The sequence below is a fragment of the Lithobates pipiens genome, unplaced genomic scaffold (assembly GCF_037356315.1).
Source record: "Lithobates pipiens isolate NorthernLeopardFrog02 unplaced genomic scaffold, aLitPip1_a1.2 Scaffold_35, whole genome shotgun sequence".
Classification (NCBI taxonomy): domain Eukaryota; kingdom Metazoa; phylum Chordata; class Amphibia; order Anura; family Ranidae; genus Lithobates; species Lithobates pipiens.
Window position 1 is genome coordinate 10,248,641 of NW_027507811.1, and position 69,691 is coordinate 10,318,331.

General features: G+C 46.5%; 2 protein-coding genes and 2 long non-coding RNA genes across 5 annotated transcripts; 3 read left to right on the forward strand and 1 right to left on the reverse strand.

The window, feature by feature from the left end:
• Positions 1-12,820: 12,820 nt before the first annotated feature.
• On the forward strand, positions 12,821-13,972 carry LOC143956142 (uncharacterized). Its single transcript, XR_013269842.1, has 3 exons — positions 12,821-12,900; positions 13,375-13,481; positions 13,901-13,972. It is a non-coding gene; the product is annotated as an uncharacterized LOC143956142 (long non-coding RNA).
• A 94-nt stretch (positions 13,973-14,066) lies between these two features.
• LOC143956155 (uncharacterized) lies at positions 14,067-22,310 on the reverse strand. The gene is made up of 2 exons (XR_013269855.1): positions 22,155-22,310; positions 14,067-16,487 (listed from the first exon to the last, which is right to left on the reverse strand). It is a non-coding gene; the product is annotated as an uncharacterized LOC143956155 (long non-coding RNA).
• A 403-nt stretch (positions 22,311-22,713) lies between these two features.
• LOC143955697 (uncharacterized) lies at positions 22,714-34,629 on the forward strand. Of its 2 annotated transcripts, XM_077465810.1 has the most exons (8): positions 22,714-22,880; positions 22,969-23,103; positions 23,200-23,388; positions 23,469-23,675; positions 23,753-23,971; positions 24,061-24,261; positions 31,880-32,015; positions 32,369-34,629. In XM_077465810.1, the coding sequence occupies exons 1-8, from the start codon at positions 22,812-22,814 to the stop codon at positions 33,007-33,009; spliced, it is 1,797 nt and encodes a 598-aa protein (XP_077321936.1). In that variant the 5' UTR covers positions 22,714-22,811; the 3' UTR covers positions 33,010-34,629. The 2 variants fall into 2 exon arrangements, with proteins under 2 accessions (XP_077321936.1, XP_077321937.1); XM_077465811.1 differs by lacking the exon at positions 23,469-23,675.
• A 6,770-nt stretch (positions 34,630-41,399) lies between these two features.
• Positions 41,400-59,524, forward strand: LOC143955823 (uncharacterized). Its single transcript, XM_077465942.1, has 8 exons — positions 41,400-41,466; positions 42,978-43,101; positions 43,218-43,315; positions 43,396-43,608; positions 43,764-43,899; positions 46,223-46,480; positions 54,477-54,622; positions 59,154-59,524. Exons 2-8 carry the CDS (start codon positions 43,017-43,019, stop codon positions 59,349-59,351), a joined length of 1,134 nt encoding a protein of 377 aa, XP_077322068.1. The 5' UTR covers positions 41,400-41,466; positions 42,978-43,016; the 3' UTR covers positions 59,352-59,524.
• The last annotated feature ends 10,167 nt before the right edge of the window (positions 59,525-69,691 follow it).

The window sequence follows — 69,691 nt, forward strand, 5'->3', positions numbered from 1 at the left end:
AACAATGACAGGGCCCAGGGCAGCTGCCCCTTTTGCCCTGCCTTAAAAACGGCCCTGCCCAGGTTTGGACTACACACCCCTGATATTTTGATTGTCCCCGTGATTCTGAGCTCCACCTCATCTTTGGAGACAGAAACATCCAGATAGGCTCTACCTCACTGATGAGAGAGGGAGGGAACAGAGGAACCCTGCGGGGGTATCTTCCCAGAAGGAACAGAGCTGGTGCTAACCCAGGTTGAATGTCTTCATCGTTTGCAACGTTGTGCTTAATAACGATGTGCCCTTAGCTTATGCTGAGTGAAATATGACTATCTTCATTACCTTCCCAATCTCTGTTATTGACATCCAGGTTTAGGGGCGGCTGCACAGGGTCTGAACTGACTATATTACCCCCCCCCCCCCCCCCCCCCATGGTCGCTACTTTCTTCTCCTTGTCCCCATAGGAAAATTTCCTAAATACTTTGGTTATGGGAATGGGCACTCCGGGTTCATGCCGGGGCAAAGGTACCAATATCAACTTACGCCGGTTATACGCAGTTCTGGGGTCTGGGGATTATGTGACCCAGTCCGCCGCAGTGGCCTCCCTTGATGCTGAAAAAGCATTTGATTCTGTAGAGTGGGTATATCTCTGGGAGGTCCTGCAGCATTTTAGCTTTGGCCCCGGATTCATTTCCTGGGTACAGGCCCTATACACTTCCCCAAGGGCAAGGGTGATATGGTCCTGTCATCAGCATTTGACCTCCATAGGGGCACCAGACAGAGGTGCCCGCTCTCCCCGGTCCTTTTTGCATTAGCAATAGAACCAATGGCAGTCCTATTACATTCATCACCAATGGTCCGTGGCATCTCAATTGGCCCTGTGGAAGAAAAAATCTCACTATATGCGGATGACACCCTACTGAACCTTAGCAACACAACTTCACTGTGAGGGGCCCTTTTACTTATAGATGTTTTCAGTACCTATTCGGGCATCCGTATCAATTGGTGGAAGCCGGTCCTCTTTGCATTAAATTCCGCAGACGACAAGCTACCAAGTGACACTCTCCTACAAAGGGTCTCACAATTTAAATACCTAGGGGTCATTATACATAAAGACATCTCACAATTTATTTCCCTTAATCTCGCCCCAGTGATGTCCCTCCTGACTCAGAGATGCGCTGCGTGGAAAACACTGCCCCTTACACCGGTAGGTAGGGTTCATCTGATTTAAAATGTCAGTGCCTCCTAAATTTGTTTATATTTTCAGACAAACACCGGTCCCAATCCCACATGCCTTCTTTGATAAATTAGATAGTGTGCTTCTCTCATTTATATGGAATGGTGGCACCCCTAGAATAGCTAAAACTACTCTACAACTGCCAATTACTTTAGGAGGACTGGCAATGCCGAGCTTTATTAACCACTTGAGACCCGCGCTATAGCCGAATGACGGCTATAGCGCGGATCTCCTTTTCCGGGACGACGTCTATTGACGTCGTCCCGTGCACGAGCGCCCTGCGCGCCCCCTGAGGGGCGTGCGCGGCGCGCTCTGTGATCGGCGAGTCTATAAGACTCGCCTGATCACCGATCCGTGCAAGGGGTCGATCCCGACCCCTTATCATGTGATCAGCTGTCAGCCAATGACAGCTGATCATGTGATATAACGGAGCCGGTAATCGGCTATTATTCCTCCTCGCGCTGTCAGCGCAAGGAGAAAAAAAAAAAAGCCAATCACCGGCGGCCGTGATCGGGACATCAGTCCCGATCACGGCCAGCCCTGCCAGTGCCCACCTGCCCCCTGCCAGTGCCACATTAATAAAAAATAAGTGCCCCCCGTCAGTGGCACCCAGCAGTGCCCATTGTGCCACCCAGCAGTGCCCACAGTGCCACCCAGCAGTGCCCACAGTGTCACCCAGCAGTGCCCACAATCTGCCTCAACAAAGGTGCTGCACCCCAGTGCCACATATCCGTGCCCATTAGTGTCATCTACCAGTGCCCAGCAGTGCCGCCCATCAGTGCCCAGCAGTGCCACCTATCAGTGCCACCTATCAGTGCCCATCAGTCCCATCTATCAGTGGTACCTATCAGTGCCCATCCGTGCCACCCATCCGTGCCATCTTATCTGTGCCCATCTTTGCCCATCAGTGCCGCCTTATCTGTGCCCATCGGTGCCGCCTTATCTGTGCCTATTAGTGCCGCCTTAACTATGCCTATCAGTGCCCACCAGTGCAGCCTATCAGTGCCCACCAATGCAGCCTATCAGTGCCCACCAATGCAGCCTATCAGTGCCCACCAATGCGGCCCATCAGTGCCGCCTCATCAGCGCACTTCAATGAAGGAGAAAAATGACCTGTTTGCTAAATTTTATAACAAACAATTAAACATGATTTTTTTTTTTTGCATCTTTTTTTGTTTGTTTAGCAAAAAATAAAACTCCGAGCTGTGATTAAATGCCACCAAAAGAAAGCTCTATATTGGGAAAAAATGATAAAAATGTCATTTGGGTACAGTGTTGTATGCCCGCGCAATTGTCATTCAAAGTGCGTCAGCGCTGAAAGCTGAAAATTGGTCTGGGCAGGAGGGGGGTTTAAGTGCCCAGTAAGCAAGTGGTTAAGTACTACTGGGCGGCGGTTCTAATGACGGTCAGGTGGTGGGCTGGCAGAAGAGCCGGCCAACCCTTCGGTTACGCTAGAGGCAGCATCGCTTGGATCCTATTTGGAACTTAGAAACCTGATACACAGAGGTCCTAGATCTAATCCACACATCACCCCATCGATGCGCACCACGCTTCGAGTTTGGGAAACGGTACGGGCTAAGGTTGAACAACCCAATAGCTGGTCCCCGCAGACTCCTCTTTGGGGAAACCCAAGACTGCCACATTTTAGATCCATCCCGGACCCACTGATATGGGCCCAATATGGAGTCAAAACATTGGCAGACATCACTTCAACATCTGGCCTGTGCACGTTCGATGCTCTATAAAGAGATTGAGGCGTGCCCAACCACATGTTTTTTTCGCTACCTACAGCTCCGCCATGCACATCAAGCTCAGTTTCTCCTTCTTGTTATTTTAGTGACTAACAGGATTGAGCATGTGTTGAGTCTGGAGGAGGACATTAAAACACTTTCGGTTCTCTACTCTGATTTGGCTGGGCCGGGCACTTCCAATGGCACGCACCCACGACCGGTCCCCCCCCCCTTTTACTCTCCTGTAATAAACTATATATATGATGACTTCGATTTGTTCTTAACCAGCGGGACCCTCATCTACTAGCTTTGTCAATCTAGAACTTGAATTGGGGGCACCCGGGCAAGGTAATACCACTCTAGACTATAATATCAGGCTGCTTGTGCTACTATTTGTACTGTATATGTGAACTGCAGACAATGTACCACTGTATCTGTTGTTTTATTTGTTTTCTTCAAAATAAATAAACTTTATTGTAAAAAAAAAAAAAAATACAGAGTTCCCTTGAAAAGTGCTGTCCCATGTCACTACACTGCTTCTCTTGCTGAGTAGACCTATTGTAGTAGCTGAGCCTCATACCCCCACATGTGCTTTACAGGCCCTGGTTCTTTTGATATGCCAGAACCAACATTCACCCCTTTTAAATAACTTCAGACCAGGCTCAGAAAAGCTGGGGCAGCAGGTGGGAAGTCATCAGAGTCAAGCTGGGATACAGGTGGGGAATCAGCAGAGTCAAGCTGGGATACAGGTGAGGAGTCAATGGAGTCAAGCTGGGATACAGATGAGGCGTCAGCAGAGTCAAGCTGGGATACAGGTGAGGAGTCAACAGAGTCAGGCTGGGCAGCAGGTGGAGAGTCAGCAGAGTCAAGCTGGGATACTGGTGAGGAGTCAATGGAGTCAAGCTGGGATACTGGTGAGGTGTCAGCAGAGTCAAGCTGGGATACTGGTGAGGTGTCAGCAGAGTCAAGCTGGGATACAGGTGAGGTGTCAGCAGAGTCAAGCTGGGATACAGGTGAGGTGTCAGCAGAGTCAAGCTGGGATACAGGTGAGGTGTCAGCAGAGTCAGGCTGGGCAGCAGGTGGAGAGTCAACAGAGTCAAGCTGGGATACTGGTGAGGAGTCAGCAGAGTCAGGCTGAGCAGCAGGTGGAGAGTCAAGCTGGGATACTGATGAGGAGTCAGCAGAGTCAGGCTGAGCAGCAGGTGGAGAGTGAGCAGAGTCAAGCTGGGATACAGGTGAGGAGTCAACAGAGTCAAGCTGGGATACTGGTGAGGAGTCAACAGAGTCAAGCTGGGATACTGGTGAGGAGTCAGCAGAGTCAAGCTGGGATACTGGTGAGGAGTCAGCATAGTCAGGCTGGGCAGCAGGTGGAGAGTCAGCAGAGTCAAGCTGGGATACAGGTGAGGAGTCAGCAGAGCCAAGCTGGGATACAGGTGAGGAGTCAGCAGAGTCAGGCTGGGCAGCAGGTGGAGAGTCAACAGAGTCAAGCTGGGATACTGGTGAGGAGTCAACAGAGTCAAGCTGGGATACTGGTGAGGAGTCAGCAGAGTCAGGCTGGGCAGCAGGTGGAGAGTCAGCAGAGTCAAGCTGTGATACAGGTGAGGAGTCAATGGAGTCAAGCTGGGATACTGGTGAGGAGTCAATGGAGTCAAGCTGGGATACAGGTGAGGTATTAGCAGAGTCAAGCTGGGATACAGGTGAGGTGTCAGCAGAGTCAGGCTGAGCAGCAGGTAGGGAGTCAGCAGAGTCAAGCTGGGTAGCAGGTGGAGAGTCAGTAGAGTCAGGCTGGGAAGCCGGTAAATTTAATGAACTCAGGCTGGTCAGCAGGCAAAGAATCAGCAGGTTTAAGGCTGGGCAGCATGTGGAACATCAGTGGAATCCATATGAGCAGCAGGTGGAGAGTGATCAGTCAGGCTGGGCAGATGGCAAAATTGCCAGGGTTAGGCCAGTCAGCAAGCGGAGAGTCAGTGAAGTCAGACTGGGCAGAAGGCAGATAGTCAGTGGAATCAGAATGGGCATCAGACAGAAAGTAAGAGGAGTAAGGCTGGGCAGCAGGTGGAAAGTCAACAGAGTCAAGCTGGGAAGCAGAGAGCCAGCAGAGTTGGGCTGATCAGCAAACGGAGAGTAAGAGCCCATTCACACAGGGGCAACACGACTTGTAGGCGACTTGATCAGGCTACTTGGACACGACTTGACAGCGGCGACTTGGGACGACTTCAAAACGACTTGTGATGACTTCAAGCGCGACTTGGGACGACTTACAAGTCGCCCCAGGCCAGGCGACTTTTGCCGCGGCCAAGCAGAGAATGAGCTCAAGGGGAAACTCCACGGCAAATTTCTGAAAAAAATTTGGCGTGGGTTCCCCCTCCGAGAGCATACCAGGCCCTTAGGTCTGGTATGGATTCCAAGGGGAACCCCCTACGCCGAAAAAACGGCGTGGGGGTCCCCCCCAGATCCACACCAGACCCTTATCCGAGCACGCTACCCGGCCGGCCAGGAAAGGGGGTGGGGACGAGCGGGCGCCCCCCCCCCTCCTGAGCCGTACCAGGCCGCGTGCCCTCAACATGGGGGGGTGCCTTGGGGGAGGGGGGCGTGCGGCCCCCCCACCCCAAAGCACCTTGTCCCCATGTTGATGAGGACAAGGGCCTCTTCCCGACAACCCTGGCCGTTGGTTGTCGGGGTCTGCGGGCGGGGGGCTTATCGGAATCCGGGAGCCCCCTTTAATAAGGGGGCCCCCGGATACCGGCCCCCCACCCTATGTGAATGAGTATGGGGTACAATGTACCCCTACCCATTCACCTGTGAAATAAAGTACAATAAAACACACAACACAGAGAAAAAGTATTTTATTGCACAGCCGGGGGTCTTCCGTCTTCGGGGGTCTTCTCGCCGGACTCCTCCGCTATGTGTGGGTAGCTCTTTTGCCAGCGGAGGAGTCCGGCTTTCTTCCTCCCCGCCGCCGGCCTCTTCTCCCGACTTCGGGGGTCTTGTCCCCCTCTTCGGTTCTTCTGCCGGGCCACCGCGCCTGGTCCGGTGGCCCGGTCTTCTGTCGCCGTCTTCCGTTCTTCTGTCGCCGCCTTCGGTTCTTCTGCCGGGCCACCGCGCCTTCTTATAGCTCTTTTACAGGCGGTGGCCCGGTCTTCCGTCGCCGTCGCCGCCGCCGCCGCCGCCTTCCGTTCTTCTCCTTCTTCTTCTCCTGGAGATGTTGACTCGACGAGCTCTCCGGCCACAATGCCAGGGACGCGCTCCGCTGCCTCTTATATAGGGACAATGGGGCGGTGTCACATGGGTTGATGTCACATGGGTTGGTCACATGGGTTGATGTCACATGGTGACCCCGCCCCCTTACCATGTGACATCAACCCATGTGACCAACCCATGTGACATCAACCCATGTGACACCGCCCCATTGTCCCTATATAAGAGGCAGCGGAGCGCGTCCCTGGCATTGTGGCCGGAGAGCTCGTCGAGTCAACATCTCCAGGAGAAGAAGAAGGAGAAGAACGGAAGGCGGCGGCGGCGGCGACGGAAGACCGGGCCACCGCCTGTAAAAGAGCTATAAGAAGGCGCGGTGGCCCGGCAGAAGAACCGAAGGCGGCGACAGAAGAACGGAAGACGGCGACAGAAGACCGGGCCACCGGACCAGGCGCGGTGGCCCGGCAGAAGAACCGAAGAGGGGGACAAGACCCCCGAAGTCGGGAGAAGAGGCCGGCGGCGGGGAGGAAGAAAGCCGGACTCCTCCGCTGGCAAAAGAGCTACACACACATAGCGGAGGAGTCCGGCGAGAAGACCCCCGAAGACGGAAGACCCCCGGCTGTGCAATAAAATACTTTTTCTCTGTGTTGTGTGTTTTATTGTACTTTATTTCACAGGTGAATGGGTAGGGGTACATTGTACCCCATACTCATTCACATAGGGTGGGGGGCCGGTATCCGGGGGCCCCCTTATTAAAGGGGGCTCCCGGATTCCGATAAGCCCCCTGCCCGCAGACCCCGACAACCAACGGCCAGGGTTGTCGGGAAGAGGCCCTTGTCCTCATCAACATGGGGACAAGGTGCTTTGGGGTGGGGGGGCCGCACGCCCCCCCTCCCCCAAGGCACCCCCCATGTTGAGGGCACGCGGCCTGGTACGGCTCAGGAGGGGGGGGGCCGCCCGCTCGTCCCCACCCCCCTTCCTGGCCGGCCGGGTAGCGTGCTCGGATAAGGGTCTGGTGTGGATCTGGGGGGGACCCCCACGCCGTTTTTTCGGCATAGGGGGTTCCCCTTAGAATCCATACCAGACCTAAGGGCCTGGTATGCTCTCGGAGGGGGAACCCACGCCAAATTTTTTTCAGAAATTTGCCGTGGAGTTCCCTCTTGAGAGCTGATAATTCTGTCAAAGTCGCCTCCGTATAGACGGAGATCCGACTTGGAGGCGACCTCCATTGAAATCAATGGGTACCGGTCGCCTACAAGTCGGATAGAAGTAGTACAGGAACCTTTTTTGAAGTCGGAGCGACTTCAGTAGCGTGCATTAACACGGCTCTCATTCACTTACATTGCTTTTTAAATGTTGTCCGACCTGAGGCGACCTGAGGCGACTAGGGGCGACCTGCAGTCGGATCAGGAGTTGCCCCTGTGTGAATGGGCTCTAAGAGGAGTCAGTCTGGATAGCTGTTGAAGTTTGTGATGTCAGGCTGGGCAGCAGGTGGGGAATCAGAGAAGTCAGGCTGGGCAGCAGGCAAAATTGAAAGAGTCAGATTGGGTAGCAGGTGAAGAGCCAGTGGAATCCAGCTGGGCAGCAGGCAAAGTGGGTAGAGTCAGGCTGGTCAGCAAGTGGAAAGTCATTGTAGTCAGGCTGGGTAGCTGGTGGAGAGAGTCCGAGGAATAAGGCTGAGCAACAGGTGGACAATCAGAGAAATCAGGTTGTGAAGCAGGTGGAGAGTTAATGGAGTCAGGCCGGGCAGCAGTTGGAGAGTTAGCCAAGTTACGCTGGGCAGAAGGTGGGGGAGTCAGCGAAATAAGGTGGGGTCAGCAGGTGGAAAGTCAGAGGAGTCAGGTTGGGAAGCAGGCAAAGAATCAGCGGAGTCAAATTTCAGCACCTTAAGCCGTGTACACACGTAGCCGTCTGTCCGACGTACTTAGTCTGGCGGACTTCCCGCCAGACTGTCCGTCGGACTTTCCAAACGGGCTACTTGCCCACACACGGCACTTTTTCAGCGGACTAATATGGCGTACTAAGTCCGCCGTACTATCCGCCCTACTTTTGAAATGAACGGACTCGCCCACACACGCAGAGGAAAGTCCGCTCATTTCGAGCGCATCTCCAGGTAGACGGGGCCCGCGAAGGAGACGTCGCTGGCCCCGCCACCTGGTATGGACTTAAAGGGAAAAAAATCGGCGTGGGTGTCCCCCCAAAGTCCACAACAGACCCTTGTCCGAGCACGCTACACAGCCGGCCAGGAAAGGAGGGGCGAGCGAGCGCCCCCCCCCCCCCCCCCCGAGCCGTACCAGGCCGCGTGCCCTCAACATGGGGGGTGCATGTTGATGAGGACAAGGGCCTCTTCCCGACAACCCTGGCCGTTGGTTGTCGGGGTCTGCGGGCGGGGGGCTTATCGGAATCCGGGAGCCCCCTTTAATAAGGGGGCCCCCGGATACTGGCCCCCCACCCTATGTGAATGAGTATGGGGTACAATGTACCCCTACCCATTCACCTGTAAAATAAAAGTACAAAAAAAACACAACACACGAGATAAAATAGTTTATTGCACAGCTCCGGGGGTCTTCCGTCTTCGGGGGTCTTCTCGCCGGACTCCTCCGCTATCTTCTTGTAGCTCTTTTGCTAGCGGAGGAGCCCGGCATTCTTCCTCGCCGCCGGCCTCTTCTTCCGATCTTCGGGGGTCTTGTCCCCCTCTTCGGTTCTTCTGCCGGGCCACCGCGCCTTCTTCTAGCTCTTTTACAGGCGGTGGCCCGGTCTTCTGTCGCCACCACCGCCTTCCGTTCATGTCACATGGGTTGGGTTCATGTCACATGGGTTGATGTCACATGGCGACAGTCCCAGCATCCTCCGAGACTGTGACATCGTAAGGGGGCGGGGTCACCATGTGACATGAACCCATGTGACATCCACCGAAGACCCCGCCCCTTGTCCCTATATAAGTCGCCGCGTGCCCGGTCCCCGTCATTGTGAGCGGAGGACTCGGCGAGGCAACATCTGAAGAAGAAGAAGAGAAGAACAGAAGAACGGAAGGCGGCGGCGGCGACAGAAGACCAGGCCACCACCTGTAAAAGAGCTAGAAGAAGGCGCGGTGGCCCGGCAGAAGAACCGAGGGGGACAAGACCCCCGAAGATCGGAAGAAGAGGCCGGCGGCGAGGAAGAATGCTGGGCTCCTCCGCTAGCAAAAGAGCTACAAGAAGATAGCGGAGGAGTCCGGCGAGAAGACCCCCGAAGACGGAAGACCCCCGGAGCTGTGCAATAAACTATTTTATCTCGTGTGTTGTGTTTTTTTTGTACTTTTATTTTACAGGTGAATGGGTAGGGGTACATTGTACCCCATACTCATTCACATAGGGTGGGGGGCCGGTATCCAGGGGCCCCCTTATTAAAGGGGGCTCCCGGATTCCGATAAGCCCCCCGCCCGCAGACCCCGACAACCAACGGCCAGGGTTGTCGGGAAGAGGCCCTTGTCCTCATCAACATGGGGACAAGGTGCTTTGGGGTGGGGGGCCGCGTGGCCCCCCCCTTCCCCAAGGCACCCCCCATGTTGAGGGCACGCGGCCTGGTACGGCTCGGGGGGGGGGGGGGCGCTCACTCGCCCCTCCTTCCCTGGCCGGCCGGGTAGCGTGCTCGGACAAGGGTCTGTTGTGGACTTTGGGGGGACCCCCGCGCCCCCCATACCAGGTGGCGGGGCCGGCGGCGTCTCCTTCGCGGGCCCCGCCTACCTGGAGTCCCGCTCGAAATGACTTTTCTCCGGGCGGGAAAAGTCCGCTCATTTCAAAAGTACGGCGGACTGGCATACACACGGCCGGATTGTCCGGCGGGAAGATTGGAGTGTAACACGACATTCTAAGTCCGTCGTACTTTCGGGTCAAAAAAGTATGCCGGAGGCTACACACGGGGGGATTGTCCGGCGGACTTGAGTTTGCCGGACTTTTCCACCCACTTGTTTGATCGTGTGTACGCGGCATTAGAAGCCGAATTGGGATACTGGAGCTTGGAAAACAAATCAGCAGGTTCAGGCAGGGCAACAGGTGGAGAGTCAGAAGAGTCAGACATCAGCCTCTTCCTAAAGTGTCACTGATTCTCAAGTTCTAAAGTTGGAAGGTTTGCACAAAAGGGTAAAGGCAGGAAGTTGAATTATAGTAATTATTAATTCCCTTCTGTTTATGAGTGAAGCCTACTTGCCCTGCACGTGGGGGTACCTTTAGTCGTGAACACACTCACCAATGCCCAGGACCAGGCAAAGACTGCAGTCATGTGAAAGTCTAACATTAAGGCAGTTCCCCAATTTAAAGATGAGCCGTAACACTGTGCAGTAATAAAATATTCTATTCCTCTTAAAAGTGCTGTCCCGTGTCACTACACACTTGTAGCTTGATGTATGTTGCATTAGGAGGGACGCTGCTGAGCCCGCACCCATTCCACCAGTAGGGATGAGCTCGGTGTTCAACTCAAACGCATGTTCGACTCGAACATCGCCCGTTCGTCTGTTCGGCGAATTCAGAACGTCACGAACGGCCCACAATGCACTACGCCATCGCAGTGCATTGCTGGCTCATGATTGGCCAAGCATGCCATGTGACCCCACATGCTTGGCCTTTCACAGCACTGGCAGCAAGGAGAGCCATAATTGCTGCCTGTGGCCATTTATAGCTCAGGGGGTTTAGTACACGCCCCACACTATATAAGGCCGCCAGCGCGGCGGCCTTGTGTAGTGTGTTCCGGCGTGCAGGGAAAGAGCTAGATAGACAGGGACAGTGTGTTCTTTTCTCAGGCATCTGCAGGAGTTAGTGAGTGTTGTGTGCCTCCAGCGCAGTATACACCTGTATCTTCCCTTTTATGCTGGTGTTCTCTAATACAGGCATCTGCAGGAGTTAGTAGGTGTTGTGTGCCTCCAGCACAGTATACACCTGAAGATACCCTTTATTGCTGGTGTTCTCTAATACAGGCATCTGCAGCAGTTAAAGTGGGTGTTGTGTGCCTCCAGCACAGTATACACCTGAAGATACCCCTTATTGCTGGTGTTTTCTGTTGCATATCTTGTATATTAGCCTTTAAAATTAGCACTTTTGATTTCGAACGTTCGAGTCCTATAGACTTTAATAGGGTTCTAAAGTTCGTACAAATTTTTGGTCCGTTCGAAGGTTCTGGTGCGAACCGAACCGGGGGGGGTGTTCGGCTCATCCCTATCCACCAGTCCAGCGTACCTCTGTTACCTCACTCTCAGTAACAGAATGGGGTCCCAATGTACACCTAGCACGGACCTCATGCATGCACTTGTTAACTCCTTAACTCTTGTACTCATGTGACCAGGTCATGGATTTCCGTAACGTGGGTTTGGCTCTAGATACCAACCACTAGGGAGGGAGCCAGAACATCGCCCCCCCCCCCTCGCTACCGGAGGACCCGTCACCTTTTCCAGGTGCCACATCTAATGACTGGTTGCTTTGAGACTTGTACTAGTGCCTGGTTGGTGCTACACTGCTTCTCTTGCTTGACTTGCCGAGTAGACCTTTTGTTGTAGCTGAGCTTCATACCCCACATGTGCTTTACAGACCCTGGTTCTTTCGATATGCCAGAAACAAAATTCACCCCCTTTGAATAACTTCAGAGCAAGCTCAGAGAAAGCTGATACAACTTTACTGAAGAGCTTCATAGTACAGTCCAACATGAACAGTAGTGTCGTAACGTCCCTAACTACCTCAGACTGGCTGCCCAGGTGTACCTCAGAAAGGTAGTAGTCCATTATGGTGTTCTACATGTCTTGGTTGTTCTCCAAAATCCCCGGTGCCTCTGACGGATGTCAAGACACAGCAGCTACAGTATTTCCTTTCCAATGTGGCCCATCTGACGCAAGAGAGAGTGAGCCAGAGAGCTCGAACCCAACCTTCTCCCATATTCATACCACTGGTGAGTAGGCTGGATCCAAAAAGCCCGGAAACTGAAGCACCCACACAAAAATTCTACCCCCACCTCAGCCGGCCTAGGCCAGCCACTATCGGATGCACCTATAGGCAACCTGCCTACCATCACTGATTGGTTACTAGAGGTGGATTCAGGGGTATCGCAGGTTTTGCAAAGCAAAATGGAAAGAGTTTTTGTCATGGTAGAGAGTTCTTTTCAAGCACCATTTGCCTATGTGACAAATGGAAGGCTAACTACAACATGAATTTAGAAAATTGATCGACTCTCATGGTTTGGCGTGTGAATTGCCATCATCTCTTACAAATTTAAAGAAGAAAAACCTAGAAAATTGGATTTTTAAGGCAATTAAACAAAATATATATATATATATATATATATATATATAAAAAATATAATTTTATTAATATTAAGCAATAATTAATACACAAATTTTATAAGATTCGTATGGAAGGAACCACAGCCAACTACAACATGAATTTGGCAAAATTATCACTGCAAAATCAATTGAACCAAAATCCCTCTGCTCAGCCCTAGCAAAAATAATCCTCCTTGGTCGGAATGGAGGTGACCCCAAGTATAAGAATATACAGTATATATACACACACACAGCACAAGACCATAGTTATACTACGAGACGTTTCTATGGGCTGCAGTTCCTCTGGCCTCCACAAGGTGGTGATCTCACTTCTACCGAGACAGGAAGTCTCTATGGAAAACAGGAAGTGATGTCAGGTACTGATAGGAAGTATTTAAAAATACAGGAAGTTCTGGGCAAGAGGTGCGGTAGGAAGAAGCAAGGGGAAGACGTTGCCGGAACTGGCAGCAGAGGAGGTAATAAGATATTATTTGACCATAACTCCCGTCATTGTCCATTATTAGGAGCCAAACTACTCTGTCTTGTGTTGGCCTTTAAATGTCCCTCTTTTCAGTCTGATGTACACACAGACGAATCGAAATTCTATTTATCTGCCCAAAATATTTCTATCGCTTTCAGTATTTCTTCAGATTTCAGATTATTTGACGTAGTTAACCAAAAAATACTTGTACACATGAAAAGTTTGACCAAACCCAAATAAAAGTTTTCCCAGTAAAGATAATTTTTTAACTTTCTGAATGGCGCTCCGATGCCGGCTGAAGTCTTCTTCAGAAACCATCACGACCGGGGAGTGCCGATCTCCTGATCCACTCCAAAAACGGGCAGAACTGATTTCTAATATTCTCCCACTATTGGTTGTGCATTACCGTTTGCATTCTAATATTGTAAAATGGATAAAGTCCAGATAATCCTCCACTATTCATCTACAGAGAAACCCACATAGATCACATGAATGAGGATGGAGGAGGACCGGAGTCACATGACTGAGAAGATACTAAACCTCACCCTGGAGATCATCTACCTGCTGACCGGAGAGGTGAGGAGGATTCTGGGAGGTCACATGACATCACTCTTATCTCTATTAATAAAACACAGACCTGACCGGAGAGGTGAGGAGGATTCTGGGAGGTCACATGACATCACTCTTATCTCTATTAATAAAACACAGACCTGACCGGAGAGGTGAGGAGGATTCTGGGAGGTCACATGACGTCACTCTTATCTCTATTAATAAAACACAGACCTGACCGGAGAGGTGAGGAGGATTCTGGGAGGTCACATGACATCACTCTTATCTCTATTAATAAAACACAGACCTGACCGGAGAGGTGAGGAGGATTCTGGGAGGTCACATGGCGTCACTCTTATCTCTATTAATAAAACACAGACCTGACCGGAGAGGTGAGGAGGATTCTGGGAATCTAACATGATATTCCTATTGGTTCTCCAATACAGAGTTTTCTTCTCCTGAAGTCAGGTGATCATATGACCGTCACATATGACTCCCTAAAATCCGAAAGACACAACTGTTAGGTAGCCCGACTTTTCCTTGTGGCCTAGGCTCTTGGAGATGGCTCAGTGGAAGTCCTCGCCGGCGAGATAACCAATGACTCATACACAATTGTGATGCTGAAATGGTTACAATCTTTAATTCTGGTTTTGCCGTTTTTATACTATTTTTACAAGACTCTGCCCCAATTTTTGGGGACCAATCAAAATTATACACATTAGCTCACATTATTCATTTAGCTCATTATTCTGTAATGTCTTGTGACCTTAACCTCTGTATTTCAAAGCTTAAGTTCAATAGTTTCTTACTTTCTGTTATCGTCTGCTGACCATGACGTGCCAGCCACAACTTCCTAAAAACCAAGTCTAGCCTCAGTAACAGTGTACAGAGAGGAAAACCACAAACAGATGCGTCCTGAAACAAAGACATTTTTACAGAAATAGATAGACATGATCATGAGATAATTCAGTATTAAGCAATCTATCATGAGATAGATTTTCAAGTTAAAATTGTATCAAGTTAAAGTTTCTCTAAATTACTTAAACAGATTAGCAATCCTGTATTGGTATAAGCAATATATCTCCAGGGTAAAAGCAATAATCAGAATCAACAATCAATAACGCAATGTATTATGGAATCTCCTTACAATCCTCCCTTTGACCGTTCGATATTATCGAAATGGTCATTCTCTACCCATTTCGTTAGGCCTCATGGATTCATATCCTCCGGCCTCATGTTCCTGACTCTCGTACCATACAGTGGGATCTCTGGAAATGGAAGTCAGCTTCATGGTTTCGGAACGTGCTTCGCTACCCTTCCTGCAGAGGCATTTGAGTAACATGAAGCATGCATACAAGAACAATACAAAAAGCAGTATGGTGAAAATAGTCATTGCAGTGTTCTTCAACCATGAAGTGAGACCTCCTAAACTGAACCCTGTAGAGAAAGGGTCCCAGGTTTTCCCAATGTCCCTTGCATCCTGTTGTAGCTTGTTTACCTCTTTTCTGTGTTGTGCAATTATGTCATAGTAATCAGGGATCTCGATACTTGTGTTATGTATCCAGGTGCAGCATTCATAGTCCTCAGTAATTTCACAGAGGCCAGTGAGGGCTGCACTCATGCTTTCTATAGCCAGGTCATGTAACTCTAGTTGTTTCCTAATTGCTCTGGTTTCTAGGTTTAGTTTTGTGATGTCATCAGAGTCCTTTTCCAAGATCTCATCTATGATTGAAGTGTAGTTGTTTAGTTTCTTCATCAAATCTATTCCCCATCCTGTCCAGGAAGGAAACCAGGCCCAGGTCATATCTTTTTCTAGGAACATTTCTCTTTTCACATGGTGTTTTAGAGGATACCTTGGGTGGGTACTAGCTTTGAGTAGGTGTCCTTGTCCTTTATCCCCCACTACTCCCATTACAGGGACTATTTTAGCAAGATAACACCACCCTTGGGGTTCCTCAGGTGTAGGTTGTGTTGCCTAATGCTAAGGGTCGTTGACTAACAATGGTCCTTGCGTCTTTTGAATATCCAGATGCCGTCAGCAGAGCTAATAACTGTGTGACCGGGGAGTGGGAGCTGGAATTAAAAAGGTCATAGATGGTAGCATTAATCACAGGGTCTGTGGTGTGAAAAAATGAGTTATCGGTAAGGGAAGCCATGGAGACATTAAGTTTCGACCATTTGCACACCTCAGCTCCCCTGGAAACGTTTCCCATTATGAAACACCAATCTGGAGCATGGCTTCTACCCACGATTTGGAAACTGAGGGGCTTTTTGGGACTTTTTCTTATGACATTGGCAAGAACAATAGGGGGTGTTCCATTCAGGAAAGGAGTGATGTTTAAGGGAATGGCCATTAATGGGATTCTGGCTGTACTAGGGTGGAGTTTGCTGCATATCCAACATTTCTCAAAACCAGACTTTTGTGCATAACTGTACTTAAACTTTAACAACAACATTCTGTCGGTGAAACCTGAAGGGGGTTCAGTGGGGTGTATACTTCTTTTATATTTTAAACTAGGTGGTGCATTGGCTGTCTGCGCTTTCCCACATATGCCTTCTAGTAGCCCTGAATCTTCTGGATGGTACACACAATTTGCTATCAACCAAACAGGTATGAATACTATCAGAATCAGACATGTCCAGAGGCATAATGTTTTTCCTGACACAAAAGTGGAAATCATTTTTGTCAGGTTCTGTGTACAAAGTTCTGTTACTCGTTTCTTCCTGTAGGTGTGGGATTTGTCTCGTTCAGAGAGATTTGCTTTATGCCTTCTTGAACGTCCTTCAAGTCTGGTTGTTGTTCCTGGTCAGAGGAGTCCTGGGGTGCTGGAGGCGGGTCTGGGGTCTGGGGTTGCTGTGGACACTTCTTTAGCCGGCTGGCGTGGATCCAGGTGTTTCCTAGATCGGTCAGTACAGCAGTTCTGGAAACCTTCTCTATCTTCCAAGGTCCAGAGTAGATTGGTCCGATCCTCTTTTTGTGGGCCAGTTGCTTGACTAGCACTTGATCTCCTGGGATGAAGGGGTGTGTCGGCTCTGTGGAAAGAGGAGAAAAAGTGACAGAGACATGTTCGTTCATTTCCTGTAGCATACTTACCAGATTTTTCACGTACATTTCCTGTTGGGAATAGATGTTAATGTCAGTGTTTTGATCTAAGTTGTTTGTACAGAAAGACTTTGTGTATATGTTTGTTAGGGCGGTGGTACCTATATGTCCTGGACCATGGAGATAGGAAAGTATGAGAACACTGCTTGCTTCTGGTATGCCCAATATCTTCCCCTCTTTTGACCAAAGACCTTCTTGGTCCTTGGTCAAACCATTCTTGACCCAAAAAGAAACATCCTCCTCTGTAGCTAATCCCTGTATTTGTGCCACAATGGTTTTAAAGTTGGGTGATGTAAAATGTTCTTTGAAGAACATTGTTGTGGGGGCTGGCTGACCAATGTATTGGGCAGCGGCCTTTTTTGCTTCCCTGTCTGCCAGCGCGTTTCCTTTGGAAATTCTGCTGTTATTTGATGAATGTGCCTTTACCTTGATGACCGCTATCCGCTTTGGGAGAAGAATCGCCTGCAAGAGTGCTTTAATTTGCGTAGAGTTAGCAATTGGCTTGTTGTCAGCAGTTCTAAATCCTCTATTTGCCCATATTACGCCATAGTCATGCGTGACCCCAAAAGCGTACCTACTATCTGTGTAGATGTTTACCTCCTGATCTGAGAAAAGTATGCAAGCTCTTGTGAGCGCCTCCAATTCTGCTACCTGTGCCGAGGAGGGTGGTAAAGCTTTTGCTTCCAACACCACATCAGGAAGTTGGACAATGGCGTACCCTGTCGGGAATGTTGCATCAGAGGGGCGGGAGCAGCTGCCATCTATGAAAACGTCCTGTACTCCTGGTAGGGGAATGTCAGTGAGATCTGGGCGAGGGCTGGTTATTGCTGCAACCTGTTCAACACAATTGTGTTTCTGATCAGGGTCTCGTGGCAGCCTGAGCAAAGAATGCAAAAGGCGGACAGTGGGATTACTTGGTGGTGCGTGTTTGAGAGTGAGGTTATCAGTATTCAGAAGTGTGATCTCATACCCACTAAGCCTTTGTGCTGTCATATGCTGCGTGTTCATGTTTTGCAGGAGGTGAGTCACTGAATGAGTAGTGTAGAGAGTCAGCTCATGGCCTAATACTGATTTGTTAGCTTCTTGAACTGCCATTGCACAAGCAGCAAGGTTTTGTAAACAAGATGGCATCCCTTGTACTTGGGTAGGCAACTTTTTTGAGAGATAGGAGACTGGTCGGTACCCGGTTCCATGTTGCTGTGTTAAAACTGCAGCAAAGGAATTTCTCGACACCACACAGTATAATTGAAAAGGTTTGCCATATTCTACCAATCCCAGGGCGGGGGCCTGAGTCAGACTTTTTAACAAAGCCTGAAAAGCATGGAGCCTTTCTGTTGTCCAATCTATTGTCTTTGGGGCGGTGGATAAGGTAGCCTCCCTCAGAATGCCATCATAATATGAACAATCTGGGATCCATTGGCGGCAATATACGATTGCGCCCAAGAATGACAGCAAGGTTGCTTTGTCTCTCGGAGGACTGAGAGCCTGCAGGGCTGCGGCACGTTTGGGGGATACCAGCCTGGTTCCCTCCTTCAGAATGCATCCCAGGTATTCTACCTGACTTTGACACCATTGTATCTTCTTCCGTGATGCTAGGTGGCCTGACCTGGCCAGGTGATGTAACAGAGATGTGGAATCGACCGCACAATCTTCAGCAGATCGACTGCACAGGAGCAAGTCGTCCACATACTATATTAGTACCGACCCGCGCTCAGCAGTCCATGACTTAACTGTCTCATTAAGGACCATGGAGAAGGCTGCCGGACTGTCCACATACCCCTGCGGTAATCTTGACCAGGTCAACTGCTGAGCCTTTTTTCCCCATTGCCATGAGAACGAGAACATGGGCAATACCCCTTCATCGATCGGGATGCTAAAAAATGCATTTGCCAGGTCCACTACTGTGTAGCAAAGGGAATCAGCAGGTATTTTCAAAAAAATGAAAGAAATATCTGCCACCAAAGGTGGCAGAGGTATAACCTGCTTGTTGACGGCCCTTAGGTCCTGTACAAGCCTCCACTCCCCATTCGCCTTTTTCACAGGGTAGATTGGTGTATTCCAGGGGCTTATAATGTGTTTCAGAATCCCTTTTGCTATGTAATCATCAATTAATGGTGTGATGCCTTCAATTTTTTCGAGTGGCAGGGGGTATTGCTTGTGATATTGTACTTTGGCGTCTGGACGCATTTGTGGTGTGTAAGGTGTACAGTTAATAAAACCCACACTCCCTTTGTTTTCTGCCCATATGGCATGTGTTTCTAGAGTGGGTGGTAATGATGCAAAGAGTCCCCTGTAAGTGTGTCTCTTTGGAGCATGTAAATCGCAAAATGGTGAGCTGGCAGTGAGGGAGCCCCCTCTGTCAAATTTAATGGTGATATTCAGTTTTGAGAGTAGGTCCCTCCCCATTAAAGATACTGGACAATCCATTAGGATAGCAAAACTCTGGGTACATAGTACCTGCCCTTCTGGAGTAGCCACGGGCAATGGTGGAGTGATGGGGTGGGTAATTGATGTCCCATTTATGCCAATAGAGTTTCCCTCAGTACAGTGCGGTGTGTCATATATGGTATCATTCAAACTACTGAATGTAGCCCCTGAATCTAATAATAGACATATCAGGTGTTTGTCTACCCGCAATAGTACCTGCGGAAGACTTTTCCACGATGGATTATAACACACAAGGCTGAGGGACGGGACATTCTCTTGGCATCCCTATTGTGGGGTCCGCCGAGCGGATGGCCACTGCATCGGGATGCGTGGGGGTGGTCTATGAGGCTGAGGCTGGTATTGGGGTTGTGGTGGGTGAGGATACCTGATATCCTGAAGGCGATGTGGGGTGGTGTTTAGATTCCTACCTCTTCCTCTCTGAGCGTTTGTTCTAATTCTGTAGGGACATTGGGACTTCCAGTGTCCCAGTTCCCCACAGTTAAAGCATCCCTGGTCTGGTGGGTAAGCCTGATCTGGGGGATAAGATTGCATTGGTGGATAAGGTTGCATTGTCATTATGTGGGTGGGCGGAGTCTGGGTTGGTGTCAGGGAGGGAAAAATGCCACCCTTCTGCTCAAATACCCCTGATGTTTCTCGTGACCTAGTATCCTTCATAAATTCATCTGGGGCTTGTTCTGCCCACTTTGGATTAGTGAATTTAAGCAGCTGTGTCACCTTCGTATCGCCACCAGCCATAATGGTGGAGGTGAACAATTGGGGGTCGGCGTTATCTGCTGCTTTCCACAAGCCATATACCCGGGTACAAAATTCATAGAATTTTTCCTTTGGTCCCTGTTTTGCTAGGATAAGTTCCTGGAGTGCGGATGAACCCTTGTATATAGTGGACCAGTGATTCCCCATGCCTTTCCAAAAAGATACCCAATCTTTATCTTTCTTAATGTGGGCTGTCCATAAGGTCTCTACGGGATGTCCTTCTGGACTGTCAGGGTCAATTATACTAAGGATCCCTTTTATATCTTCCTTATCCAAGCTTGTCCCTGCACTGTATTTTGCAAGGAAAGCGGCAGCTTCTCTAGGGCTTTTCTTTGGGCTGGGGCATAATTCCTTTATTTTTGACAGTGTGCCTAAAGGTAGGGGGATATGGACTTCCGTCTCCCCTATATGCATAAGCGGTGCTTTAAAGGCGGCACCTAGACTTTCCTGCTCCATGTCTATTTCTTTTTCACCCTGCTCCCCTTCCTCCTGTGGGGGTTTCTGGCTTATGGCCGGTTTTGTTTGGCTTCTGAGTGTGGTGGATGGCTGTGAAATTATCTTTTCCTTGGCCTCCTCAATCCTTCTTGCCTCTTTCTCTAGTTTCCTTTCGTATGCCTCTAAATCTTCCCTTTTCCTCTGTATTCTTTCTTCCTCTTCCTGCTGTCTCTTATTAAATTCTTTCTGTTTCTCCTCCCATTCCTTTTCCCTGGGGCTCAACTTCCCGACTCCTTCCTCTTCCCCCTCTTTCAGGGTCTTTCCATCCCTTTCTTCCTTAGTTATCGCAGAATATTCTCTCATCTCACCTTCCCTCTTATCCAGCTCTCTTTTATACTCTTCCAGCTCTTTCTCCCTCCTAGACATTTTCTGCTCTATTTCCTCCTTTCTTTCTCTAAGCTCTTTTAACTTCTCTTCTAATTCCCTTTCCATTTTTCTAATCCTCTCTTCTTCCCTACTTTCTATACCTTCTGCCCGGACTTCCTCTTTCCTGCTTCTACTTTCGTTTTCCCATCGTGTAACTTGTGCCTGATCAGCTGCCCCATACACTATGGTGGCCAACACTGCTGAGTCTAAAGATGGATACAGCTGAAGACATGGACCCAATGTTCCATCTTCCTGTTTAACCATCACATAAGGGGGGGGTGGTGGTGCCTCAGGTTGCTGAGATAGGGCGGGTGAGTTTACAGGCTTTACTGTGGGGACTTTAGTTACATACTTTGTTTTATACTTGGCTAAGCATTTATTCCATGTTTTGTAACAATCTTTCATGTACTGGGTGTCTTCCCATTTCCCAGGTGGATAAGAGTGCTTGTGTACCTGACACACCTTGCCCACCTCTTTCCATTCATCCTCTGAACAGGGACCTAGTGGTCCTGGGTCATGTATTCCCAGCTGTTGGCACCGTTCTCTGACCTGTGTCCAAAAAGGTTCTACCTGTGGCCCCGGTAGTGTGTTTTTAACATACTCATAAGGGGATGGGTTGGCCGTGGTCTGGGTTGCTGCAGAATTCCCCATCCAATAACCTTGGTAGGGTGTGTCTAGTACAGGGACACAGATGAAAGCAACCTGTTTGGGCTATAATTTGTTCCCTGACTTGTGAATATGTCCCCTCGTCTGTTATTGCTGTGGGGCTGATATAGCTATGAAGGTTAACCCTCAGTACTCGGTATAGGAAACCCCTCCTCGTGGCAGGATATACTCCCCTTGCACCAAGTCGGTATGAGAACCCAGTTGGTCTAGTAGTTAGCAGGATCCACGTCCTGTCAACACTAAGGAACAGTAAACCAAAGGTGCAACGTGGGCAGGCGGGCGCTATCTCACTACAATCGGGTTCCTGATTTATGTTGTTCATTTAGTGCATATATGTGTAATGCCTTAATAAAAACCCTTCAAATCAATACAATACTTTACATTCAGTTGTCATACATATATATATACCATACACTTATCTCTAATTCTCTATACACCCTAAATACTTACGGTGGCACCTAAAAGAAAAACAAGCAAAATCTTATATATATATATACAATGGCCAAATAAAGTTCATTACATCAACATGTCATTATAAGTGCACAATATTTCCCCCAAAAAAAAATTGGGCGTCCACTCAGCCACTCCTTATACTGCGGGCGTATCCTATACTTCCCGAGTTTTAAACACACTTATTATATATACCTCTACCTCTACCTAACATACTCAATACAGTCAGACCAAGCCTAGTCAGACTACTCAAAAAACCCAAAATACCTGCGAGCCCCTCTAACCTTCCAAGGGGCCAGCCTAGCCCATTGCGAAGGCACAGTTATGTAAGTGGGTGGATATACAAGGTTATTTGAACAAGGTAAGCACCAACACCAGTTACCAAAAAAATAGGTAAAAAGGAGCAGAATGTGCCTTACCTGTTCAAACAAACGCAAGACCCCACTCTCCTGGTACCAAAACTGTTAGGTAGCCCGACTTTTCCTTGTGGCCTAGGCTCTTGGAGATGGCTCAGTGGAAGTCCTCGCCGGCGAGATAACCAATGACTCATACACAATTGTGATGCTGAAATGGTTACAATCTTTAATTCTGGTTTTGCCGTTTTTATACTATTTTTACAAGACTCTGCCCCAATTTTTGGGGACCAATCAAAATTATACACATTAGCTCACATTATTCATTTAGCTCATTATTCTGTAATGTCTTGTGACCTTAACCTCTGTATTTCAAAGCTTAAGTTCAATAGTTTCTTACTTTCTGTTATCGTCTGCTGACCATGACGTGCCAGCCACAACTTCCTAAAAACCAAGTCTAGCCTCAGTAACAGTGTACAGAGAGGAAAACCACAAACAGATGCGTCCTGAAACAAAGACATTTTTACAGAAATAGATAGACATGATCATGAGATAATTCAGTATTAAGCAATCTATCATGAGATAGATTTTCAAGTTAAAATTGTATCAAGTTAAAGTTTCTCTAAATTACTTAAACAGATTAGCAATCCTGTATTGGTATAAGCAATATATCTCCAGGGTAAAAGCAATAATCAGAATCAACAATCAATAACGCAATGTATTATGGAATCTCCTTACAACAACAAGGTTCTAGAAGTCTCCAAGAAGATGATGGAGCTGCTGACAGGAGAGGTGAGGAGGATTCTGGGAATTGTGGGACATTATCCAGTAACAGACAAGGGATGTGTCTGGATGGTGACTGTATCATTGTGTGTGTCAGGTTCCTATAAGGTGTCAGGATGTCACTGTCTATTTCTCCATGGAGGAGTGGGAGTATTTAGAAGGACACAAGGATCTCTACAAGGACGTCATGATGGACTCACATGAAGAGGACAACAATGTACAACATGATCAGGTAGATGATGAACAATTATCGGTAGTTATGATTTTTATGCAAGCATATGTGTTACAATGAATGGTGCCTTTATATATTTCAAATGGAAACCTCAAGGACATAAATATTGGTATTCAAGAAGAGTACGAAGAAGAAGAGGAAGGTGGTGTGGTGGAGGAACCTTCAGATGGACACAAGGATATGATGGATCCACCTAGTAACAGAAACCCACCAGAGAGATGTCCCCGTCCTCTGTATTCCCGGGATTCCACACAGGAAGGTCACACCATCCCCCACCATCATCAGGTAGATGAGGAACAATTACTGGTAGTCATGGTCTATACATAAGCTTGTTTATTAAAATTGATTTCCTATTGTATATTTAGAGTGGAAACCTCAGAGAAGATGATCTTGTTAAAGAAGAACATATAGAGGGGGATGAGAAGGATGGTGGGATGACAGAGTTTTTGGAAGGACACAAGGATGTCGCAATTGAACCACCTAATACCAGGAACCCACCAGAGAGATGCTCCAGTCCTCTGAATTCCCGGGATTCCACACAGGAAGGTCACACCATCCCCCACCATCATCAGGTAGATGAGGAACTATTTATTGGCAGCTATGATTTAAACACAAGCTTGTTTGTTACAATTAATTTCTTATTATGCAGCATATTCAGAGTGGAAACATCGGGGATAGTAATCTTGTTAAAAGGGACCATAGAGAGGGGGGTGCAGAGTATGATGTAATGAAGGAGTTTCCAGAAGGACACATGGATGTCACAATGGAGCCAACTAATAACAGGAACCCACCAGAGAGATGTCCCAGTCCTCCTCTGTATTCCCGGGATTCCACACAGGAAGGTCACACCATCCCCCACCATCATCAGGTAGATGAGGAACAATCACTGATAGTATCATTAGGATCTGTACATTATCTGCATTGTTACCATTGATGTCATTTTTATTATATATTCAGAGTGGAAACCTGAGAGATTCTAAAGTTGAGGTTAAAGAAGAGATAAAAGAAGTAAACGGGGTGATGGTGGAATCGGTGTTCCCAGAAGGACACAAAGATCTGTTCCAGGACACCATGGTGGAGCCATCCAGCTACAGAGACCCACCAGAGGGACCGAGACATTCCACACAGGAAGATCACAACTACGCAAGGCTTTATCAGGTAGATGATGAATGATATTGCATAGTTATAATTTATACAAAAGCATGTTTTCTTAAATGAATGTTATAGGAGAATCCAGACCACTGTGTGCTTGAAAATATTATCCAAGTCTATAAAACAAATATAATGTGGTGCAGAGAGGAAAGTGCTAAATAGTTCACATCTCAGGATTTATATATTCATACAAGCTCATTAATGCCAGCCAAACCCACTTAACTCACCCTCCGGATCTCCAAAACTCGACATTTTCAGAATACAGTCCCGTTATTCAGTCATAACAGGCTCACTTGAAGCAAGATAACCCAGAGTCTCTTCTTATTCGTTTTCATATTGCAAACTATATCTTTCCCACGTCCACTTATTGTTTATTGACTCCCAACAAGGTTGGAGAAGCTGAGGGCAACAAGACCATGACCGTCAAGCCTGTAGCCTTAAATGATGGGTTAAGAAGATTCCCATCAAGGTTGGTTAACATGAGGTCAACAAGACAATGACCACCATGCCTGTAGCCTTGACTGTTGGGTTCAGAAGACTCCCAACAAGGTTGCAGAAGCTGAGGTCAACAAGACCGTGACCACCAGGCCTTGACTGTTGGGTTCAGAAGATTCCCAACAAGGTTGGAGAAGCTGAGGTCAATAAGACAATGACCACCAGCCTGTAGCCTTGACTGTTGGGTTCAGAAGATTCCCAACAAGGTTGCAGAAGCTGAGGTCAACAAGACCGTGACCACCAGGCCTTGACTGTTGGGTTCAGAAGATTCCCAACAAGGTTGGAGAAGCTGAGGTCAATAAGACAATGACCACTAGCCTGTAGCCTTGACTGTTGGGTTCATAAGATTCCCAACAAGGTTGCAGAAGCTGAGGTCAACAAGACAGTGACCACCAGGCCTTGACTGTTGGGTCCAGAAGATTCCCAACAAGGTTGGAGAAGCTGAGGTCAATAAGACAATGAACACCAGCCTGTAGCCTTGACTGTTGGGTTCAGAAGATTCCCAACAAGGTTGGAAAATGTGAGGACAACAAGACAATGGCAACCAGGCCTGTAGCCTTGACTATTGGGTTCAGAAGATTCCCAACAAGGTTGGAGGAGCTAAGGGCAACAAGACCATGACCAGCAGGGCTGTAGCCCTGTCTGTTGGGTTCAGAAGATTCCCAACAAGGTTGGAGAAGCTGAGGGCAACAAGACCTTGACCGTCAAGCCTGTAGCCTTAAATGATGGGTTAAGAAGATTCCCATCAAGGTTGTTGAACCATGAGGTCAACAAGACAATGACCACTATGCCTGTAGCCTTGACTGTTGGGTTCAGAAGATTCCCAACAAGGTTGCAGAAGCTGAGGTCAACAAGACAGTGACCACCAGGCCTTGACTGTTGGGTTCAGAAGATTCCCATCAAGGTTGGAGAACATGAGGGCAACAAGACAATGACCACCAGCCTGTAGCCTTGACTATTGGGTTCTGAAGATTCCCAACACGGTTGGAGGAGCTGAGGGCAACAAGACCATGACCACCAGGTCTGTAGCCCGGACTGTTGGGTTTCCGAATTCCCCAACAAAGTCTTTAGTATTTATCCATAGTGGAAACCTAGGTGATTATATTATTGTTAAAGAGTGTATAGAAGAGGAGGATGAGGAGTATGGTGTAATGAAGGAGCTTTTTGAAGGAAAAGAGGCTCTCTAGGAGGACATTATGATGGATTCACCTAACAAAAACCCCCTAAAGAGAAATCCCTGTCCTCTTTATTCCCAGAAGCCAAAGGCCAGCTAACCCCTGTAAAAAACATTCTGTATGAAGATGTGCCCACACTCCTACTTTTTTTTATTGACACAGGGCCTTGTTTTTTTTTTTTTTTTTTTTGGGGGGGGGGGGGGGGTTTCAGAATGTGGATGCTCAGCAAGCCCCTTTGAGCCGATAGGCTAACTCCTTGTATCTGGCACCTCCATCAGTTTCCCCCATTACCATTCTTGTGTTTCTGCACAGATTGCTGTATCTTCCCAGGCCCTCCTGGGACCGCTTGTTCCTCTCCAAAAGGGCACTAGGCTTTTGGAGTGGTACCTCATCCAGACTCCTATTGCCTGCTTCTAGATAATTCTCTGGTTACTCTTCAGAGGAGCTTCCTGATCTACAGATTCAGCTGGGATCGGTTTCTGCTCTTTCCTTCTCTAACAAGGACCTGGCAATGCAGGGTCCTTTTTGGGATCCTGCTACTTTTTGGAATGCTGGGCCTGGTTGCCACGCTAGTGCACTTTCATGGTATTCATATTATGGAATGCTCAGGTGACCTTCCCTGAAGATGGTCAGCTCTTTTGACCGCTGTAGTTAAACCCCCTTCCGAAGACTATAACTCCTTCAAGCCTAGAGCCCCATAGGTGGCTATCCTCAGTAACTCCCAGACCAACAGATAAGGCTGTTTTATCTTAAACTCTCCCTGAAAAAATATCCACCCTGCGTTTATTTGAACCCTGTGTTACCTATCGGGGAATTTCCCACTACTTCCTGTGAAGGATCTGTAGGACATTAAGGGAACAACCTTTTTTATGGTCTCCTCAGGAAGTTGTGTCCAGTCAGTCTCTTTTGGTGAACGTGGTGGTCTTTTCTTCGTCTGCCCCGGGTGACCAAAAATTTGCCGGGATGTTCCCCTACCCAGGGTTTCAGTCTAGTTTCACAGAACAGGTGGTCCTCTCTTCGTTTATAAGGATCTTGTTTTTGATCAATTTACTGAGTTGGACTTCATTGGACATCATCTAGGTGTTGCAAGACCTTCACCACTGGGAAGGTTTGGGAATCCTCACTGTGGCAGGAGTAGTCTGGTCCCTATGTTCCTGCTGAAGGTACCCCCCTGTTGGAAGCTGTGTATGTCTGGAGGTGTTCTTGGGATCTGATCACCTGGAGATAAGACCTCCGCTTATGGCTGATCCACAGCCTCCTAGGGAAGAGTCTCCATATCCCTTCCTCTGTTTTGTCCTTAATCAGGCCAATGTTCTTAGCAGTGTGGCTAAGGTTCCAGTCCCTCGCTTTATGACTATGGATAGTTAATTTCATAACTAATATCCTGCAGACCCTTTATCAGCTTTGTTGCCCTTCTTTGTACTCGCTCCATTTCCAGTACATCCTTCCTGAGGACTGGTGCCCAGAACTGGACAGTATACTCCAGGTGCGGCCGGACCAGAGTCTTGTAGAGGGGAGAATTATCGTTTTATCTCTGGAGTTGATCCCTTTTTAATGCCGATATTCTGTTTGCTTTGTTAGCAACAGCTTGGCATTGCTGAGCCTATCATCTACTAGGACCCCCAGGTCCTTCTCCATCCTAGATCCCCCCAGAGGTTCTCCCCCCAGTCTATAGATTACATTCAGATTTTTGCCACCCAAATGCATTATTTTAAATTTTTCTACATTGAACCTCATATGCCATGTAGTTGCCCCCCCCCCCCCCCCCCCATTAATTTGTTCAGATCTTCTTGCAAGGTTTCCACATCCTGCGGAGAAGTTATTGTCCTGCTTAGCTTAGTATTGTCCGCAAATACAGAGATTGGACTGTTTCCCCCATCCCCATCCTCCAGATCGTTTATGAACAAATTAAATAGGATTGGTCCCAGCACAGAACGCTGGGAGACCCCACTACCCACCCAACCAATCCGAGTACTCCCCATTTATCATCACCCTCTGAACTTGCCCCTTGTAGCCAGTTCTCAATCCATGTACTCACCGTATGGTCCATGCCAACAGAACTTATTTTGTATGTTAAACGTTTATGGGGAACTGTTTCAAATGCTTTTGTAAAATCCAGATACACCACATCTACGGGCCTTCCTTTATCTAGATACACCATGTCTACGGGCCTTCCTTTATCTAGATACACCACGTCTACGGGCCTTCCTTTATCTAGATACACCACGTCTACGGACCTTCCTTTATCTAGATACACCACGTCTACGGGCCTTCCTTTATCTAGATACACCACGTCTACGGGCCTTCCTTTATCTAGATACACCACGTCTACGGGCCTTCCTTTATCTAGATACACCACGTCTACGGACCTTCCTTTATCCAGATACACCACGTCTACGGGCCTTCCTTTATTTAGATACACCACGTCTACGGGCCTTCCTTTATCTAGATACACCACATCTACAGGCCTTCCTTTATCTAGATACACCACATCTACGGGCCTTCCTTTATCTAGCTGGCAACTCACTTCCTCATAGAAGGTTAGTAGATTGGTTTGCCAAGAACGATTCTTCATGAATCCATGTTGATTACTTCTAATGATACCGTTCTCATTACTAAAATCTTGTATATAGTCCCTTATCATCCCCTCCAAGAGTTTACTTACTATTGATGTTAGGCTAACTGCTCTGTAATTCCCAGGGATGTATTTTGGGCCCTTTTTAAATATTGGTGCTACATTGGCTTTTCTCCAATCAGCTGGTACCATTCCAGTCAGTAGACTGGGAAAAAAAAAAGTAAAAATTAGGAACAATGGTCTGGCAATTACTTGACTAAGTTTGTTAAGGACCCTCAGATGCATGACCTCCGGAGCATGGTGGGGGGGAGGGGGGGAGAGGCCCTCTCCCGCCCACCGATTAAAAGGGATCTTGCGGTGAATCTGCCGCAGAGAACACTTTTTTATCTGAAAGCGGACCGCCCGCTGAATAAGAGGATACCAGGGTATGGCGAACACATCAGACACTTTTGGCGCAATTTTGGGACCATTCACATTTATACAGCGATTCGTGAGATAAAAAATGCATTGATTCCTGTGTAAATGTGACTGGCAGTGAAGGGGGTTAACCACTAGGTGGCGCTGTAGGGGTTAAGTGTGTCCTAGGGAATGATTCTAACTGTGGGGGGCGTGGCTGTGTGTGACACGTCACCGATCACCGCTCCCGATCACAGGGAGCAGAGATCAGTGACAGTGTCGCTAGGCAGAACAGGGAAATGCTTGTTTACATCAGCATCTCCCCGTTCTTCCTCTCCGTGAGACGATCGCGGGTATCCCCATGGACATTAAGTCCGCGAGACCCATGCTGACGGAGATCCCGGTGGGTGCGCGTGCCCCCGCAAGCCGCCTCTTAAAGAGCAACGTACAGGTACTTTAATCTGCCTGTAGGTGCCTTTCTGCCGCCGTATATCTGCGCGAGGGGTCGGGAAGCGGTTAAAGAAGCTTGGTAAATGCCCTGTGTGTGTTGATTTTTTGATTTTTGTTTTAAAGGAGAACTGGTGGGATCCCAACTCAGTAGTACTCCCACTAAGCAGATCCTCGGCTCATTAGTACCCCTGCTCCACAGATTCCCCCCTCTAAACTCCAGGGTAACCCCCAGCTCTGCTGATTCGCCCCAACCCCCACCCCCCGCTCAGTAGTAACCTCCAGCTCAGCTGATTCCCCACTCAGTAGTAGCACACATTTCTGCTGATTCCCCCCTACCACTCAGTAGTGACCCCCCCCAGCTCTGCTGATCCCCCTCGCTCAATAGTAACCCCCAACCATGCTGATCCCAACCCCCCCCCCCCCCCGCTCAGTAGTAACCCCCAGCTCAACAGAGCTCTTTTAATCCACTGATCCTTCCCTCTTTCCAGTCTACGATCATCTTCCACTATTTAGCAGCTACAGTGCGCACCACGTGTGACATTGATGGTTTCTCCTGCTCAGGTCCCCCAGCTCTGCTGGTCCTCTGGTCTGTCGATCCTCCTCTCTCACCTCCCGTTATAGTGCTCCCGTGCTGCTCACAACATGTGACATCTGCTAGTTTCTCCTGCTCAGGGCCCCCAGCTCTGCTGATCCTCTGGTTTGCTGATCCTCCTTTCTGACCCTCTGCTTTATTGTTCCCGTGCTGCACACCACATGTGACTTTTGCTAGTTTCTTCTGATCTGGACCCTCCCCCCCCCCCCAGCTCTGCTGATCCTCTTTTCTGACCTCTTGCTATATTGTTCCCGTGCTGCTCACCACATGTGACTTCTGCTAGTGTCGTCATCTCCGGGCCCCCAGCTCTGCTGATCCTCTGGTTTGCTGACCCTCCTTTCTGACCCCTGCTATATTGTTCCTGTGCTGCTCACCACATGTGACTTCTGCTAGTTTCTCTAGCTCCGGGCACCCCAGCTCTGCTGATTCTCTGACGCTCAGTCCTCTCTCTCTCTCTCTCTCTCTCTCCGGGCCCTGCTCAACCTCCACTATTACATTCCTATGTCCAGACCCCGCTCACCTTCCTGCTGCTCCACACTGCACACCAGATGAACCATATATACACATGAACCGGAAGTGACTGCTAAAGTCTTTCCGGTTCGCTTGTTGGTTTCCCCAGTGCATCCTGGGATATCTCACACCTACAATACCTCCAACACAAAGTGAAGCTAAGTCTGAATAAAAGCCTCTGAAAAGCTGTAGACGAGCGTTGTTATAGGCTTCTATGGAGGCTTTGGAGACGCGTTAAAGCACCAAGAACGTGATATGAGGTATAATTTATCTAAGTGAGGCAAACACAACATGTGACCAGGACTGTAAGGTGACCATTTTATTTAGTGACGAGGACTTTGGTATTCAGAATGCTTTAAAAGAGCATGCCCAATGCCACATTTTGAAGTAAAAGTGTAAATGAGGCCTTCTTATGGAACCTTCCCTCCCTGAATACTAAGGGTAGACCGGCTATTCTTTTCTTGTGAACCTGTTTTTATGTCTAACATTCCCTCTGAGAACCTGCTCTCCCGGAAACTTGTCCCTGTGTTTTATCTATTGACCACGTCATGTTGTTGGTCTATTCCTTCCTCCCGGGTAGTGATATAGTTCCACCAGTTTTGATGGGTTTTTGGTTTCATAGTCTCTTGCTGGTTGAGGCTCGGTGTTCCTTCAAGTGGAGCCACCCCCCCTTGGCAGTGATCTTTTCTGTCTGGGTCTGAGTGTAGGCTAGGTAGAGGCTGCTGTATATCCTCCAACCTGAAGGTGGCACTGTGCATTTACTTCAGGCTGGCAGGAGCCCATTGAGGACTACTTGTCCCGCGGCTATGGGCTACAAGGAGCCATCTTGGAGAGGACAGCAGTCCTATTGGATACTGAAATCCCATGAGGTTGGAGCGGCCATCTTGACTCGGAGATCCAGAAAGATTCTTCATTATTCTGGGTGTCTGTAGTGTGGGCGTAAGGTGCATTTTCTGTGGCCTTCCATTGGTCATTGGACGCTTCCCCTGTCTTGCAGGACGCTTTGCCTGATTTGGGGGTTATTCTTTCTGAAAGTTCTGAGTTCCCACTCCCTTTTGGTCCTACCACTGGCTGTTGTCCACCCCTTGGTTGAACTGCTTTTGGACATCCTGATTGTATCTGACTTCCCGAGTCCCTCCAATTGACATGAAAGAAAATAATAATTTTTTTTTTGTACTTTCCATAAAATCAGATTTTTGGAGTCCATTGAAGGACACAGGTCCTAAACCTTTGTGTTTTTTTTTTTTTTTTTTTTTTTTTTTTTTGCTATTGCCCTTGGTACTGTATTTCTACTGGGTACTGGAGGGGTTATATGGGGGATTTCTTACAATTTTTTTTTGGTTTGAATGTGTCTCAACCTCCAGTAGACGTCAGTATAACCTGCCAAAATGTATAAAAACCTTTTTATTTTCTGCCATTCTGTTGGTTTAGGGTGAAGATCTGATGACCATGAAAGTTGAGGGTGAAGTAGAAGAGACGTATGTGAGGGATGATCAGCAATATACGGAGGAGGCTGGAATGACGAGGACATTCATAGAGGAGGACACTCCTACAGAGATCAGCACAGGTGACCCATCATATATTCTTCTCTTATCTCTTCTTATTGCACACTGATTGGTCAATAGTAGGACGGGAACTAAGCTATAGAAGTCTAGGCCTATGGTCCCTTGTTCTATGGTAAAGGTCCTGCAAGTCGAAAACTTTGAACCTTATTGGTTCCTGCTCTTCTGACAAGGCTGTGTAAATGTAGAAGTAATCTGGGAGGAGGACCAAAGGACTGAAGAGGGGGGAAAAGTCCCGGCTGGTTGGGACCTCCACAGAGAACATCTCCTCACTCATATCTACCTGATCCAGATGGGATCTTGATGGAAGTGATCTAACCCTCTCATATCTATTGATGATGTTTTTATATTTTTCCAGGACACGCCATGGAGAAACCCTCAAAGGATCGTCTCACTTTATCTCCAGGTTGTAGAATGGAAGATGAGGACATCACAGGAGATTGTGGCGGGGAAAAGACAATGATCTCCACTATGGATGGTGGACTTCACAGTGTGGATAGACCACGGAATCCCTCCGACTCTGAGCAACCTCGTACTGTGAGGGATGGTGCCGGGATTCAGGAGAAGAAGAAATTTCCCTGCCCTGAGTGCGAGCAAAGTTTCAGCTCTGGTTTAGGTCTTTTTATACATCGGGGATCTCACAAGCCGAGTAAACTTTTTTCTTGTTCTGAGTGCGGTTTATGTTTTCTATATAAAGCACAACTGGAAAGACATCAGGACCCTCCCACAGCCGAGAAGCCGTATCCCTGTCCTGAGTGTGGAAAACGTTTTTCAAGCAGGTCCCATGTTATTAAACATCAGATGTGCCATACGATGAAACATATGTTCCCCTGTCCTGAGTGCGGTAATTGTTATATACGGAAAACAGCACTTGTCAAACATCTAAGAACTCACATGGGTGAGAAGCCATATCCCTGTCCTGAGTGTGGGAAACGTTTCTCACAGAGGTCTTGTCTTTCCGTGCATCGGAAAACCCACGCATCCCCCGAGGTGTATTAGTGTCCTGAGTTCGGGAAATGTCTTCTATATGGATCATATGTTGTCGTACATCAGAGATCTCACACTGGGAAGAAGCTCACCTTGATATTCACCTCAGAAAACACGTGGCTGAGCGCTCCTCTGATCTTTATCATGGAAGAAACACTTTTTAAGGAGATCAGAGATCACTAAAGACATCAAAGTTCTGTCTGGATTACTCTGCTAGGAGAGAGAAGGAGGGGGTGTCACTGCTGGTTGGGTCCCTCTAGGAGAGAGAAGGAGGGGGTGTCACTGCTGTTTGGGTCCCTCTAGGAGAGAGAAGGAGGGGGTGTCACTGCCGGTTGGGTCCCTCTAGGAGAGAGAAGGAGGGGGTGTCACTGCCGGTTGGGTCCCTCTAGGAGAGAGAGGGAAGGGGTGTCACTGCTGGTCGGGTCTCTCTAGGAGAGAGAAGGAGGGGGTGTCACTGCCGGTCGGGTCCCTCTAGGAGAGAGAAGGAGGGGGTGTCACTGCCGGTCGGGTCCCTCTAGGAGAGAGAAGGAGGGGGTGTCACTGCCGGTCGGGTCCCTCTAGGAGAGAGAAGGAGGGGGTGTCACTGCTGGTTGGGTCCCTCTAGGAGAGAGAAGGAGGGGGTGTCACTGCCGGTTGGGTCCCTCTAGGAGAGAGAAGGAGGGGGTGTCACTGCCGGTTGGGTCCCTCTAGGAGAGAGAAGGAGGGGGTGTCACTGCCGGTTGGGTCCCTCTAGGAGAGAGAAGGAGGGGGTGTCACTGCCGGTTGGGTCCCTCTAGGAGAGAGAAGGAGGGGGTGTCACTGCCGGTTGGGTCCCTCTAGTAGAGAGAAGGAGGGGGTGTCACTGCCGGTTGGGTCCCTCTAGGAGAGAGGAGGAGGGGGTGTCACTGCCGGTTGGGTCCCTCTAGGAGAGAGGAGGAGGGGGTGTCACTGCCGGTTGGGTCCCTCTAGGAGAGAGGAGGAGGGGGTGTCACTGCCGGTTGGGTGCCTCTAGGAGAGAGAAGGAGGGGGTGTCACTGCTGGCTGGGTTCCTCTAGGAGAGAGGAGGAGGGGGTGTCACTGCTGGCTGGGTCCCTCTAGGAGAGAGAAGGAGGGGGTGTCACTGCCGGTTGGGTTCCTCTAGGAGAGAGGAGGAGGGGGTGTCACTGCCGGTTGGGCCCCTCTAGGAGAGAGAAGGAGGGGGTGTCACTGCCGGTTGGGTTCCTCTAGGAGAGAGAAGGAGGGGGTGTCACTGCTGGTTGGGTCCCTCTAGGAGAGAGGAGGAGGGGGTGTCACTGCTGGTTGGGTTCCTCTAGGAGAGAGGAGGAGGGGGTGTCACTGCCGGTTGGGTCCCTCCTAGCTGTTTAGTCTGATCTCCCCTGATCTTCAGCCAAAGTCTCAAAGGCACATTGATAGAGGAGCTATATATTGGTCATGAAGAGAAGGGGAGATCAGTCTACATCACAGGACTGACCAATTCGGTGCATCAGCCTGCACAGGAATCTTTTTTATGTTTGGAGAGAGTCACCTGCTGAGAGAAAGTGGAAAATATGAAATTACTTGATGTAAAATGTTATATTTATGTGACAAAAAATGCAAATATATTTACACTTTTTTTTCTTTTTTTTTTAAACATGAACAAAATGAAGATTAAATATTTATTTTCTTAAACTCATGATATTTTGTAGGTTTATTGATAAAAGTTTGCCTTCAGATCTGTATGATGAAATGTTCTTCTCTTTTCCTTTTTCTAACACTACAAGTAAGGTCCATCCCATAGGTTTTAGTCTTAATCTTGTCTCTTAGTAGTTTGGTTTTACCGTCTTGTACTTTTTGGAACAGCCGACTCCTCCCCCTTCTCATAAATCTCAGGACGTCTGTAGTAGACTCCAATGATAAGGTCCTTCACTTCATAGACCCATCTATCATTCCTCCCGTAATTCTTCCTCCGCACCATCACCGCCTCCAACCACAAGATCATCATTCTTCCTAATTTTCACATCACATTTAACATAGAGAAAACCCCCCTCCATCTTTTCTGTGTCCCTCTAAACAAGAGGATCAGCATGAATACAAACAGCCCAGTCTTGTGAGGAGTCAAGCCGTGTTTCTGGAACAACGACCAAATCTCCAACCACAAGATCATCATTCTTCCTCACTTTCACTTCACATCTTACATAGAGAAACCCCCCTCCATCTTTTCTATGTCCCGTGTCCCTCTAAACAAGAGGATCGGCAAGAATACAAACAGCCCAGTCTTGCGAGGGGTCAAGCCGTGTTTCCGGAACACCGACCACATCTCCAACCACAAGATCATCATTCTTCCTCACTTTCACATCACATCTAACATAGAGAAACCCTCCTCCATCTTTTCTATGTCCAGTGTCCCTCCAAACAAGAGGATCAGCATGAATATAAACAGCCCAGCCTTTTGAGGAGTCAAGCCTTGTTTCTGGAACACCAACCACAGATCATCTTTCTTCTTCACTTTCACATCACATCTAACATAGAGAAACCCCCCTCCATCTTTTCTATGTCCCGTGTCCCTCTAAACAAGAGGATCGGCAAGAATACAAACAGCCCAGTCTTGTGAGGAGTCAAGCCGTGTTTCCGGAACACCGACCACATCTCCAACCACAAGATCATCATTCTTCCTCACTTTCACTTCTAACATAGAGAATCTAGGAAAGCTCTACGAGTTTCGTGGAAAACTCCACTCATCAGGGCTACGTCTCATTGTATCTGGAAAATTTATGACCAGAAGGCTAATAGTAAGCCATGGGTGGAAGGGATAGAGGGAGTACAGTTAATATAGAATAGCAATAAAGAAAAGGCGGCAGAACAATGTATAGACCCCCCACCTGAAGAAGGAGGCCACGCCTCCGAAACATGTTGTCTTGGGAACAGTCATAGCCAGCGTCAGAGTCAGTACACACGTTGAGAGATCCGCCCCCCATTGCGAGTGACGTCATCCAGAGCCGGCAGGTCCGTGCGTGTGAGGCGTGGATAGAGAGTGTACCTGCAGCCAGCAAGCGAACCGAGTACTTAACCATCCGTATTGCTAGCTACTGCAGGGAGCCTAAAATCGGGGAAGGAGGCAACAGTGGAGGCTGTAAATACCAATGCTACTACTCAACGGATGTTTGTGAGTGACATACCTGGCTTTTTTAACCTTTTATTGAGTTAAATAAACTTTAATGCACTAGGGCTGGTGTGCGCTCTGTTTCTCTGTGCTTTTTAGGTTTGTCTGCCACCCAGTGGACTTCAATAAGAGCAGCAACACCCAGAGTGGATGTAACAAGCAATATATATTGTGCAGAGGTATTCTGGAGGAACTGGATAGGATGTGACAGCGCCGTACTTGATTTATTTTGTTTCCTGTTAGACCCCCCACTGTACCTGGCAGGGGGCCCTATAACACAATCCCTTGGGCATGGAGCTGAGGACACGGTGGAGACGTCTCCCCCGGGGAGCTGAGGTAGTGGTCTGGCAGTTAACTGGACCGGCTTATATCCTGATGAAGCTATCCAGCGAAACTAGTTGAATAATTACCTCATTCGTCTCTACCGACTGTATTTTGGAATGTTTTATTTATCTATTTTTATATGTCTTTTTCAAATAAATTGCTTTTAAATAGGACCTATTGCTTTGATGTTGAATTTTTATGAATGAATATATTCTATGTGCCCCGTAACAGTCCCTATGCTCATTCTCCTTTGATGTCTCCATTGGGAGATAGGAGATATCAATACCCCTCTTTGATTTAAATTACTGGGATGAGGGTGCACACATGTAGCCATATAACTATTATATCCCTGAGCTACCCCTTTTTCATGATTGATAGCAAGTTACTTTTTTTTTTTAAACAATTGTCTTAGTGTCTTTCTAGGCTATATTTATTTGTGAATAGGTATGTACGCCTTTACTCATTCACCTATTTTAAAAGGAATGTCATAATCCAATAAGCCTCCAGCAGATCCCCACAACCACCAGGCCAGGGTTGTGGGGAAGAGGCCCTTGTCCTCAGCAGCATGTTACCTGTCAGGGTCCGGATCTGAACCTGGGACCTCTGTGGTGTAGAGCTTCTCGCTATGCCACCTGAGATGCTGGACAACTCCCTGCTTGATCTCTTGGACCACCTTGCCTTGTATCTTGTTTCTGATGAAATTTGAACTCTTTGCTCCTCCCACTAACTTCCTGATTTAAGCCATGTCTCTTTTGTGAATAGGTATGTATCGTTGACTCATTCACCTATCTTCAAAGGGGCTTCAGATGCCAAAAAGCCTCCTGTCCACAGACCCCCATAACCACCAGGCCAGAGTTGTGGGGAAGAGGCCCTTGTTCTCAGCAACATGGTACCTGTCAGGGCTCAGATCTGAACCTGGGACCTCTGTAGTATTTGCTTGTGGCGCTTCTTGCTATGCCACCTGAGATGCTAGACAGCTTCCTGCCTGATCTCGTGGACCACCTTGCCTTGTATCTTGTTTCTGATAAACTTTGAATTCTTTGCTCCTCCCGTGAACTTCGTGATGTAAGCCATGTCTCTTTTGTGAATAGGTACTGTATGTACCCTTGACTCATCTCACCTATTTTTGAAGGGGGTTCAGATTCCAATTAGCCTACCGCCTGCAGACCCCCATAACCACCAGGCCAGGGTTGTGGGGAAGAGGTCCTTGTCTTCAGCAATATGGTAATCTCCAATGTTGAAGGTATGTGGCCCGGGGATGGTTCTCACCTTTTTTTTTGTATGGATCCACCTTAAAATTCATACCAGACCTAAAGGGCCTGATATGAATTATGAGGGAGCCCCCAAACTGAAAATGGCACGGGGGTTCCTCCACAATTCATCCCAAAGCCCTTCAGGTCTGGTATGAATTTTAAGAGGGACCCCACAAAAAAAAAAAAAAATGGTGTGTGTTTCTGTCTAAATTCCATACTAGAACCTTTCCGTCTGGTATATATTTAAAGGGGAACGTGCTGATTCTACGGTATTGGAAGTCGAGCACTGTACCTTCCTTGGGGGAGTGGGCTATTGAAGTGGAACGCATTAGAGACCTTGAACGTTTGTTGGCTGAGGAATCGAATAAAGGCGATCAGTTCTCTCTTATCTCTCATCTTGGTCCATGTTCTGCTACTCATCAGACTTCTTCTCAAAGGCAACCTAGACAGCACCACCTCATGACCATGTTGGAGCGACTCCTGTTCCTAACCTTTCTGCTTTCCCTACTTTCCCATTAAATCCTTCTGCTCTTAGTATAAATGTATTCCTCAGAATCCAGATGCGACCCTCACAGGCAAATCCTCTACAACATATATACATGAAGTTTACATGCAATCCCCTCCCGTACAGTGAGAGGGCCCTTTAATTATCCAAGTTGTGTCTCAACATGTTGATCAAAATAATATTTATTCCCTGTTATCGACACACATAACGAACTTGGTAAAATACTACAATTATGTGTCCTTCATATAGACTTGATCGATTGTCACCACCTGCTACTGTTATTGATGTTGTCTACGTGGAATACATTTCCCTCTTTGTTTCTTTCAACCTGTGAAGTGAGGTTCCCCCCAAAAAATCTATACTGAACCTTATCTGAGCATGCAACCTGGCTGGCCAGCAAAGAAGGGGGGCAAGATTATGGCTTCCCCTCCTGAACCATACCGGGTCACATGTAAAAAATGTAAACAGTAATTCCTTTCATTAACCACTTGCTTACTGGGCACTTAAACCCCCCTCAGTCCCAGACCAATTTTCAGCTTTCAGCGCTGATGCACTTTGAATGACAATTGCGCGGGCATACAACACTGTACCCAAATGACATTTTTATCATTTTTTTCCCACAAATAGAGCTTTCTTTTGGTGGTATTTAATTACAGCTCGGAGTTTTAGTTTTTGCTAAACAAACAAAAAAGATGCAAAAAAATAAATAAATCATGTTTAATTGTTTGTTATAAAATTTTTCAAACAGGTCATTTTTCTCCTTCATTGAAGTGCGCTGATGAGGCAGCACTGATAGGCTGCACTGGTGGGCACTGATAGTGCTGCATTGGTGGGCACTGATAGGCTGCACTGGTGGGCACTGATAGGCATAGTTAAGGCGGCACTAATAGGCACAGATAAGGCGGCACCGATGGGCACAGATAAGGCGGCACTGATGGGCAAAGATGGGCACAGATGGGTGGCACGGATGGGTGGCACTAAGGGGCACTGATAGGTACCACTGATGGGCACTGATAGGTGGCACTGATAGGTGGCTCTGATAGGTGGCACTGCTGGGCACTGATGGGCGGCACTGCTGGGCATGGATATGTGGCACTGGGGTGTAGCACCTTTGTTGAGGCAGATTGTGGGCACTGCTGGGTGGCACTGTGGGCACTGCTGGGTGGCACTGCTGGGTGGCACGGTGGGCACTGTTGGGTGGCACTGTGGGCACTGCTGGGTGGCACTATGGGCACTGCTGGGTGGCACTGACAGGGGGGACACATTTTTTATTTATGTGGCAAAGCAGGGGGCAGGTGGGCACTGGCAGGGCTGGCCGTGATCGGGACTGATGTCCCGATCACGGCCGCCGGTGATCGGCTCTTTTTTTTTCTCCTCGCGCTGACAGCGCGAGGAGGAATAATAGCCGATTACCGGCTCCGTTATATCACATGATCAGCTGTCATTGGCTGACAGCTGATCACGTGATAAGGGGTCGGGATCGACCCCTTGCTCGGATCGGTGATCAGGCAAGTCTCATAGGCTCGCCGATCACAGAGCGCGCCGCGCGTGCCCCTCAGGGGGCGCGCAGGCCGCTCGTGCACGGGACGACGTCAATAGACGTAGTCCCGGAAAAAAAGGAGTTCCGCGCTGTAGCCCTCATTCGGCTATAGTGCGGGTCTCAACTGGTTAAAAAGAAAATGTCCCACAATGTACATCACGTCCAGCGATGTAGATCCACATCACAGTGGCACCATTGACCAAATATAGTTATGTCCATATAATATTAGTGACCTCGCTGAGGAGACCCCACCGCTTTGTATATATAGGCTTTCACCCGCCGAAGCTGTTAGAAGCAGGCGGGCAGTTATCAGGGTAACATTGTGTACAGGGGGAAGCAGTTTTTTTTCTTTTGCAGGCATCATGATGGTCATGGATCGAAATCATTGGATGACATGATTGATGCTGGATGTACATTCCGGGGGGTTATTATTAAAGTACATCTCAAAAGAATTTGTGTTTTTCTTAGTATTTATATTTATTTTGCAAATGATAATCATTCTGGTATCTGGGGACCCCATTGATGTTAAAGAAGGCTTCCAGATTCTGATAAGAACCCCACCCACCCATAGACCCCCCACAACCACCGGGCCAGGGTTGAGAAGAAGAGGCCCTTGTCCTCATTAACATGGAGACAATGTGCTTTGCTGGGAGGCAAGGCAACCCTGGCAAGGTATCCCCCATGTTGGGGGCATGTGGCCTAGTATAATTTGGGATGGGGAGGCAAGCTCCTACTCCCGTTCCTAGTCATCAAGGTTGCATGGTCAAATAAGGGTCTTGGTATGGAGTGTTGGGAGGGGGGGACCCTATGCTTTTTTTTTTTGCTTGATTTTTGCATGAGATTCCCCTTTATGGATTTAAGGGGGAAACCCATGTAAAAATCAAGTAAAAGAGCATAGGGTCCCCCTCCCCCAACAATCCATACAAACCTCAAGTTGGACCTCACTTTTTTTTTGGATTCCCTCTTAAAATGAATTTGTATGTATGTTTTATCACATATTTTTTATCTATATGTTGATGCACCCAATTAACAAGTATAATAGACGCTCATCTAGGATAAGGGTCTGGTATAGATAAACGGAATCCCAGGGTATATATTCCTGTCCCACATCTAACCAACTCTATCTAAGAACATAACGATTTTTGATGCCCCTATACAGCTAAAACTCCATTAACAATCATTACATCTCCCTCATCTCTCCAACACCCCGATCATAGACCCTAACTATAACCTACAAAGGGGGTAATGCCAGGAACTTGGCTTATAAACAGAGGGAGATGGGTAATCACTGATTGGTTACTAGGGGTGGATTCAGGGGTGTCACGGGTCTTGCAAAGCAACATTTTTTATCACGATAGAGGGTTCTTTTCACGCAACTTTTGCCTAGGGATCTCTACATGGCGAATTACAAGCTAATTAGCAGAAATATATTTAAACCCCTCTTGTTGGGAATGGAGATGACCCCATCTATAAGGATATACAGTATATATACACACACACAACACAAGGCCGTGTTCACACTACGAGACGTTTCTCTGGGCTGCAGTTCTTCTGAGCTCCACGAGGCGGTGATCTCACTTCTACCCAGACAGGAAGTCTCTATGGAAGACAGGAAGTGATGTCAGGTACAGGCAGGAAGTGATGTAAAGCTATAGACAGGAAGATCCGGTTTAGAGGTGAGATAGGAAGATGTAGAGAGAAGACATTGCAGGAACTGGCAGCAGAGGAGGTAATAAGATATTATTTTATTATAGCTCTGGTCAGTGGCCATTTTTGGGAACCAAATTTCTCTGTCCGTCTTTCCCCTTTAAATGCCCCTATTTTCAGTCTAATGTACACACAGACAAATAAATATGCAATTTATCTGCCCAAAATGTTTATTTAGCTCTCGCTTTTTTTTTATCAGACTTCAGACTTTTTCTCTTATTGAGCTAAAAATACTAGGATACAAGAAAAGTTTGACCAAAGGTCAATCCCAAATAAAAGTTTTCCCCGTAAAGGTAAATTCTTACCTCTGAACGGAGCTCCGATACCGACTGAAGTCTTCTTCAGAAACCGACACGACCGGGGAGTGCAGACCTTGTGGTCCTCCACAGAGCTCTGTGACTCCTCTTGCTGGTCTTCTTGTTACTACAGTACTCGGTACAGGGACTAGTATTAGTGGGCTTGAGGTCACCAGGCTTAAAAACCAAAGAATACTGAGGGAGAAGGAGATCAGGACACCAACAATCCAGGAGGAGTTTTTGTTTTCGGAAGAAGACTTTCAGTAAATGTGTATGTCCCTGAACAGAGCTCCAATTCCAGCTGAAGCCCTCTTCAGGAACCAACATCACTGGAGAGTGCCGATCTCTTGGTCCCCCACAGAGCTCTGCAGTTCCTCCCTCTAATCTCTACACAGTACAGGGGCAGAGTATTGGGGTTGAGGTCATCAATCTTAAAACCTCAGAGCGCCGGAGGGGAGGAGGCCAGGACATCAAAACTTCGGGAGGAGTTTGTTTCTGAAGAAGACTTTATCCAACATTGGTCTTCATCAGAGTGGATAAAGCAGTGAAGTGGGGACCTCCGATGTGATAGCAGGACCAGTGACGTGATAGGAGGACCTGTGACGTGAATGGGGGGATCTCTGATGTGAAGGGGGGACCTCCGATGTGATAGGAAGATCTCTGATGTGAAGGGGGGCCTCCGGTGTGATAGGGGGATCTCTAATGTGAAGGGGGGGCCTCCGATGTGTTAGGGGGATCTCTAATGTGAAGGGGGGACCTCCGATGTGATAGGAGGACCTGTGACGTGAAGGGGGATCTCTGATGTGGTAGGATGATGTAATGGGGGAACCTCTGATGAAAAGGTGGATCTCTGATGTGATTGGGGGACCTCTGATGTGATGGTGGATCTCTGATGTGATGGAAGCAGAACGACAGAACACACTGTCCAGGAGTGCCAACCGCAGCCATTCTCCCAGATATCTAGGCAATTAATAAACAAAGGCTTTTCCCATATCATGAGTACAGTGGCCAAAAGTGATGACACAGGGCAAGTAGCAGATACAAACAACATTGCTTCTAAAATAGCTCCACAATATTATATTTATAAACTATAATAAGAAAAAGGTTTTGGAAGTCACCAAGAAGATGATGGAGCTGCTGACAGGAGAGGTGAGGAGGATTCTGGGAATTCTGGGACATTATCCAGTAACAGGCAAGGGATGTGTCTGGATGGTGACTGTATCATTGTGTGTGTCAGGTTCCTATAAGGTGTCAGGATGTCACTGTCTATTTCTCCATGGAGGAGTGGGAGTATTTAGAAGGACACAAGGATCTCTACAAGGACGTCATGATGGACAATCAGCCGCCCCTCACATCACCGGGTAAGAGGAGACTTTATTGTAAAGGAGAGAGCAGTACGGAGGCTCCACCTAGATCCCCCATCATCTGATAAACACATAGAAACAATGTATTCAGTCAGTGTGTGTGTTTCCTACAGATGGATCCAGTAATGGGAACCCCCCAGAGAGATGTCCCCGTCCTCTGTATTCCCGGGATTCCACACAGGAAGGTCACACCATCCCCCACCATCATCAGGTAGGTGAGGAACAATCACTGATAGTTGTGATTTATACACAAGCTTGTTTGTTGCATTGAATGTTTTATTATACATTCAGAGTGGAAACCTCAGGGATTACAATATTGTTATCAAAGAAGAGCGTAAAGAGGAGTATGATGATTACGGTGTGATGAAGGAGCTTTCTGAAAGACACAGGGGTCTCTACGAGGACATTTTGTTGGAGCTACCTAGAAACAGGAACCCACCAGAGAGATGTCCCCGTCCTCTGGATTCCACACAGGAAGGTCACACCATCCCCCACCATCATCAGGTAGGTGGAGTTGAGGGTGGGGAACATAAAGTGATTGAACACTCTGACATGTGGAGATGATGTGTGGACTCTACAAGATGATATTTTCTATGTGATCTCACATCATAAATACTTCTATGTTACAGATGTTATTTTCTGCCATTCTGTTGGTTTAGGGTGAAGATCTGATGAAGATGAAAGTTGAGGGTGAAGTAGAAGAGACGTATGTGAGGGATGATCAGCAATATACGGAGGAGGCTGGAATGACGAGGACATTCATAGAGGAGGACACTCCTACAGAGATCAGCACAGGTGACCCATCATATATTCTTCTCTTATCTCTGTTACTGCTCACTGATTGGTCCAGAGTAGGGCGGGAGCTGAGTGATATCGCCAAACAATAGGTTGATAACGGTCCCCTCTCTGTACTGATACCCATCATGAACATTAGATTTTCTTTTCCTTCAAAATAAGTCCCCTGGAAATGAAAATACGATGTATCTCTAGTCAAGGTAACTTCGTTTTTGGTCTTTGAACGGTCAATGGATCATTGAAGCTGAAACTATTTTAGTTTACGGAAAAAAAATGTGTTCACCTCTAATATGTACGTAATAAGAATCTCCAAATTTGTTGCACCTAATAACTGATGCGTCACCATGGGGTGGGGGGTGGGAGTGAGGTGATGAACTCAGATCCAGGAGGACTGATCAATAATGCCTAATGGCTTAAAGGGGTTGTAAAGGTTCATTTTTTATTTTCTAAATAGGTTCCTTTAAGCTAGTGCATTGTTGGTTCACTTATCTTTTCCTTCGATTTCCCTTCTAAATGTTTTTTTTCTTTGTTTTCTTTGTCTGAATTTCTCACTTCCTGTTCCTCCTCAGTAAACTGTTCAGTAAGCTGTTCTGGCTGACTAACCACCACTCGGATGATGGTGTCAAGTTCACTGAGGAGAAACAGGAAGTGAGATATTCAGACAAAGAAAAAAAACATTTAGAAGGGAAAACAAAGGAAAAGGTAAGTGAACCAACAATGCACTAGCTTAAAGGAACCTATGTAGAAAATAAAAAATTAACCTTTACAACCCCTTTAACTTTGGAAGCTCTCCAGAGCTCATTTGGAACCTTTGGAAATTTAACTTTGGAAGCTCTCCAGAGATGATTTGGAATCTTTGGAAATTTCAATTTGGAAGCTCTCCAGAGCTGATTTGGAATCTTTGGAAATTTAACTTTGGTAGATCTCCAGAGCTGATTTGGAATCTTTGGAAATTTAACTTTGGAAGCTCTCCAGAGCTGATTTGGAATCTTTAGAAATTTAAATTTGGAAGCTCTCCAGAGCTGATTTGGAATCTTTGGAAATTTAAATTTGGAAGCTCTCCAGAGCTGATTTGGAATCTTTGGAAATTTCAATTTGGAAGCTCTTCAGAGCTGATTTGGAATCTTTGGAAATTTCAATTTGGAAGCTCTCCAGAGCTGATTTGGAATCTTTGGAAATTTCAATTTGGAAGCTCTCCAGAGCTGGTTTGGAACCTTTTGAAATTTAACTTTGGAAGCTCTCCAGAGCTGATTTCGAACCTTTGGAAATTTAACTTTGGAAGCTCTCCAGAGCTGATTTGGAATCTTTGGAAATTTAACTCTGGAAGCTCTCCAGAGCTGATTTGGAATCTTTGGAAATTTAACTTTGGAAGCTCTCCAGAGCTGATTTCAAACCTTTGGAAATTTAACTTTGGAAGCTCTCCAGAGCTGATTTCAAACCTTTGGAATTTTAACTTTGATAGCTCTCCAGAGCTGATTTCAAACCTTTGGAAATTTAACTTTGGAACCTCTCCAGAGCTGATTTCGAACCTTTGGAAATTTAACTTTGGAAGCTCTCCAGAGCTGATTTCAAACCTTTGGAATTTTAACTTTGATAGCTCTCCAGAGCTGATTTCAAACCTTTGGAAATTTAACTTTGGAACCTCTCCAGAGCTGATTTCGAACCTTTGGAAATTTAACTTTGGAAGCTCTCCAGAGCTGATTTGGAACCTTTTGAAATTTAACTCTGGAAGCTCTCCAGAGCTGATTTGGAATCTTTGGAAATTTAACTTTGGAAGCTCTCCAGAGCTGATTTGGAATCTTTGGAAATTTCAATTTGGAAGCTCTCCAGAGCTGATTTGGAATCTTTGGAAATTTAACTCTGGAAGCTCTCCAAAGCTGATTTGGAACCTTTTGAAATTTAACTTTGATAGCTCTCCAGAGCTGATTTCAAACCTTTGGAAATTTAACTTTGGAAGCTCTCCAGAGCTGATTTGGAACCTTTTGAAATTTAACTTTGGTAGCTCTCCAGAACTGATTTGGAATCTTTAGAAATTTAACTCTGGAAGCTCTCCAGAGCTGATTTGGAATCTTTGGAAATTTCAATTTGGAAGCTCTCCAGAGATGATTTGGAATCTTTGGAAATTTCAATTTGATAGCTCTCCAGAGCTGATTTGGAACCTTTTGAAATTTTACTTTGATAGCTCTCCAGAGCTGATTTCGAACCTTTGGAAATTTAACTCTGGAAGCTCTCCAGAGCTGATTTGGAATCTTTGGAAAATTCAATTTGGAAGCTCGCCAGAGCTGATGTAGAAAATATCATTGTTTTGTTTTGTTTTTTGTAGATAGGATGCAGAGGAGAGAGGCCTTCAGCCTAGAGGAGCTAATTGAAATGGTGCGATACCTTGACGAGCAAGGATACGATGATGTCGCTCCTCCAAACGTTTACAAAAAAAAAAGCCAAATCATGACCGAGCTCTCGAACCGGCTGCTCAAAATCTGTGGGAAAAGCAGGACCAAGCGAGAAATCCAAAAGCGATATTCGGACCTAAAAGTCCGCGAGCCTCTAACCCTCCGAAGGATTCGACGACGGCTTCAAAGATGTGAGTACCTTTTCAAATCGATTTTTCCATTATGCTTATATTTGCTTCATTAAAACACTTTTTTTTTTTTTATTTATTTAAAATTCATCGAATGCTTCATTAAATTGATTTATTTCAAATTAAAACATATATTTTTATTTCAAATTCAATGAATGCGTCATTAAAAGGATTTATTTAAAATGAAAACTGATATTTTTTATTTAAAATGCAATGGATGCTTCATTAAAATAATTGATTTAAAATTAAAACTTAAATTTTTATTTAAAATTAGATCAACGCTTAATTAAAATGATTTAGTTAAAATGAAAACTGATATTTTTATTTAAAATGCAATGGATACCTCATTAAAATAATTGTTTTAAAATGAAAACTTAAATTTGTATTTAAAAGTAGATTAATGCTTAATTAAAATTATTTATTTAAAATGAAAACTGATGTTTTTATTTAAAATGCAATGGATGCTTCATTAAAATAATTGATTTAAAATGAAAACTTAAATTTTTATTTAAAATTAGATTAATGCTTAGTTAGAATTATTTATTTAAAATGAAAACTGATATTTTTTATTTAAAATGCAATGGATGCTTCATTAAAATAATTGATTTAAAATGAAAACTTACATTTTTATTTAAAATTAGATCAATGCTTAATTAAAATTATTTATTTAAAATTAAAACTGATATTTTTTATTTAAAATGCAATGGATGCCTCATTAAAATAATTGATTTAAAATGAAAACTTACATTTTTATTTAAAATTAGATCATTGCTTGATTAAAATTATTTAATTAAAATTAAAACTGATATTTTTATTTAAAATTAAATGAGTTAAAATAATTTATTTAAAATGAAAACATATATTTTATTTAAAATTCAATATATGCGTCGTTAAAAGGATTTATTTAACATGAAAACTGATGTTTTTATTTAAAATGCAATGGATGCTTCATTAAAATAATTGATTTAAAATGAAAACTTAAATTTTATTTAAAATTAGATCAATGCTTAATTAAAATTATTTATTTAAAATTAAAACTGATATTTTTTATTTAAAATGCAATGGATGCCTTATTAAAATAATTGATTTAAAATGAAAACTTACATTTTTATTTAAAATTAGATCATTGCTTAATTAAAATTATTTATTTAAAATCAAAACTGATATTTTTATTTAAAATTAAATGAGTTAAAATAATTTATTTAAAATCAAAACATATATTTTATTTAAAATTCAATATATGCGTCGTTAAAAGGATTTATTTAACATGAAAACTGATGTTTTTATTTAAAATGCAATGGATGCTTCATTAAAATAATTGATTTAAAATGAAAACTTAAATTTTTATTTAAAATTAGATCAATGCTTAATTAAAATTATTTATTTAAAATTAAAACTGATATTTTTTATTTAAAATGCAATGGATGCCTCATTAAAATAATTGATTTAAAATGAAAACTTACATTTTTATTTAAAATTAGATCAATGCTTAATTAAAATGATTTATTTAAAATGAAAACTGATATTCTTATTTAAAATTAAATGAGTTAAAATTATTTATTTAAAATTAAAACATACATTTTTATTTAAAATTCAATGAACGTGTCATTAAAATTATTTATTTAAAATTAAACAATATATTTTGATTTAAGCTTTAATGGATGCTTCATTAAAATAATTGATTTAAAATGAAAAATTAAATTTTTTAGTTAAAATTAGGTTAATGCTTAATTACAATTTTTTATTTAAAATTAAAATTGATCATTTTATTTAAAATTAAATTAATTAAAATTATTTAAAGTGATATACAGTTGTGCTCATAAGTTTACACACCCTGGCAGAATTGTTCTTGGCCATTTTTCTGAGAATATGAATGATAACACAAAAACATTTCTTTCACTCATGGTTAGTGTTTGGCTGAAGCCATTTATTATCAATCAACTGTGTTTACTTTTTTTTAAATAATAATGGCAACAGAAACTACCCAAATGACCCTGATCAAAAGTTTACATACCCCGACACAAAGGGGTTTAAATGGCTATTAAAGGTCAACATCCTCTCTTGTTATTAGTGTGTGTGTATAAATCGTCAACGAGTTTCTGGACTCCTGACAGACCCTTGCATCCATCATCCAGTGCTGCACTGACGTTTCTGGATTCTGAGTCATGGGGAAAGCAAACTAATTGTCAAAGGATCTGCGGGAAAATGTAGTCGAACTGTATAAAACATGAAAGGGATATAAAAAGATATCTAAGGAATTGTGAATGCCAATCAGCAGCGTTCAAACTCCAAGCGAGAAGTGGAAAATGAGGGGTTCTGTTGAAACCAAACCACGGTCAGGTAGACCAACTAAAATTTCAGCCACAACTGCTAGATAAATTGTTCGGGATGCAAAGAAAAACCCCACAAATAACTTCAGGTGAAATACGGGACTCTCTGAAAACATGTGGTGTGCCCGTTTCAAGAGGCACAATAAGGAGGCCCTTGAAGAAAGATGGGCTGCATGGTTGAGTCGCCACAAGAATGCCATTACTACACAAATGCCACAAAGTATCCCGCTTAAAATATGCCAAACAGCACAGAGATGGGCCTCAAACCTTCTGCCACAAAGTCATTTGGAGTGATGAGACCAAAATTTTGCTTTTTGGCCACAACCATAAACAATAAAAATGGAGAGGAGTCAACAACGTCTATGATGAAAGGTCCACCATTCCTACTGTAGCGCCCTGGGGGTTTAGTCAGGGAGCTCCTCACCAAATTCCTTGTCAGGAATAGCTACCGTAGTTATTTACTAGGGATCCATTGACTTCTCCCTCAGTTTGGCCTGGTTGTACTTTCTTCTTCTACCACCAGGTGGCCGGGCACTTGGAGGTATTAGATTGAGAAGGACAACTCAAGGTCAGGTTTTTGGTAAATGGGGTATCTCAGCCAATGGGCCGGGATTTTGTTGAATCCCTTGGCCTGCTGGGAGAGCCTATATATTCAGGAGAGGTCAGGTGATCCGGGTTCATTTGTGCCACCTGGACCACCATCTGGGTGTCGTAAGCCCCGGGCTGCTAGGCTGGAGATTGGGCCTATCCCGGGGGCATCAGGCTGCCAGGCTGTGTGAGGGCCTATCCAGAAGTAAGAGGGCAGAGCAGGGTTGGGACTGCGGATTGCAGTCCAACCAAAAAGTGATGGTTCTGCCGGCCGGAGAACCTGTCGTGGTCGGAGGAAGAAGGGAAGCTGTCGCCACAAAGGGACCAATCGCCTTTAGAAGGGACCACAGTGAGTAACTGGAGCAGGTACCGGAGCAGTATTTTTCACCGAACGGGCACTGTGGAGAATCTTGAAACTTCAGGCGGTGATCAAGCCAGGGACCCAACCAGCGGAGGTGACGCCTGCAGAGCAGCCTTGTGTGTCAAGCCAGGGACCGAGCTGGTCAGCAGGGGTGAAGATTGAAGGTATCCGAAGTGCCAAGCTAGGGACCCGGCAGGGAAGCGTGGGTGACGCTTGAGGGAGATACAACCGCAGAAGCCTTGAGGAGCTCACGGGATTCAGAGTTAGTGAATCAGAGGGTCCAGTGAGAGACGAGGCGCTCAAGGGGCTGAAGAACTACAAGAAGAAGTTGTAGTGAAGCTGAGAGAACTGTTAGGAACTGTTTAAGCACTGTTACCATAGGAGACCGCAATCCTGCACGTGCAGAAGTGGCGCCTTGCTTGGGCCTTTCCCTGAACAGCTGTCCTTCTATTGAAGTCTCGGAGTCTGCCATTTGAAATTGCAACTACTTAACCACTTCCCGACCAGCGCACGACGATGTACGTCGACAGAATGGCACGGGCAGGCATATTGGCGTACAGGTACGTCCAATATTCAATGCCGCCCTGCCATCGGGAGCGCGCCGCCGGCGGCGCGCTCCCGCGCTGGTCGGGACCCCCGTGAGTCCGGTCGCGGGACCCGCGGACTCGATTGCCGCGGGCATCCCCACGATCGTCTCACGGAGCGGCCGAATGGAGGAAATGCTGTGTAAACAACATTTCTCCATTCTGCCTAGCAACTAGTGACGCTGATCTCTGCTCCATGTGATTGGAGCAGAGATCAGTGTTCACTAAATGAAAGCCCAACCCCCCCACAGTTAGAAACACACCCCTAGGAACACTTAACCCCTACACTGCCACCCACTGGTTAACCCTTTCACTGCCAGTGTCATTTACACAGGAATCACTGCATTTATATAGCAGTGATTACTGTATAAATGACAATGGTCCCAAAAATGTGTCAAAAATGTCCGATGGGTCCCTCACAATGTCGCAGTCACAATAAAAATCGCTGATCGCCGCCATTACTAGTAAAGAAAAAAATTATTAATAAAAATGCCATAAAACTATCCCTATTTTGTAAACGCTATAACTTTTGCGCAAACCAATCAATCGCTTATTGCGATTTTTTTTTACCAAAAATATGTAGAAGAATACGTATCGGCCTAAACTGAGGGAAAAAAATGTTTTTTTTTTATATATTTTTGGGGGATATTTATTATAACAAAAAGTAAAAAATAATGCGTTTTTTTCAAAATTGTCGCTCTATTTTTGTTTATAGCACAAAAAATAAAAACCGCAGGGGTGATCAAATACCACCAAAAGAAAGCTCTATTTGTGGGAAAAAAAGGACGTCAATTTTGTTTGGGAGCCACGTCGCACGACCGCGCAATTGTCAGTTAAAGCGACGCAGTGCCGAATCGCAAAAAGTGGTCTGGTCTTTGACCAGCAAAATGGTCCGGTCTGCAAGTGGTTATTGGTGTCCTAAAGAAATAAAATCTTTTTTACGTCCAAGAAGTGTCTGGCGCCCAATGACTTTTACCACCTTTACACCCACTATGCCTCACAACCCTCCACTTATTGAAGGATGGATGTCAGCTTTCTTTGGCCTTGAAGGTTCCCATTAGACTGGAAGAGGTCAGAGATTCTGCTACACTACTGTGAAACACGGAGGTGGATCGCTGATGTTTTTGGGGATGTGTGAGCTACAGAGGCACAGTAAATTTGGTCAAAATTGTTGGCAAGATGAATGCAGCATCAAAAAATACTGGAGGAACATTTGCATTCATCAGCCAGGAAGCTGCGCATGGGACCGTACATGGACATTCCAACATGACAATGATCCAAAAACACAAGGCCAAGTCGACCGGTCATTGGCTACAGCAGAATAAAGTGAAGGTTCTGGAGTGGCCACCTCAGTCTCCTGACCTCAATATCATTGAGCCACTCCGGGGAGATCTCAAACGTGCCGTTCATGGAAGGAGCAGCACACAGAAGGTTTTTTTTTAACCTTCCTGCATAGAATGCAAACAAAAAAAACGTCAGCCTTTATACCCACTTTAAAATAAAAATTTGATTTTTTTTTTCATTTAAAATTAGATTACACTTATAACTTGGTTTTTTAACATTTTAAATGAGATTAATGCTTCATTAAAATTATATTAGTTTAAAATTATGGTAAACCCTCTCGCTTGGCCCGCATTCTCCACCAGAAAAATTACGGTAAACCTTTTTTTTTTTATTATTTAAAATGTTAAAGTGGGGTACCCCCTAAAAAAAAAAAATTAAAAGTCAGCAGCTACAAATACTGCAGCTGCTGGCTTTTAATAATCGGACACTTACCTGCCCCAGGGTCCAGCGATGCGGGGGAACGAAGCCCCCCCCCCTCGCTCCCCACTCCGCTAGCGGGGCCGTCATGCATACTGTGGGCACCCGGCTGTGGCTTCACAGCCGGGCACCCACTGCGCATGCGCGAGCGGCGCAGGGCGCCGTGATACGCCGTACAGTCACCTGGGACACATGACAGGTCCCAGGTGAATGTGCGGCGCGAGGGGAAGTGATGTCACCAGCCTGGGCAATGAGGAAGGCAGATTACGAGGGACCCCCTAGCAACCGGTATTTAGAGGTGAGTAAAAATTTTTTTTTTTGCCAATTATTTTTTTTATTTTTTTTTTTTTTACGAATTTTAAGCACTTTTAATTTTTTGGTGGCAACACCACTTTAATAATGCTCCATAAAAAAAAAATGAACGTAACATTTTATTTTTTATTTTAAATTAAATAAATGCTTCATTAAAATGAATTCTTTATTTAAAATTAAATATTATAGAAAAGTGTAGCGCTTTTTTAGAAAATTATGGCATATTTAATGCCAGTATAACAGGTGCATGTATTCAATAAACAATATCAATGTGAACTAATACGCACACCATGCAAACTTTGCTATATGCAATTATAAAGCAGAAAGCAAATATCCAAAAATGGAAGAGTGAAAATTATAAAAAGAATGTGAAACAGGTAGAAAAAGTCTCTGAAATGTCCGTGTATGACACAATTATGTGTAAACGATCCTACACCTCCTCCATAGAAAGACCGTGCAGTCACCACGTGAGATCCCTCCACCAAACGAAATGGACGCTTACCAGACTTAATGGATCCTACTCAAATTTATATTTGGAGGATCGCATAAGCTTGTAGACATATATGTAAACTCCTTCGGTGTTGCACTTTTCTGGAGGGATTTCAAGTATGGCTATTTCGTTCACAAAGATGACATGTCTCCACCCATATAAATCCGCATGGATAATTGAGCATATATAAAGAGAAGCAGGGACCACAATAGTGTAATTCCGTTTTTTTCCGTAAAAATAATTTAATAAAAACTCATCTGGGGTACCTCAGATGACGTCTGTTCAGGACGAAACGCGTCGGGACTTCACTGCAGCCTGATTTTATATCGAAAAGCGCTTAAATCCTTTGTATACATGTGAGTTTAATACGTTTTTATTAATCTATTTTTACGGAAAAAAACGGAATTACACTATTGTGGTCCCTGCTTCTCTTTATATATGCTCAATTATCCATGCGGATTTATATGGGTGGAGACATGTCATCTTTGTGAACGAAATGGCCATACTTGAAATCCCTCCAGAAAAGCGCAACACCGAAGGAGTTTACATATATCTACAAGCTTATGCGATCCTCCAAATATAAATTTGAGTAGGATCTATTAAGTCTGGTAAGCGTCCATTTCGTTTGGTGGAGGGATCTCACGTGGTGACTGCACGGTCTTTCTATGGAGGAGGTGTAGGTTCGTTTACACATAATTGTGTCATACACGGACATTTCAGAGACTTTTTCTACCTGTTTCACATTCTTTTTATAATTTTCACTCTTCCATTTTTGGATATTTGCTTTCTGCTTTATAATTGCATATAGCAAAGTTTGCATGGTGTGCGTATTAGTTCACATTGATATTGTTTATTGAATACATGCACCTGTTATACTGGCATTAAATATGCCATAATTTTCTAAAAAAGCGCTACACTTTTCTATAATATTTACTATGTCACATTTTTATACCTTGATGTTGTGTTAGCTGCTGTCTGTACATTGTTTACATATTAGAATAGCGCAGTGTTTTGTCTTTCCAAAAAAGTATCTTTTATTTAAAATTAAACCATAATTTTGGGGCTGAACCTTATCCCTCATTAAAGCACATGAGCTTCTTTGGGGATGGATTAGTGTATCTTTTGCCCCAGTTGACTTCAATAAGGAATGCATTTTAATGCCTAGAAACACACTCAAAATATACTCAAATAGGGGCAAAAATCGAATGCTATTAGGGTATTTCCTGTGATGTTTGAATGTTTCATCTTGATTTCAAATGGAAAATACTCCATTGGGCCACTAGATGGCACTAAGTAAATCCTGTGAAAACTTGAGTGCCATCTAGAGGCCAGATCACAAGCAATCCTATGGTCCTTAGCGCCATCCAGTGGCCTATTGTGGTATTTTCAGCTTTAAATCAATGGAAAACATTCAACCTGAATTTTTTTAATGCCCCCAGAGTCCTTACTCTCTACACAAGCTTAATGGGGAATGTAGAAATTCCATATTTGATCTTCGATCCTATCAATATAGGACTGACGTCCACGTCAAACATTCTTTTTTACATCTATACCATTTTTGCGTTGCCCCCAGCAGCTGAATTGGAGAACGCATACGAGGGGGGCAATGACTCCGAGCAAGAATTCCTTCTTCAGTTTGATAACCCCGAGGAAAGTGATGCACCCCAGCCAGAATCCAGAGAGAACTCCCCACCCCCAACCGAAGAGGAAAGAGGAAAGGTAAGATGTTGTGGGGAATTATTCCTGAAAAGTATAAGAGGAAGGGGCAGCTGCCTATAATGTTACTCATTCAATTTGCGGAAATAGCTTCACATCAGAAGCCCCCCTTGATATCAGAAGCCCCCTGTAATATCAGAGGTCCTCTGATCAAACCAGAGGTCCTCCTATCAGGCCAGGGGTCTTCTGATCACACCAGAGGTCCTCCCATCACATTAGAGGTCCCCCTACACAACAGAGTACCCCCTTCATGTCAGAGGTCCTCCTATTACATCAGAAACTCCCCTATCACATCAGAGTTCCTCCTATCACAGCAGAGGTCCCCCCTTCACATTGGAGATCCTCTTATCACATCAAAGGTCCTCTTATCACATCAGAGGTCCTTCTATCACATCAGAGGTTCTCCTATCACACCAGAGGTCCCCAGATCACATTAGAGGTCCCCTATTATACCAGAGGTCCTCCGATCACATCAGAGATCCTTCTATCATATCAGAGGTACTCCCATCACATCAGAGGTACTCCTATCACATTAGAGGTTCTCCCATCACATCGGAGGCCCCCCTTCACATTGGAGATCCTCTTATCACATCAAAGGTCCTCTTATCACATCAGAGGTCCTTCTATCACATCAGAGGTTCTCCTATCACACCAGAGGTCCCCAGATCACATTAGAGGTCCCCTATTATACCAGAGGTCCTCCCATCACATCAGAAGTCCTCCGTCACATCAGAGATCCCACCTTCATGTTAGAGGTCCTCATATCACGTCACAGGTCCCCTAATAACATCAGAGGTCTTCCCATGAAATCCAAGGCCCTCCCATCACATCAGAGGTCCACCCATCACATCAGAGATCCTCCTATCATATCAGAGGACCTCCCATCACATCAGAGGTCCTCTCATCACATAAGAGGTTCTCCTAGCACATAAGAGGTCCATTCATCACATCAGAGGCCCCATTCATATTAGAGGTGCTCCTATCACATCAGAGGTCCCCCAATCACATCAGATGTCCTCATTGACATCAGAGGATTCCTTCAAATCAGAGGACTCCTATCACATCAGAGGTCCTTCTATTAGGACAGAGATTCACCTTCACATCAGAGGTCCTCCTATCACATCAGAGGTCCTTCTATCACACCAGAGGTCCCCAGATCACATTAGAGGTCCCCTATTACACCAGAGGTCCTCCGATCACATCAGAGTTCCTTCTATCACACCAGAGGTACTCCCATCACATCAGGGGTTCTCCCATCACATCAGAGGTGCTCCTATCACTTCAGAGGTCCTCCAATCACATCAGAGATCCCCCAATCACATCAGAGATCCACCTTTTCATTAGAGGTTCCCCCATTACATCAGAGGTCATCCTATAACATCAGAGATCCCCCTTCACGTCACAGGTCCTCCTATCACATCGGAGGTCCTCCAATCACATCAGAGGTCTCCCCTTCACAAAAGAGATCCCCCTATAACATCAGAGGTCTTCCTATCACATCAGAGGTCCCTCAATTACCTCAGGGATCCACCCATGACATCAGATGTCCTCCTTCACATCAGAGGCCCTCCTATCACATCAGAGGTCCTTCTATCACATCAGAGGTTCACCTTCACATCAGAGGTCCTCCTATCACATCAGAGGTTCACCCATCACATCAGAGGTTCACCCATCACATCAGAGATACTCCTATCATATCAGAGGACCTCCCATCACATCATAGGTCCTCCCATCACATAAGAGGTTCTCCTATCACATAAGAGGTTCTCCTAGCACATAAGAGGTCCATTCATCACATCAGAGGCCCCATTCACATTAGAGGTGCTCCTATCACATCAGAGGTCCCCCAATTATATCAGAGGACCTCCTATCACATCAGAGGTCCTCCCATCACATTAGAGGTCCATCCATCACATCAGAGGCCCTCTTCACATCAGAGGCCCTCTTCACATTAGAGGTCCTGCTATCACATCAAAGCTCCTCTTATCACATCAGAGGTCCACCTACACATCACAGGGCCTCCAATCACATCAGACGTCCTCCCTTACATCAGAGGTCCTCCTATCCCGTCACAGGTCCTCCTATCACATCAGAGGTGCTCCTATCACTTCAGAGGTCCTCCAATCACATCAGAGATCCCCGAATCACATCAGAGATCCACCTTTTCATCAGAGGTTCCCCCATTACATCAGAGGTCATCCTATAACATCAGAGATCCCCCTTCACGTCACAGGTCCTCCTATCACATTGGAGGTCCTCCTATCACATCAGGTCTCCCCTTCACATAAGAGATCCCCTATCACATCAGAGGTCTTCCTATCACATCAGAGGTCCCTCAATTACCTCAGGGGTCCACCCATGACATCAGAAGTTCTCCTTCACATCAGAGGCCCTCCTATCACATCAGAGGTCCTTCTATCACATCAGAGGTCCACCTTCACATCAGAGGTCCTCCTATCACATCAGAGGTCCTTCTATCACATCAGAGTGCCTCCTATCACATCAGAGGTCCTTCTATAACATCAGAGGTTCACCTTCACATCAGAGGTCCTCCTATCACATCAGAGGTCCCATATCACACCAGAGGTCCTACGATCACATCAGAGGTCCTCTTATCACATTAGAGGTTCTCCAATCACATCAAAAGCTCTCTTATCACATCAGAGGTCCTCCTGTCACATCAAAAGTCAACCTTCACATCAGAGGTCCTTCAATCACATCAGAGGTCCTCCTTTGCATCTGAGGTCCTCTCATCACATCAGAGGTCCTCCTATCACATGAGAGATCCCCCCTTCATGTTAAAGGTCCTCCTATCATGTCACAGGTCCTGCTATCATATCAGAGGTCCTCCCATCACATCAGAGGTCCTCTTATCACATTAGAGGTTCTCCCATCCCATCACATCAGAGGTCCACCATCACATCAGAGGTCCCCCAATAACATCAGAGATCCACCTTTTCATCAGAGGTTCCCCCATTACATCAGAGGTCCTCCTACCACATCAGAGATCCCCCTTCACGTCACAGGTCCTTCTATCACATCACAGGTCCTCCTATCACATCGGAGGCCCCCCCTTCACATTAGAGATCCCCCTATCACATCGGAGGCCCCCCTTCACATCAGAGATCTTCCTATCACATTGGAGGTCCCCCCTTCACATCAGAGATCCCCCCATTCACGTCACAGGTCCTCCTATCACGTCACTGGTCCTGCTATCACATCGGAGGTCCCCCCTTCACATCAGAGGTCCTCCTATCACATCAGAGGTCCCACTTCAGATCAGAGGTCCTCCTACCACATCAGAGACCCCCCTTCACGTCACAGGACCTCATATCACGTCACTGGTCCTGCTATAACATCAGAAGGCCCCCTTCACATCAGAGATCCCCCCATTCACGTCACAGGTCCTCCTATCACTTCACTGGTCCTGCTGTCACATCGGAGGTCTCCCTTGACATCAGAGATCCTCCTATCACATCGGAGGTCCCCCCTTGACATCAGAAATCCTCCTATCACATCAGAGGTCCTACTATCATTTTAGAGGTCCCCCATTCACATTAGAGGTCCCCCCTTCACATCAGAGATCCCCCCTATCACATCAGAGGTCTTCCTATCACATCAGAGGTCCTCCTATCACAACAAAGGTCCCCCTTCACATCAGAGATCCCCCTATCATATCAGAGATATTCCTATCACTTCAGAGGTCCCCCAATCACCTCAGAGGTCTACCCATGACATCAGATGTCCTGCTTCACACCAGAGGCCCTCCATCACAGATCAGAGATCTCCCATCACATCAGAGATCTCCCATCACATCGGAGGTCATCCTATCACGTCAGCAGTCCACCTTCACACCAGATGTCCTCCATTGCATTAGAAATCCTCCTATCTCATCAGAGGTCCCCCTTCACAGCAGAGTACCCCCCTTCATGTCAGTGGTCCTCTTAACACATCAGAGTCCCTTCTATCTCATGGGAGTTCCTCTTATCACATCAGAGGTACCCCCCTCACATCAGAGTTCCTCCTATCACATCAGAGGTCCCCCAGCACATTAGAGGACCCCCCGTCCCCCCTTCACGTCAGAAGCCTGCTTCATTTCATGAATCGGGCCCTCCATCACATCAGAGGCTACCCGATACATGAGATACAATGCGCACATTGGTCTTGCACCAGACATGTGAACTAGCGCCGTGAATGTCACAGTAAGTGCAGAAATTCAAGGACCAGACCTCCTTTGTAACGCTAAACTGGTAACCTGTACAGACTTTTAATGGCAAGGAAGATGATCTGACTTTTAATGTAGTAAATTTTTATTTTAAGACTTTTAAGACTTTTTATTTTATGGAAACAATAATATGTTAATTATAAAAAGTTCATGTTAATTAAAAAAAAAAAAAAACTAGACTGGTAAAGTTAATGAAAAAATAAATAAAAATGGCGTATACATTTTCTTCTACAAGAAGCTTGTGAAAGATACCGGTTGGTTGGCAAGTTTTCGCTAAAATCGTAACATTTTTTTTTTTTGGTGTTACAGAGAGAAGAAAATGAATTTCTAATTCCAGATCCCGATTCCCAAGCTGAAGGCCAGAACCACCACAACGAGCCACCTTGTACGTGTCATTGTCACTGCGACCAAAAATACTCCCAGCTAGTAAAGAGACTGGACGCTATAGATAAAAATATCGACGAACTGAAACAAATCATGCTGGAGATCAAGAAAAAACACTCATGACGAGCCGAGGAAACCCCGCCGTCTAGTTGCACTTCTCAGGCCTACGGACGGGAACTTCTTCTTGCCGTAGGCTTGTCTCTGTCCCATCACTCTCTGTTATATATTGTACATTCTCAGCGTACGTTGGAGCGGTACATTGCTTGTAAATGTCAATTTGTTTTATAAATATTTTATTTAAAAAAAATATTGTGTATGTCAATTTATGTTTGGACTTCTAAGCTTAGACAAAGACATGAGGATCTTTTTCCATGTATGTTTTACGTAAAGGTGGAATATCAAAGGTGGGGGGTGTTGTGTCCTCTACCACTCCAGTCATCCTCCACACCAGTCCTCTACCAGTCCGGTCATCTACCAGTCCAGTCATCCTCCACTCCAGTCCTCTACCACTCCGGTCATCTACCACTCCGGTCATTTACCAGTCCAGTCATCCTCCACTCCAGTCATCCTCCACTCCATTCCTCTACCACTCCGGTCATCTACCACTCCGGTCATTTACCAGTCCAGTCATCCTCCACTCCAGTCATCCTCCACTCCATTCCTCTACCACTCCGGTCATCTACCACTCTGGTCATTTACCAGTCCAGTCATCCTCCACTCCAGTCCTCTACCAGTCCGGTCATCTACCAGTCCAGTCATCCTCCACTCCAGTCCTCTACCACTCCGGTCATCCTCCACTCCGGTAGCCACTCCACTCTTCTGCCACTTCAGTCTTCTACCACTCCGGTCCTCGTACCACTCAAGTCCTCTTACCAATACAGCCCTCTACCACTCCAGTCTTCTACCACTCCAGTCTTCTACCACTCTAGTCCTCTACCACTCCACTCTTCTGCCACTTCAGTCTTCTACCACTCCGGTCCTCTACAACTCAAGTCCTCTTACCACTCCATTCCTCTACCACTCCACTCTTCTGCCACTTCAGTCTTCTACCACTCCGGTCCTCTACCACTCAAGTCCTCTTACCACTCCAGTCCTCTACCACTCCAGTCCTCTACCACTCCACTCTTCGGCAACTTCAGCCTTCTACCACTCTGGTCCTCTACCACTCAAGTCCTCTTACCACTCCAGTCTTCCACCACTCCAGTCTTCTACCACTCCAGTCTTCTACCACTCCAGTCCTCTACCACTCCACTCTTCTGCCACTTCAGTCTTCTACCACTCCGGTCCTCTACAACTCAAGTCCTCTTACCACTCAAGTCCTCTTACCACTCAAGTCCTCTACCACTCCGGTCCTCTACCACTCCACTCTTCTGCCACTTCAGTCTTCTACCACTCCGGTCCTCTACAACTCAAGTCCTCTTACCACTCATGTCCTCTTACCACTCCAGTCTTCTACCACTCCAGTCCTCTACCACTCCACTCTTCTGCCACTTCAGTCTTCTACCACTCTGGTCCTCTTACCACTCAAGTCCTCTTACCACTCAAGTCCTCTTACCAATCCAGCCCTCTACCACTCCGGTCCTCTACCACTCCACTCTTCTGCCACTTCAGTCTTCTACCACTCCGGTCCTCTACAACTCAAGTCCTCTTACCACTCCATTCCTCTACCACTCCACTCTTCTGCCACTTCAGTCTTCTACCACTCCGGTCCTCTACCACTCAAGTCCTCTACCACTCAAGTCCTCTTACCACTCAAGTCCTCTTACCAATCCAGCCCTCTACCACTCCAGTCTTCTACCACTCTGGTCCTCTACCACTCCACTCTTCTGCCACTTCAGTCTTCTACCACTCCGGTCCTCTACCACTCAAGTCCTCTTACAACTCCATTCTTCTGCCACTTCAGTCTTCTACCACTCCGGTCCTCTACCACTCCACTCTTCTGCCACTTCAGTCTTCTACCAGTCCGGTCCTCTACAACTCAAGTCCTCTTACCACTCCATTCCTCTACCACTCCACTCTTCTGCCACTTCAGTCTTCTACCACTCCGGTCCTCTACCACTCAAGTCCTCTTACCACTCCAGTCCTCTACCACTCCAGTCCTCTACCACTCCACTCTTCGGCAACTTCAGCCTTCTACCACTCTGGTCCTCTACCACTCAAGTCCTCTTACCACTCCAGTCTTCCACCACTCCAGTCTTCTACCACTCCAGTCTTCTACCACTCCACTCTTCTGCCACTTCAGTCTTCTACCACTCCGGTCCTCTACAACTCAAGTCCTCTTACCACTCAAGTCCTCTTACCACTCAAGTCCTCTACCACTCCGGTCCTCTACCACTCCACTCTTCTGCCACTTCAGTCTTCTACCACTCCGGTCCTCTACAACTCAAGTCCTCTTACCACTCATGTCCTCTTACCACTCCAGTCTTCTACCACTCCAGTCCTCTACCACTCCACTCTTCTGCCACTTCAGTCTTCTACCACTCTGGTCCTCTTACCACTCCAGTCCTCTTACCACTCAAGTCCTCTTACCACTCAAGTCCTCTTACCAATCCAGCCCTCTACCACTCCGGTCCTCTACCACTCCACTCTTCTGCCACTTCAGTCTTCTACCACTCCGGTCCTCTACAACTCAAGTCCTCTTACCACTCCATTCCTCTACCACTCCACTCTTCTGCCACTTCAGTCTTCTACCACTCCGGTCCTCTACCACTCAAGTCCTCTACCACTCAAGTCCTCTTACCACTCAAGTCCTCTTACCAATCCAGCCCTCTACCACTCCAGTCTTCTACCACTCTGGTCCTCTACCACTCCACTCTTCTGCCACTTCAGTCTTCTACCACTCCGGTCCTCTACCACTCAAGTCCTCTTACAACTCCATTCTTCTGCCACTTCAGTCTTCTACCACTCCGGTCCTCTACCACTCCACTCTTCTGCCACTTCAGTCTTCTACCAGTCCGGTCCTCTACCACTAAAGTCCTCTTACCACTCCAGTCCTCTACCACTCCAGTCCTCTACCACTCCCCTCTTCAGCAACTTCAGCCTTCTACCACTCTGGTCCTCTCCCACTCAAGTCCTTTTACCACTCAAGTCCTCTTACCACTCCAGTCTTCCACCACTCCAGTCTTCTACCACTCCAGTCCTCTACCACTCCACTCTTATGCCACTTCAGTCTTCTACCACTCCGGTCCTCTACAACTCAAGTCCTCTTACCACTCATGTCCTCTTACCACTCCAGTAGTGATGGACGAACTTCCGACGGGACGTTTCGCGAACGCGGACTGCGTTGAACTCAGGTGTGGACAACCACAGTTATAGTATGTTTTAACAAGGGGGGCAATCACTTTTTCACACAGGGCCATGATGGTTTGGATTTTTTTTCACCTTTAATAATAAACACCTTCATTTACAAATTGCATTTTGTGTTTACATGTGTTGTCCTTGACTATTGTTTAAATTGGTTTGATGTTCCGAAACACTTAAGTGTGACAAACATGCAAAGGAACAGGAAATGAGGAAGGGGGCAAACACTTTTTCACACCACTGTACATGTATGAGGTGAATTTGGGATCGATAACTACAAGCATTCTTTTTTTATATGGGAAATTGTTCTGACAATTCAGGACTGTGGAGCGCATGAAGGCAATGGAGGAGACGGAAGGTCAGGGACCAGGGTAGGCAAAGAAGAGGGTGCAGGAGATGATCACCAGCAGCGTGACATACAGCAATGACACCTGCACCGTGATAGAGTCATCTGACAACAGCACCGTGATAGAGGGCACTGACATCAGCAGCGTGACATAAAGCATTAACACCAGCACCGTGACATACAGCATTGACAGCAACACCGTGATAGAGAGCACTGACATCAGAAGCGTGACATTAAGCACTGACATCAGCACCGTGATATACAGCACTGACAGCAGCACCGTGATAGAGAGCACTGACATCAGAAGCGTGACATTAAGCACTGACATCAGCACCGTGATATACAGCACTGACAGCAGCACCGTGATAGAGAGCACTGACATCAGAAGCGTGACATTAAGCACTGACATCAGCACCGTGATATACAGCACTGACAGCAGCACCGTGATAGAGAGCACTGATATCAGAAGCGTGACATTAAGCACTGACATCAGCACCGTGATATACAGCACTGACAGCAGCACCGTGATAGAGAGCACTGACATCAGAAGCGTGACATTAAGCACTGACATCAGCACCGTGATATACAGCACTGACAGCAGCAGCGTGATAGAGAGCACTGACATCAGAAGCGTGACATTAAGCACTGACATCAGCACCGTGATATACAGCACTGACAGCAGCATCGTGATAGAGAGCACTGACATCAGAAGCGTGACATTAAGCACTGACATCAGCACCGTGATATACAGCACTGACAGCAGCAGCGTGATAGAGAGCACTGACATCAGAAGCGTGACATTAAGCACTGACATCAGCACCGTGATATACAGCACTGACAGCAGCAGCGTGACATTAAGCACTCACACCAGCACCGTGATATAAAGCACTGACAGCAGCATCGTAAGCAGCCCCAGGAGTAAGTCAGCACAGCACAGGGATGGTGTGATCCCCTCATAATAAGCAGGCCCAGGAGAAACTCAGCACAGCACAGGGATGGTGTGATCCCCTCATAATAAGAACCCCCAGGAGTAAGTCAGCACAGCACAGGGATGGTGTGATCCCCTCATAATAAGCAGGCCCAGGAGAAACTCAGCACAGCACAGGGATGGTGTGATCCCCTCATAATAAGAACCCCCAGGAGGAAGTCAGCACAGGGATGGTGTGATCCCCTCATAATAAGAATCCCCAGGAGGAAGTCAGCACAGCACAGGGATGGTGTGATCCCCTCATAATAAGAACCCCCAGGAGGAAGTCAGCACAGCACAGGGATGGTGTGATCCCCTCATACTAAGAACCCCCAGGAGGAAGTCAGCACAGCACAGGGATGGTGTGATCCCCTCATAATAAGCAGGCCCAGGAGAAACTCAGCACAGCACAGGGATGGTGTGATCCCCTCATAATAAGAACCCCCAGGAGTAAGTCAGCACAGCACAGGGATGGTGTGATCCCCTCATAATAAGAACCCCCAGGAGAAACTAAGCACAGCACAGGGATGGTGTGATCCCCTCATAATAAGAACCCCCAGGAGTAAGTCAGCACAGCACAGGGATGGTGTGATCCCCTCATAATAAGAACCCCCAGGAGTAAGTCAGCACAGCACAGGGATGGTGTGATCCCCTCATAATAAGAACCCCCAGGAGGAAGTCAGCACAGCACAGGGATGGTGTGATCCCCTCATAATAAGAACCCCCAGGAGGAAGTCAGCACAGCACAGGGATGGTGTGATCCCCTCATAATAAGCAGGCCCAGGAGTAAGTCAGCACAGCACAGGGATGGTGTGATCCCCTCATAATAAGAACCCCCAGGAGTAAGTCAGCACAGCACAGGGATGGTGTGATCCCCTCATAATAAGAACCCCCAGGAGGAAGTCAGCACAGCACAGGGATGGTGTGATCCCCTCATAATAAGAACCCCCAGGAGGAAGTCAGCACAGCACAGGGATGGTGTGATCCCCTCATAATAAGAACCCCCAGGAGGAAGTCAGCACAGCACAGGGATGGTGTGATCCCCTCATAATAAGCAGGCCCAGGAGTAAGTCAGCACAGCACAGGGATGGTGTGATCCCCTCATAATAAGAACCCCCAGGAGGAAGTCAGCACAGCACAGGGATGGTGTGATCCCCTCATAATAAGAACCCCCAGGAGGAAGTCAGCACAGCACAGGGATGGTGTGATCCCCTCATAATAAGAACCCCCAGGAGGAAGTCAGCACAGCACAGGGATGGTGTGATCCCCTCATAATAAGAACCCCCAGGAGGATGTCAGCACAGCACAGGGATGGTGGGATCCCCTCATAATAAGAACCCCCAGGAGGAAGTCAGCACAGCATAGGGATGGTGTGATCCCCTCATAATAAGCAGGCCCAGGAGAAACTCAGTACAGCACAGGGATGGTGTGATCCCCTCATAATAAGAACCCCCAGGAGTAAGTCAGCACAGCACAGGGATGGTGTGATCCCCTCATAATAAGAACCCCCAGGAGGAAGTCAGCACAGCACAGGGATGGTGTGATCCCCTCATAATAAGAACCCCCAGGAGGAAGTCAGCACAGCACAGGGATGGTGTGATCCCCTCATAATAAGAACCCCCAGGAGGAAGTCAGCACAGCACAGGGATGGTGTGATCCCCTCATAATAAGCAGGCCCAGGAGTAAGTCAGCACAGCACAGGGATGGTGTGATCCCCTCATAATAAGAACCCCCAGGAGTAAGTCAGCACAGCACAGGGATGGTGTGATCCCCTCATAATAAGAACCCCCAGGAGGAAGTCAGCACAGCACAGGGATGGTGTGATCCCCTCATAATAAGAACCCCCAGGAGGAAGTCAGCACAGCACAGGGATGGTGTGATCCCCTCATAATAAGAACCCCCAGGAGGAAGTCAGCACAGCACAGGGATGGTGGGATCCCCTCATAATAAGAACCCCCAGGAGGAAGTCAGCACAGCATAGGGATGGTGTGATCCCCTCATAATAAGCAGGCCCAGGAGAAACTCAGCACAGCACAGGGATGGTGTGATCCCCTCATAATAAGAACCCCCAGGAGTAAGTCAGCACAGCACAGGGATGGTGTGATCCCCTCATAATAAGAACCCCCAGGAGGAAGTCAGCACAGCACAGGGATGGTGTGATCCCCTCATAATAAGAACCCTCAGGAGGAAGTCAGCACAGCACAGGGATGGTGTGATCCCCTCATAATAAGCAGGCCCAGGAGTAAGTCAGCACAGCACAGGGATGGTGTGATCCCCTCATAATTAGAACCCCCAGGAGTAAGGCCGCGTACACACGGGCGGATTGTCTGCCCAACTAAGTTCGTCAGACAATCCGACAGACAGTCCGTTCAACTTTTGAATGAACGGACTTGACCACACACGATGAACAGACAGTCCGCTGAAAACTTGCGCGATGACGTGTACAGCACGTACGACGGGACTAGAAAAACGACGTCCAATACACTGCAATGCAACCTTCGGCCGTGTAAATCCTTTCTGAGCATGCGCCATACTTAGTCCGTCTAACTTGCCTACACGCGAGCGGACTGTCTGCTGAAACCAAGTTTGAACGGACAAAACCAAGTTTGGACGGACAAAATTACGGAAATTCCGAAAGACAAAGTCCGTCAGACTGTCCGCTGAAAAAGTCCGCTGAAGCCCACACACGAGCGGATTGTCCGCTGAAACACGGTTCAGCGGACTAAGTTGGGCAGACAATCCGCCCATGTGTACGCGGCCTAAGTCAGCACAGCACAGGGATGGTATGATCCCCTCATAATAAGAACCCCCAGGAGTAAGTCAGCACAGCACAGGGATGGTGTGATCCCCTCATAATAAGAACCCCCAGGAGGAAGTCAGCACAGCACAGGGATGGTGTGATCCCCTCATAATAAGAACCCCCAGGAGGAAGTCAGCACAGCACAGGGATGGTGTGATCCCCTCATAATAAGAACCCCCAGGAGGAAGTCAGCACAGCACAGGGATGGTGTGATCCCCTCATAATAAGCAGGCCCAGGAGTAAGTCAGCACAGCACAGGGATGGTGTGATCCCCTCATAATAGGAACCCCCAGGAATAAGTCAGCACAGCACAGGGATGGTGTGATCCCCTCATAATAAGAACCCCCAGGAGGAAGTCAGCACAGCACAGGGATGGTGTGATCCCCTCATAAGCAGCCCCAGTAGAAATATGACACCGCTCAACCTCTTCAAAGAGGAGGGTAGGGGCATATAGTACAGTGTGCTTTTTTGGGACAAGAAAGTGAGCCAAATTAAGAAAGAAGGTCTGTGTGCTTGATTAAAAAAATAGTTTATAGACATATACATGGTCTACTGGTCACATGTGTTGAATTCCTCCGAGATCCATGCCTCATTCATTTTTAGAAATCAACCCTATCTATTGTGGACCGATAGCGGTCCTTACAGAACAGCAGACTGTACCTCACTCAACCCTATGTACTGTAGCACCCTTCACCAAGTTACCAGTCCTTATAAGGACCTTTGTGGACCAAGTAGGTTGTGTGTGACTGATTAGCAGACTGTACGTCAGTCCCTATACTGCTGAAGGACTGCTGCAGTATAGGGCAGCGGTCAGCAGTGGTGCACCTCAACCCTATCTATTGTGGACCGATAGCGGTCCTTACAGAACAGCAGACTGTACCTCACTCAACCCTATGTACTGTAGCACCCTATATACCTTACCAGCCCTTACAAGGACTTTTGTGGACCAAGTAGGTTGTGTGTGAGTGATTAGCAGACTTTACATCAGTCCCTATACCGATGAAGGACTGCTGCAGTATAGGGCAGCAGTCAGCAGTAGTGCACCTCAACCCTATGTATTGTGGACCGATAACAGTCCTTATAGAATAGCAGACTGTACCTCACTCAATCCTATGTACTGTAGCACCCTAGACCAAGTTACCAGTCCTTATAAGAACTTTTGTGGACCAAGCAGGTTGTGTGTGACTGATTAGAAGACTTTACGTCAGTCCCTATATCAATGAAGGACTGCTGCAGTATAGGGCAGCGGTCAGCAGTAGTGCACCTCAACCCTATGTATTGTGGACCGATAACAGTCCTTATAGAATAGCAGACTGTACCTCACTCAACCCTATGTACTGTAGCACCCTAGACCAAGTTACCAGTCCTTATAAGAACTTTTGTGGACCAAGCAGGTTGTGTGTGACTGATTAGAAGACTTTACGTCAGTCCCTATACCAATGAAGGACTGCTGCAGTATAGGGCAGCGGTCAGCAGTGGTGCACCTCAACCCTATCTATTGTGGACCGATAGCGGTCCTTACAGAACAGCAGACTGTACCGCACTCAACCCTATGTACTGTAGCACCCTAGACCAAGTTACCAGTCCTTATAAGAACTTTTGTGGACCAAGCAGGTTGTGTGTTAGTGATTAGCAGACTGTACGTCAGTCCCTATACCAATGAAGGACTGCTGCAGTATAGGGCAGCGGTCAGCAGTAGTGCACCTCAACCCTATGTATTGTGGACCGATAACAGTCCTTATAGAATAGCAGACTGTACCTCACTCAACCCTATGTACTGTAGCACCCTATGTACCTTACCAGCCCTTACAAGGACTTTTGTGGACCAAGTAGGTTGTGTGTGAGTGATTAGCAGACTTTACATCAGTCCCTATACCGATGAAGGACTGCTGCAATATAGGGCAGCAGTCAGCAGTAGTGCACCTCAACCCTATGTATTGTGGACCGATAACAGTCCTTATAGAATAGCAGACTGTACCTCACTCAACCCTATGTACTGTAGCACCCTAGACCAAGTTACCAGTCCTTATAAGAACTTTTGTGGACCAAGCAGGTTGTGTGTGACTGATTAGAAGACTTTACGTCAGTCCCTATATCAATGAAGGACTGCTGCAGTATAGGGCAGCGGTCAGCAGTAGTGCACCTCAACCCTATGTATTGTGGACCGATAACAGTCCTTATATAATAGCAGACTGTACCTCACTCAACCCTATGTACTGTAGCACCCTAGACCAAGTTACCAGTCCTTATAAGAACTTTTGTGGACCAAGCAGGTTGTGTGTGACTGATTAGAAGACTTTACGTCAGTCCCTATACCAATGAAGGACTGCTGCAGTATAGGGCAGCAGTCAGCAGTAGTGCACCTCAACCCTATGTATTGTGGACCGATAACAGTCCTTATAGAATAGCAGACTGTACCTCACTCAACCCTATGTACTGTAGCACCCTAGACCAAGTTACCAGTCCTTATAAGAACTTTTGTAGACCAAGCAGGTTGTGTGTTAGTGATTAGCAGACTGTACGTCAGTCCCTATACCAATGAAGGACTGCTGCAGTATAGGGCAGCGGTCAGCAGTGGTGCACCTCAACCCTATCTATTGTGGACCGATAGCGGTCCTTACAGAACAGCAGACTGTACCTCACTCAACCCTATGTACTGTAGCACCCTACACAGACCAAGTTACCAGTCCTGATAAAGAGCTTTGTGGAACAAGTGAGTTGTGAATGATTAGCAGACTGCAGCAGAAGGGCAGCAGTCAAGTATAATATTCTTTCTATATTTGGAAGAAAGAATATTATACGTGTACAAGCCTATTACCATACCACTGATACCAGTCCTGAAAAGAACCTTTGTGGAACTAATAGTAACAGCAAGTCTTTAAACTGACCCTCACTGCCTGACACACTGCTTCCTTCCTGTCCCTATACAAACTGGCAAAAAAGAGGAGACTGGAACAATTACTGGTTACTGGAATAGCTCTTTTGTGGACCTGATAGTAACAGCTAATGATGATGATGATGATGATGATGACGACTAATCTGGCTGTCCC

Bases quoted from the DNA above. Each gene is read 5' to 3' on its own strand.
- LOC143955697 (XM_077465810.1), top strand. From the start codon at position 22,812: ATGGAATCTCCTTACAACAACAAGGTTCTAGAAGTCTCCAAGAAGATG. The intron at 22,881-22,968 runs GTGAGGAGGATT...TGTGTGTGTCAG, and splicing joins TGGAGCTGCTGACAGGAGAG to GTTCCTATAAGGTGTCAGGA. The intron at 23,676-23,752 runs GTAGATGAGGAA...CTTATTATGCAG, and splicing joins CCATCCCCCACCATCATCAG to CATATTCAGAGTGGAAACAT.
- LOC143955823 (XM_077465942.1), top strand. From the start codon at position 43,017: ATGGAGGAGTGGGAGTATTTAGAAGGACACAAGGATCTCTACAAGGAC. The intron at 43,102-43,217 runs GTAAGAGGAGAC...TGTTTCCTACAG, and splicing joins GCCGCCCCTCACATCACCGG to ATGGATCCAGTAATGGGAAC. The intron at 54,623-59,153 runs GTAAGATGTTGT...TTGGTGTTACAG, and splicing joins CCGAAGAGGAAAGAGGAAAG to AGAGAAGAAAATGAATTTCT.